Source organism: Bufo gargarizans, chromosome 2 (assembly GCF_014858855.1).
Source record: "Bufo gargarizans isolate SCDJY-AF-19 chromosome 2, ASM1485885v1, whole genome shotgun sequence".
In the NCBI taxonomy this organism is placed as follows: domain Eukaryota; kingdom Metazoa; phylum Chordata; class Amphibia; order Anura; family Bufonidae; genus Bufo; species Bufo gargarizans.
Window position 1 is genome coordinate 601,166,627 of NC_058081.1, and position 72,089 is coordinate 601,238,715.

Genomic DNA, 72,089 nt, shown 5'->3' on the forward strand with positions numbered 1-72,089 from the left:
TCTTGCTCTGTTCTAATGCCTCACAGGCTTGAGGCCCACCAGCCTGAGGCTTGTGAAGTTGGAAGGCCATGAGTGCACCCCCCTATATGGGGCAAAGTGGCGCCCTAGGCGGATGATTACCCTCCCTAATCCATAGTCCCAGCCCTAATTCAGAGCACATTACTGCAGGAGGTATAATAGGAGAGGACTATAACTTCCAGCATGTCTATTATTTAATATCAGAGCACATTACAGGGGGATGTATAAGAGGATGGTACTACAACTATTATGTAATATCAGAGTACATTGCAAGGGGAGGTATAAGAGAAGACTACAACTCGAAGCATGTCCAAGCAGTTATTATGTAATATCAGAGAACATTATAAGAGGAGGTATACAACTCCCAGCATATCCAGGGTGTTGTAATGTACCCTGATATTATATAATAATGGCCTGGACATGCTGAGAGTTGTAGTCCTCTCCTCTTATACCTCCTCTTGTAATGTACTCTGATATTACATAACAAGATGGACGTGCTGGGAGTTGTAGTCCTCTCCTTATACCTCCTCTTGTAATGTACTCTGATATTACATAACAGGAGGTATAAGAGGAGAGGACTACAACTCCCATAATTTCCCTGGCACTTACATTGAATCCATATCTTCTTCACATGCATGGCTGGTCTTCTTCATTACTTTACTGCACTGCTGAGCTCCGCCTCCTGTTTTGGTCACATGATGGTGAGGTAATCACAGGTCCTTCATCCCCTCTTCTCTGGTGAGCTCCTCCTCCTGCATCTGACATTATCGCGGGTCCTGATTTTTACATGTGAGGGAGGAGACCGTACACTGCATTGTAAAGTGCAGCTGTTCAGCTGTCCGCCTGTTTGCTTCCTTGGAGGTTCAGCTGAACAGCAGCACTGAATCAGGGAGCCCCTTAGACAATAGGGGCCCTGGGCAATTGCCTAGTCGGTCCCCCCCTAACGCCGGCCCTGGACATAGGTGTCACGGCTGAGAATGGGGGAAACCCTCAACCGTGCAATGTCAATAGGATAAGGGAAGCTGCTAGGCCAGGACGACAGAATCAGGGAGCAGGTCACCTCCTAGCGCATCCCTAATTCTGACCCTGACTCCTAACCGTATGAGCCAACCCAGATGGTAGGAGGGCCCATACTCCAGAACCTAGGGTCCCTACTAGCCCTCAGGAAATCCCTGGACTAGGAGCAAGGTAAGACGACCTGTTCCTCCTAGACACGGACGAACAGGAGTCTCACTGGCCAAGGAGTAAGGAGAGGGGAAACATATACAGCATATGGATATGGCAGGTGAGTTAAACCAGTACTACACCTACCTGCCACAGACACGCTGACTGGAACCCGTGCACAAGTACTGATGTTCACACAAACATTAAGGACACAGCACACACACAAATCACACAGGTACCCAGGACACCCATAGCTGCAATAAATATAAAGAGCATAAAAACATCTTCTTAACATCATACATATATTTTTTGACCACAATGGTGGCCTTCACTGGAAAGATGGCATATAAAGACCAGGAGGATGACTCCAGCATAAAGCATGGCTGGAGTACCCCACAGCTACAGGCATCCAGCAGAAGCTAAACAGCCCAAGCAGCCACACCCACACACACATACTAGGAAAGGAGTTAACCCTTCCAACACCAGGCAAGGTAAGTATCACTAAAAGAGGAAATGCACACACAACTAACTCTGCACACCAGACATAGAAAGTGAACACATTCAAACACACGTTGCCAGGTGCAACCGCATGCCTTGACAGCGATCCGCCTAACAACCACTGCTACACTACCAACAACATCATGTTGCCAGCGGCAACTACACGTGAGACAACATACTAACTGCCCTCACCTGCGGTAGACAACAAGCAGACTGCATGCGATCCAAAGAGTCACAACCAAACCATAGTCGTGACAATAGGGTGTAGGAAAGCCACTAGCCACACCAGGTGTGGAGCCCCTGCCATTTTCTTTGGAGAAAGGGAGCCGTCCTGGGCAAACTCCGTTAAGTGAACAGATAAGTACACATGTACTGGTTATAAGTACACGTCCCTGGTTATTGTAACAAGCAATAAGTTGCTATTTTGCTTCGGTCATTTATCACAAGAAAAAATCTTTCTCTATGCTCATTTATAACTCGGTGTTTAGGAGATTAGGCAGATATCAGCGCTCAGTTCTCCTGAAATTAAAGAGAACTTTCATTTTTCATATCTGATATTTCTTCGACCACTTCTGCTTGTGACTCACCCAGCGTCAGGACGATTGTACCGTCCTAACCTTTTTATTAGCTTTTAGCCAAAATAAGCAGATCCGTTGTCAGTTAATGAGGCTGTTGAATAGCGATACAATATCTTAGGCGGAATGAAACTGAGTCCTCAGACTCTGGCTGCCAAATTCAAGCTATGGTGGAGGTTTTTCATATATGAATATACACATATGGGTAGTAAAACTTTTTATCTGTAAGTTAAAGGAATATCCATCAGACTGGGATGTCATAGTATAAGGCTACTTTTACACTCGCGTTTGGTGCGGATCCGTCATGGATCTGCACAGACGGATCCGTTCAGATAATACAACCATCTGCATCCGTTCAGAACTGGATCAGTTTGTATTATCTTTAGCATAGCTAAGACGGATCCGTCTTCAAACACCATTGAAAGTCTGTCTGGATCTGTCCCCATTGACTTACATTGTGTGCCAGGACGGATCCGTTTGGCTCAGTTTCGTCAGACGGACACCAAAGCGGAATGAACAGATGCATTCTGAGCGGATCCTTTTCTATTCAGAATGCATTAGGGCAAAACTGATCCCTTTTGAACCGCTTGTGAGATCCCTGAATGGATCTCACAAATGGAAAGCCAAAACACCAGTGTGAAAGTAGCCTTAGGCCTCATGCACACAACCGTTGTTGTGTTCCGTTCCGCAAAATGGGGTTCCGTTGTTCCGTGATCCGTTTTTGTTTCCGTGTGTCTTCCTTTATTTTTGGAGGATCACCAGACAAAAGGAATGTAAAAAAAAGTCTAAGTCAAGTTTGCCATGCAAATGATAGGAAAAAAAATGGACGCTGACGCGCGAACGCGGATGACAATCTTGTGTGCCTCCGCATTTTTTCATGGACCCATTGACTTGAATGGGTCCGCGAACCGTTTTCCGTGAAAAAAATAGGACAGGTAATATTTTTTTTGACGGACTGGAACCACGGATGCGGATGACAAACGGTGCATTAGCCGAGTTTTCAACTGACCCATTAAAAGTCAATGGGTCCGCAGAAAATCATGAAAAAACTGGAACAACGGACACGGAATGAAACAACGGTCGTGTGCATGAGGCCTTAGACGCAGTAAGGAATCCTGCTTGCTGCAGACTCTCAAGTTTTTCTGGGAGTTTTGTAACAGCTGTAAAGCCACAGAATGGAAACCCTTGCTCTAGACCAGGGATGCTCAACAGCCCTCCAGCTGTTGGAAAACTACAACTTCCAGCATGCCTTAATAGCTGTAGACTGTGTAGGCATGCTGGGAATTGTAGTTTTGTAACAGCATTCTTCTCTAGAACAATATAACAAAATAACAAAAGACAGGTGCACTCTGCGGTATTACTAAATCCTCAAACTGGTTTTAAAATTGAGAGATTAGTCAACATGTCCTACGGAGTAGGACATGTCTAAGCCCGGGCACCGCGACAAGGTTTCTCAAGTAGCCCGGGACCTAACACTCTCCTACCTGTGCCAGTGGGCAAATACCAGGAGCCAGTGGGCAAATTACAGGAGCATAAGGCCGACTCACAAACAACTCACCAGTTACCTCCAGCATGTAACCATGCTTGCAATGGGAGGAGGGAGGAGTCTGCAAGTCCCACTCAAGACTGTCTGGTATGGCCCAGGCCTCACAGGTGCACCTAAATGTGGCCTGTAGATGGAAAACAGGCACATTTAAATTGGAGTTTATATACCTCCAGGAATCTCTATATATACAAACTGAATGGAATGACGTGGTATAGCAGGAGGTGCTCAAACCCACATGCAGTCGTGCATATATATAGGGGAGCAAATCCTGCACTTGTGGCCCGTTGCTAATGGCAATCCCCAGCAAACATGCATACGGTGGAGGATGTCTATTTTGGTACTTGTGGTTCGCTGCGGGCATCCTCCACCGTATGCATGTTTGCTGGGGATTGCCATTAGCAACGGGCCACAAGTGCAGGATTTGCTCCCCTATATATATGCACGACTGCATGTGGGTTTGAGCACCTCCTGCTATACCACGTCATTCCATTCAGTTTGTATATATAGAGATTCCTGGAGGTATATAAACTCCAATTTAAATGTGCCTGTTTTCCATCTACAGGCCACATTTAGGTGCACCTGTGAGGCCTGGGCCATACCAGACAGTCTTGAGTGGGACTTGCAGACTCCTCCCTCCTCCCATTGCAAGCATGGTTACATGCTGGAGGTAACTGGTGAGTTGTTTGTGAGTCGGCCTTATGCTCCTGTAATTTGCCCACTGGCTCCTGGTATTTGCCCACTGGCACAGGTAGGAGAGTGTTAGGTCCCGGGCTACTTGAGAAACCTTGTCGCGGTGCCCGGGCTTAGACATGTCCTACTCCGTAGGACATGTTGACTAATCTCTCAATTTTAAAACCAGTTTGAGGATTTAGTAATACCGCAGAGTGCACCTGTCTTTTGTTATTTTGTTATATTGTTATATTGATTATCACATCCACACAATTGTTACCTTGTGTAGGATGTCTATTTTGGTACTTGTGGTTCGCTGCGGGCATCCTCCACCGTATGCATGTTTGCTGGGGATTGCCATTAGCAACGGGCCACAAGTGCAGGATTTGCTCCCCTATATATATGCACGACTGCATGTGGGTTTGAGCACCTCCTGCTATACCACGTCATTCCATTCAGTTTGTATATATAGAGATTCCTGGAGGTATATAAACTCCAATTTAAATGTGCCTGTTTTCCATCTACAGGCCACATTTAGGTGCACCTGTGAGGCCTGGGCCATACCAGACAGTCTTGAGTGGGACTTGCAGACTCCTCCCTCCTCCCATTGCAAGCATGGTTACATGCTGGAGGTAACTGGTGAGTTGTTTGTGAGTCGGCCTTATGCTCCTGGTATTTGCCCACTGGCACAGGTAGGAGAGTGTTAGGTCCCGGGCTACTTGAGAAACCTTGTCGCGGTGCCCGGGCTTAGACATGTCCTACTCCGTAGGACATGTTGACTAATCTCTCAATTTTAAAACCAGTTTGAGGATTTAGTAATACCGCAGAGTGCACCTGTCTTTTGTTATTTTGTTATATTGTTATATTGATTATCACATCCACACAATTGTTACCTTGTGTAGGATGTCTATTTTGGTACTTGTGGTTCGCTGCGGGCATCCTCCACCGTATGCATGTTTGCTGGGGATTGCCATTAGCAACGGGCCACAAGTGCAGGATTTGCTCCCCTATATATATGCACGACTGCATGTGGGTTTGAGCACCTCCTGCTATACCACGTCATTCCATTCAGTTTGTATATATAGAGATTCCTGGAGGTATATAAACTCCAATTTAAATGTGCCTGTTTTCCATCTACAGGCCACATTTAGGTGCACCTGTGAGGCCTGGGCCATACCAGACAGTCTTGAGTGGGACTTGCAGACTCCTCCCTCCTCCCATTGCAAGCATGGTTACATGCTGGAGGTAACTGGTGAGTTGTTTGTGAGTCGGCCTTATGCTCCTGTAATTTGCCCACTGGCTCCTGGTATTTGCCCACTGGCACAGGTAGGAGAGTGTTAGGTCCCGGGCTACTTGAGAAACCTTGTCGCGGTGCCCGGGCTTAGACATGTCCTACTCCGTAGGACATGTTGACTAATCTCTCAATTTTAAAACCAGTTTGAGGATTTAGTAATACCGCAGAGTGCACCTGTCTTTTGTTATTTTGTTATATTGTTATATTGATTATCACATCCACACAATTGTTACCTTGTGTAGGATGTCTATTTTGGTACTTGTGGTTCGCTGCGGGCATCCTCCACCGTATGCATGTTTGTTGGGGATTGCCATTAGCAACGGGCCACAAGTGCAGGATTTGCTCCCCTATATATATGCACGACTGCATGTGGGTTTGAGCACCTCCTGCTATACCACGTCATTCCATTCAGTTTGTACATTCTTCTCTAGACCAAGATTATTCTTCCAGGGCCTCACCATTCAAACCGTGCTGCCACTTGGGCTTTACTAGCAGTACACTACAAGTGTAGTGCACAAGGTGAAGAGGCTGAGGTTGTAGGCGTGATCACCAGGACGTCCTCCTGAGTCCTGGTACCGGCCCTAAGGTCAGGACGGACTGGAAAATGGCTCTGGAATAAAAACCTAAAAGTGGTGCCATATTGTAGGTAAATCCAAATTAAGAGACAGTGGGGCAATACAAATAGGCAGGGCCAACAGAACTAGGTAGGGTTCAGCAGAACCAAGTACCAGAGTGCAGCATAAAATACTGCCACCCCTGAAGCAGTATTTAACGTTGAGAGGAAAGTTAAATTCAGAAGGGCACCGCCGACACTGGCCAGGTGTAAAAATACCTGATGCTCCTGAGAGCATCAGATCATTATGTACCCAGCCTATGGTTGAGTGAGCAGGCCTACTCAATTTTATCACTTTCCAGTGTGTACCACAGTGAAACAGGGTTCATCCATCTTCCCAGGCTCTCAGGAAAACGAGACAGCAGGTTCAAAACTAAATTTTACTAGCACGAACTGTAAGTGTATCAGTTTTTCATCTGATAGACAGAGGCACACAAATTGCTTGGGTCAGCAGTGGTTCCCCTTCTACCTGTCACTATTTCGCTTTTTTAGACAAGGACTACACTTTCTTTGCTCTCTTCTTAAGGGCTCATGCACACGACCGTGCCATTTTTTACGGTCCGCCAATTGCGGATTCGCAAAAAACGGATGCCGTCCATATGCCTTCGGCAATTTGCGGAACGGAACAGGAGGCCCATTATAGAGATGCCTAGTCTTGTCCGCAAAACGTACAAGAATAGGACATGTCTCATAATTTTTGCGGGGGCACGGAACGGAGCAACGGATGCGGACAGCACACAGAGTGCTGTCAGCATCTTTTGCTGACCCATTTAAATGAATGATTCCGTATATGGACCGTATACGGAATCAAAATACGGTCCGTATACGGAACGCAAAAAAACGTTGTGTGCATGAGCCCTAAGGTTGCTGCTTCATCTCATGGCTGTTTGCCTGCCGTGTCTTATTTGTTCTAATGCCTTAATTGCACCAGTAGGCCTCATAGCCTGCACCCTATATGTGCAAGCCATGCCCCCTTTACAGTATGCCCTACCCTGCAGGGATGCAGCATCCTGGCGCCAAATACAGTTAGGGCTGGTTTTAAGGAAGTGTAGGAAGGCTTCTTCAGCACCTGGTTGATTTTTCATCTCTTCCAGGTGTCTTGGAGGTCTCCCTCTTTTCTTGAAGGCTCCCAGATGTTCTGTGAGAATTGGTAAGTGTGGAATAAATCATGATTTGGTCAACAACCTTTGAAAGTCCATAGCCCACAACATCTTCAACCAATTGTAGTTTAGATATACATCTAGCTTGGGTTGGCCCTTTAGCCATTTAAAGGGGTTATCCCATGATTAATGTAAAAATGAAAATCAGACAACAATCTCTTTCTAACAAAGCTAGAACCAGCCGTGTACCTAACATGGATCCAGATCCAGGTGCTAGTTTGAAAACTCTGGAATATTTGTGCAGAACGCCTCTAGTCTGTGAGCTCCTGTGCCCAGCATTTGTCTCCTCACTGCCTGCAGCTACTCAGTAAAGCCTTCAGCCCTGAGTCTGTGCTCCTGAAGGGGTTAATCTTTCCTGAAGTGCCCAGTGGGAGGGAGACACAGGGCAGAGAGCAGCAGCAGCAGATGGCAGAGCAGGGGGGCGTGGCCAGCACAGTGACATCTCGTGTACAGACTCATATCAGATCTCTCAGGCTTTGTGCACGAAACATCATCCATCAGAGCAGGGGGAGAAGCTGACATCACAGGTCATGTGACCCTCAGTGAAATCTGAGAAACCAGCCACTGGAGATAAAGTAAGTCAATTGTAAAGTCCTTTCATTTGCCTAGTAAGAAACATACAAAGAACAAAAAAATAACTTGGACATCCCCTTTAAAGCCTATAGGTAACTTGCATTGCAAACATGTTCATGGCCCCAGTATAGTCCCAGTAAAGGTGAGGGTAGATCTTTGCCCTCCCATGAAAATAAGTTCACTACAGAGGCAAACTGGCCATAGACCCTACATGGAAGCTTCCCGGTTGGCCGAGGCCGACCAAGCCCTTCTCATGACCACCAGCCAGGTGTATAAAGATGTGATGCTCTCAGCATTAATTAATGTAGGCGCATAAGGCTTTTATGCACCTGGCCAGCAGCCCCAGGTGCCCTCCTGAATTCAACTGTATTGCTGTCCTCAGGGCAATGGTACAGTTTCATATTGTGGTGCTAGTGGCAGTATTTTGTGCTGCCCTGTGATATTTAGTTTTTCAGAGGTAGTATTTTGTGCTGCGCGGTGGTATTTGGTTCTGCTGAGGCTGCATTTTGTGCTCCACTATGGTATTTGCTTCTATGAGGCTGCATTTTGTTCTGCACCATTGTATTTCTACTTCTCTTGCCCACCTACAACATGGGGCCAATTTTAGATTTATTTTCAAGGCCACTTTAAGTTCCTAGTCCGCCACTGGTTCCCTTCTAATGCTATGGGAAGGCAGTAGTTACAGATTAAAAAAAAAAGAGAATCACAATTGTATTTTTGATAAACTTCACCAAAATGCAATAAACATAATGTATTGAATGAAAACAGCAGCAGTTTTCTATCAAACAATGGACAAGCTCCACGACATAAACACAACACATAAAGTCAGATATGACATCTTATTAAAACAATGGCACCATGTCAAGAGCATTCTGGGAAATCTTCAAGCGGCTCAGCCAGAAACTCTGCTTAGTACATTTGTATCTGCTGTTATAAGAGTAAAGTGAGGACTCACTGTCAGCAAGGAAAGATAGTCTCTAGTGAGAAGCCCTAGGAAGATAGAACCTTGTGCCAGAATATTTCTGTCTAGAGCAGATAAAGCAACGACTCCCCCATCTGACTCCTTGGAAACCAGAATGTCTGTCTGTAGTCATGGATCAGCATGGATGGGTTTTCTTAGCAGAAAGCAACTGGACCCTTCTGTAAGGAATAAATCAGGAAGTTATATGTCTCTTCCTGTTTCCGAGACAATTTATGACTGTCTGATATGGCCCTGAATGGATTTGCTTGAAGGATTTCATGTAAGGATTATTCTTGTTAGTCTCCTCAGGAGAAGCCTATGTGTGAAGAAATACAATATTGTAGTGGGGACATACAGGCTCACTGTCGTATCTAATAATAACAGCCATAAAATGTAAGAAAAAATGCTTAAAAATAAATTATTTAATTGCAACTAACTTTATTGTGAAAACAAAAAAAGACCAAAAGTACAGGACAAATGAGGTATGAAATGAATAGCCAGTAAACGCAATGGGGAAGATTGATCAAACTGGTGTGTAGTGGACCTGGCCTAGTTGCTCAGAGCAACCAATCAGATTCCACCTTTTAGTTTTCACAGTTCCTTTGGAAAATGAAAGCTGGAATCTGATTGGTTGCTCTGGGCAACTAGGCCAGTTCTACTTTACATCAGTTTGATAAATCTCCAATATCCCTTAGTTTTTGTACCTCATCCAGCCAATCAGTGGCATGACTTTTCTTTGATACTGTAGACATGAACAGGTAACAAGTAAGGCTACTTTCACACTGGCGTTTTGGCTTTCCGTTCATGAGATCCCTTCAGGGCTCTCACAGGGGGTCCAAAACGGATCATTTTGGCCCTAATGCATTCTGAATGGAAAAGGATCTGCTCAGAATGCATCAGTTTGCCTCTGTTCCGTCTCCATTCTGCTTTGGAGGCGGACACCAAAACGCTGCTTGCAGCATTTTGTTGTCCGTCTGACGAAACTGAGCCAAACGGATCAGTTCTGACACACAATGTAAGTCAATGGGGACGGACCCGTTTTCTATGACACAATAGAAAATGGATCCGTCCTCCATTGACTTTCAATGGTGTTCAAGACGGATCCGTCTTGGCTATGTTACAGATAATACAAACTGATTCTTTCTGAACGGATGCAAACGTTTGTATTATCTGAACGGATCCGTCTGTGCAGATCCATGACGGATCCGCACCAAGCGTGAGTGTGAACGTAGCCTAATTGATAGCCATAACCTGTGCTTCTGCACAAGTAGGTGCCTTTATGTGGTTGGAAGGAAGGAGGGAGTTGTCCTTTGACCATAACCTGGGCTTCAGGTGACATACTGTATATAGCAACTTTATCCACTTCATGAATACCGGTTCAAACCCAAAACCTTGTACACAGGCTCATAAGAAGTCTCAGTCCAAGGAATCAAAGGCCTTGGCTGTGTTGAATGAGACAAAGACCCAATCTTCAGTGGTGTCAGTTATGGATTAATACCCTCTTGAAACTGACGGAGGTCAATTTGCCCAGTAAGGAGCCACTTGGAACCACTGTGTCAATTCTAAGGGTGTTAACCCGGCAGTCCCCTGGTACTCACCCTTTAACCCCTATACAGGGATCTGGACTTTGCTTCAGGGGAGCCACCAGGCCACTACCTCTTGGAATAGTCCTGGTGTGGTTGACAGCTGACCCGCTCCGGTCAGAGACACCCATGCATAGAAATCAATATAGATAGTCAAGCACCTAACTGCATATAGGAAATGGAGCTTAGAGAAACAAGGAGTTAGTAGAAACAACCCCTATTTCCACTCCAACAAGAAAAAAAATTACCGGCTCAAATGTTCCACGTAAAAGACAGAGCATGGGCTTCAGTGGCTCACCACATCCGAAGGGATGTACGGTACAGAAAGTCTCCTTTGAAGTCCTGTATTCCTTCATGTTTATTCCATTTGTGTTTATTCTGGACTGAATGGAATAAAAACAAGGGAATACAGGACTGCAAAGGAGACCTTCTTTACTATACATCCCTTTGGGTAGTGGTGAGTCACCGAGGCTCTTGCCCTGTCTTTTAGGTGGAACGTTTAAACCAGTGCATAGCACTAAGGGAACAGGTAATTTGTAGTCAACAACAGACCAAGGTAGAGTATATGTGAATCCATGAAACAGTCCTAAGGTCAGAGCAGGCAGCACAGGATCAGTACAGTGATCAGGCACGGGCCAGATCAGACCCTAGAGTGTCAGAATACGGGAATCAGGCAAAGTCAGTACACAGACGGAAAACCAGATACAGTGTACCTTCGCAGGAACTAACAAACTAGATAACCTAGTATTCAGGCACCTTTCCCCTGAAAATACCTTAGAGTAGCCAGCCATAGGCTGGGGAAAAAGTATGGTGCATATGCGCTAGTCCTTTAAGAGCTGGGGGTGCATGAGTGCACCCTATGAGCAGGCTGATCTGAGGAGTGCAGGCTACAATATACAACCGAAGATGGAGGATAGGACTCTGGTGGTTGGGCCCACTGAGGAAGGGGAGAGGAAGGGCAGTGGGTTCAGACTGCTAGACCATAGACAACCACAGGAGGGTGAATGGAGCTGTACCTCCTTTGTAACAGCCAGTTTGGTCTTCATGTATGATGGAGAGAATAAGCTGATGGAAGCATAGAGCCAACACTTTATCTATTATTTAACGGTCGCAATTAAAGAGAGAAAGGAAGCATGCCACTGTCCATGCAAGAATTATACATGTAAAATAATTGTGGGCAGAGCTCATTACTTATAAATATCAGTGGAAAGGCTGTCCAGCCAGAGAGCCTTCCCAGAAGGGAGAGCAGCAATTGCTGCAGCAACCTCATTAACCATCAACTCTACAACATGTTCCACACTGAATGTACTGAATATCCTTGCAAAATCATCAAATGTGAAAGGCGTCTCCTGAAGCTTAACCTGGTCATTTGTAAGTTTGGGGAATGTCAATGAGCTCAGCAGAATTTGTGGATTGTGAGGAATATAAGGAATTAAAGGTATGAAAACACTTGGAGGTAGAGGTTACAGATTTACACTAAACTCCAACTAGGTAGGCTTGGATCTTGAACAAGTACCGTAATATACAAAGAGACTCAGGTCTGCAGGAGGGTCATAGAAGTTTGACCTGCTATTCCAGATGATCTTGGAAGATCATAGAATAGGAAATGTCGTTCTTCCTTGGCCATCTCTTCACATCAGTAAACAATGTTCTGAGCTTTAGGTGGGCAGCAGAAAAGTCATGACACAAGAAAATTGGTGCATCGTTCATCTTGATGGGATCTTTATGTTGGGCTAAAGCTAGAATTGTATCCCAGTCCTTACAATTCAAGATTCTCATAAGGAAGGGTCTCTGAGGGGCATGGGGACCTGGTAACATACTCCACCACACATGCAAGTTGAAAACAGCTCTTTCAAACAACGCTTGCAAAAATGGTCAGGGATCCTCTCAGTCCACTCGGTCAAGATGACAACCCTCCCATTATACTGCCCGAGACTGCTTTCCAAGTTATTTGCCTTAAATTGGCAGATGACCCTTGTGTAATAATAAATACACTTAGGCAGCAAGCGGGTGCAACTATTCCTCCACAGTGGATATATGGCCCTCAGTAGAGGTGACTCACTCATGGAGGACCTGAAAATTATAAAACTAGGTAGTAATTAGTAAACTGAGATCCACCTGGACCTCCTCCAGCTTATCAGTAAGGGTGGCTTGACAGGTGTTAAAAGCAGTGAGTAGTTGCTCCAAAACTAGGTGTAATGTATGATCCAGTTGGTCCACTGACCGAGCATTTGGATGCTGTTTGCACCACAGATACTAGGCCAGTCTTGACGATGCTGATATCAAAACTATTCTAAAAATGTTATGTAGTAACAGTAGTTTGCAGGTCAAAAATTAAGAGTGACTATCAAGAGTATAATAGACTGGAGGTCTGGAGAGACATTTGTTCATATAGCCAGTTAGGACACACACGCTGGCACAAAAGTTTCACATTTACAAACAAGTGGCACAATAGGCTTGATGGTTGCTGCTCATTCTTAAAGGTACAGTACATTTGGTGTAAATGGTCCCTTTGATAGCCTATGCAATAAATTATTTGTCTGGAGGACCCAACACAGAACAGAGGGTCACTGCTTACAGCGAAAGGAGATTTAATTCTTTAACAAAATTTGAAAGTATTACTTTGCTGTCTGATTCGTAAACTTATTGTCACTGACGTTCCCGCGACAGGTGGCAGGAGATCGGTGAGAATGGCAACACGTGGTTTGGTCTGACAGGTTTTCCTTGTGGATCAATAGGCGTCTGTTTTGTTTCTGGTAATTGCCACACCCCTTGCCTCAGGTGTTGCTAATGTGGTCATTTAACCTTCCTTATTTATTATTGCTTCTCCCACAATGCTATGCGGTTTATAGCTTCAGTTACAGTTGTGGATAGCTGGCGTGTGGATTTCGGCGGAGTTCCTGGTGCTTCCATAGCCCCTTTGAAGTTAAGTCTTTCTTTTCCCTTTTTGTATTTTGTTTCGGTTCTGTGTGTGCATTTCCCTATTGTTTGTATTAGGCCCGAAGGAAACTCCTGTTCGTCAGGTAGTCTCGTCCCTGTCCCCTTAGTACCAGGGTCATATAGCGCTAGATAGGAATCTAGGTATTCCTGCATATGAACACACCTACCTCTGGGGTCTGTTCATACTGGTAGTCAGTCAGGATTTTGGTTAGGGTTTCAGTAGGAGGTGTCCCTCTTCCTTCCCTAGCTCTCAGGTCTGATTCCCTGTTCCCCCCTTTCCTCTTATGCTCGTTGTGGTGTTTCCCTCCCACACCGAAGCGTGACACTTATGGGACATTCTCTCATGAGAATTGATAATGACTGTGTAGTTTAAGAATGGGTTACATATCTTCAATGTAAACATAACATCCAAAGTATATAAAAAAAGTTTTTATTGGCCCATCATGTATAGAAACTTATACTTGGTGTAATCTTATACATGGGCACTTCTGTGAGGTTACATTATTTTTGTGGTCTCTGGGTATTTGGATGGGAGTGGTAGTGGCTCTGACTATAGTACGTGTCGCAGTGGTTTCCCTCAGGCCGTTGCTCACTAGGGCCAGTGCAATGAAAGGAGGGCACACCCTTTCTTTCCTTGGGTCACTCCCTGTATTTGGGGCTCCTGCCTGATAGTAGTTTGGTGTGCCCTTGATACTAAGTTTTTGTTTGGGTGCAATGCAGGGTGTTTAGAGCATGCAGTGGCCAGTGTGTGGTGATTTAGAAGTCAGTAAGTCGGGCTAGCTTTAAACAGAATAAATGTCTGTCTTCACTGTAGTGCAAAATGGGTGTTGTAGTACATCCAACAACAAAGAAACACAGTCTCATGTATACATAGTGCAACTCCCTTCCCAGATGGCTATGTATGGCTTTTGGCAATGCTAGAAGTTATAGAATATTGCCCTCTTTACACATTATCTTGCTGAAGTCTCTCTCAGTAAAATCTGACTGTATTCTTGCAATAATGCCTGCAATTCGCAAATTGTGCCCAAGTGTGTAGGGTATATTACCTCATTATACCTCCATCCCAGCAAAGTCTAGTCTAGAATAGTTGAAGCTGCAGGTTACCTTGTTGACTGACTCCTCGCTGGGCCATGCAGATTCTGTATCTTCTTGATCTTTCTCCTTTCTTTTTTTAAGAACATGCAGAGAACTGTTAGTCTCAGAAATTTGAGTTTTTTTGACCTGAGAACAGAAACTCTCCCACAGACTGACTAGAAATACTACACCCTAAGCTCCTAAGAGGACGGGGCCAGGACTGGGTAAAAAACATGGCATAGAATAAGATTACACTGTATAACAATACATAACGAACAAACCATTTGTTCTTAACCCCAGTACTGGGGTACTGCACTGGTTCTGTACAGATTTATCACAGTGGCTGATGCTGGTCTGGATGATAAATCAGGTTTAAGTTTAGCCTTTTTAGTGTACATTTTACCCCTATTAGGTGTCCTACTTTGTGCCAGAATTGTGTACCTCAATTGTGATACAGATGTAGCCAGGCTGCAATTGACTCTGATAACACATGGCACAGTGTTATCTTTGTTATCACGTGACAAAAGCCATTGAAAAGTTAGTTATCTTTTTCTTGCCATTCTTTACTTAACACGTTAACCATCAAGTTTAGCTCGGCTGCATCTGTATATATATATATTTTGATATATTAAAGCCACACTCCTTCATCACTAAGTCATGACCCCTTTCTCTCCCCTTGGCGGAAGCAGAAAAAGTGTCTCCAACTTTTAATAAATGTGCACCACCACCATAAACATCATCTTGAGACAGATTATTGGTGCATTTTTAATATTAAATATATCCCACTGACAGGATTCAATTACCAGCCAAAATAAATGTTTTACATGTTTTATAGAAATTGAGATGTTCTGGTGTGATAAAATAAATTTTCTAGATTCTGCTAAGAGACATTGGATTTCATGTATCTAAATATTATAATATTTCATAATTTTTCTAATCTACACTGAATACATGGAATACATGACATATGGTCTCTAATTGATCAGCAATATGGCCACCAACTAATAAGGGTTACATATGACGTCTATTAGTTTCCTTTCATATGGAAAATTCAAGCGTGGTCCTCTGGCAACTGGACCAGCAATGATCCAAAGGGTATGCTAATTGGTGGGGGACCAGGTGGTTAAAGGGATTTTCAAGCTACAAATACTGATGACTTATACTCAAAATAGGTCATCAATATCATAACAGTGGGGGGACGAATCCCAGCACTCTTGCTGATTAGCAGTTTGAGTTGGCTATAGTGCTTAGGTGAGCTCTACACCTTCTTTTCAAGCCAGGGACATCAATTCCAGCAGGCACATGGTCTAGACCTGGGTTGCAATACAAAGCACAGCCACTATGAATGGTACTGTTCCTGGTTAGCTGCGAAGAGGCAGAACGGAGTGCCGCTGCCTCTTCAAACAGCTGATTGGCAGTGGTGATGGGTGTCAGCCCCTCCCCTCCCCTTGATCAGATATTATTGACCCATTCTGAGAAGAGGTCATCAATATGGGAGTCCTGGAAAAGCCCATCAATATATGAATCCTAAATGACCCCTTTAAAGTAGAATTACATTTTGAAGAGGACCTTTCACTCGTGAAAACAATGTGAACTAAGTATACAGACACGTAGAGCGGCGCCCGGGGATCTCACTGCACTTACTATTATCCCCGGGCGCTGCTCCGTTCTCCCGTTATGCCCTCCGGTACCTTTGCTCTGTAAGTTATAGTAGGCGGAGTCTGCCCTTGTCCTGTGGGCGTCTCTTAGGCTGCAGCGCTGGCCAATCGCAGCGCACAGCTCACAGCCTGGGAGGTTTTTTTCTCCCAGGCTGTGAGCTGTGCGCTGCGATTGGCCAGCGCTGCAGCCTAGGAGAAGGAGACACCCACAGGACAAGGGCAGTCACCGCCTACTATAACTTACAGAGCAAAGGTACCGGAGGACATAACGGGAGAACGGAGCAATGCCCAGGGATAATAGTAAGTGCAGTGAGATCCCCGGGCGCCGCTCTACATGTCAGCATACTTAGTTCACATTGTTTTTACAAGTGAAAGGTCCTCTTTAATTTTGAAAAATTTGAAAAGTAAAATGCAACTATTTTTTTTTTAGATCTCAGTTTTGAACCATAATGATAGAGACGTCTCACATGCTGTCAGTACATGAAGAGAATAGGTCAGCTAGAAATAGCTGCACAGGAGCCATGTTTAATCTGCATCTGTATTTCAGCGAACACTCTTAAACTGAAATTTCAATTTCCTGTTGCAGAAAATCCTATATGCCGGATTTATACCCGAGTAGGTAAATATTTGCTTTCATTTGCCTCCTTCTTTCCTGAGTCCATAGGTTCCCTCTCAGCCTGTAGATTATCTGGATACTATGTTCGGACACATTTCACTAAGACTAATTATTTGCTGTACTTAGAAACATAATCAAACCCGAGCACAGCTTGTGTATTCACGAATCTACGAGCATGAAGCTGAAATAACACAGGCCCTATTTATACAATAATATCATTCACATATCTAGCGTCCACCTCTCCAAACATAAAATACTTGTTTTATTTCTTTTCTTTCTGGCCGGTTTACACAGCTGGGTCGTGAATCGCTTCCTTCTGATTGTAGTTATCAAATTTAAGTTGTCTTGTATAATTACGCTCCCTATGAACAAGGGGTGCGACTCTGCTGTAAGTGCGTTCAGCTTCTGATGAATCTAATGTTTATGGGAGGAAGGAGGGTTTAAGTACAATGATTTTGGTGGTTTTTGACAAATTAGAACAGATGTACTGTTAAATTCCTGTAATCTGGCACCTGATAGCCTGGAAAGCTAAAAAAACAAACAAACATCATTCCACGATTATATTATTTTAGTATTACCTAGGTGTGCATCTGCTGGTGTGGCATTGAACATGAAAGAAGTTGTCTACTTTGGAAAAATCTCATTTTGCTAGAAGGGTGCAACGACCAGGGGCGTAGCTATAGGGGGTGCAGAGGTAGCAGTCGCTATCGGGCCCAGGAGCCTGAGGGGACCCAAAGACCCATGTGCCGCATAAGAAGGTACTGGTATTATAGAAAGTGCCTGCAGGTCAAGTTAAACCTCTGGCTGTAGGGAAGGGGTAAGGTCAAGAATTTCGGGGAGGTGTTGTTTCACTTTTTACCTCATGGAGCATGAAGGCTTTGGGCTTCCCTGCCCCTGGCCACAAGGGACCAAGCTGAACTCTTGCACCAGGGCCCATGAGCCTTTAGCTACACCCCTGGCTACAACAATAAGCTTATCAGAAGATATCATAATTGGAACTCTCAGTGATCAGCTGTGAAGTCAGCAGGAAGTGTTTGATTCCCCTACAGCACCACCACCATTCTCAATAAAATTGTAATTTGTCTATATTTAGGGTCCTCCTGAAAGATGCTCTTTAAAGGGCATTTGTCAGCATGATCAACCCTACAAAACCTGGCATACTGTCTGTTAGGGCTGATCATGCTAAGTAAAAACACCTACTGTCTTGTAGTAATCCATTGAGTTGTTTTTGAAAAACTTGTGCTTTTATTCTAAGGCTTGTTAGGTGTGAGGAACACTGAGGGGCAGGCTGTCACGGCCTCGGTGTGTGCCGCGACATTTTTGCCGCGCATGCTGGTTGCCGGTGGCAACTTGTTTTTTATGCATGTGTGTGCGCTTTCCCTTTTAGGATGTTTCCTTTCCCTGCTTTGCTGTGCACGGGGTTAAGGTGTTCTTGGTAGGTGTGGTGGGTGGGACCTCAGGCCTCCTATATGTTGGTATGGTGGAGCCTGAGTGTCAGTTTGGTTTGTTTGTCAGCTTGGTGTGGAGCTCTGCTTCTGGGCTGAATTATACTGTCTTTGTGAGCTATCCTTATTTGTTATTTTGTATTTCTTGCTTTGTCTGTTGTCCCCTCCGGTGTGTTTCTGTCATTCCTCCCCCCACCTGGTGTATGTAGTTATGGTGCAGGTTTTGTTTGGAGGTTTGATTGTTGTATGAGGCTCCGGAAGGGGCGTGCTTTCCCGGAGGGGTTTAAGCGAAGACTCGCCTGTGGGCTTTTCCAGCTTGGAGCCACCTTCCATCATGGCTATGGCAGGTAAGTGAGGATTGCATAGTTATGTTACTGTGTAACTTACCTGCCATACTATTTAGCCCATGGCCTTCTATCCTGCTTGCCACTGGGCCGTTTGAGACACCAGGGTGAAAAACAGCTCACCTACTTGTATTGTGAATAGTCACAACAGCTGAAGTGCATATATGCTCATTGGCATGAGATGGGTTGCTTGCCAGCTGGATCTGGTCATCCACGTCAGAACAAAACGGAACATGATCCAATGGTGGTGAAGATGCAAAGCAGGGGTTAAGTAGAAAAAAAAGACCTTTGTCCAGCGCTTCCTCCAAAGTTTTGCACACTTTATTGGAACTAAAATAACAATTGTGAAAACATAAAAGCATAAGAACTAGTACGGTCCAAATAACGCATTTCGGGCTATGCCCCTTTTTTAGAAAATGGACTGATCAGCTAGTAGTGTAGCTAACAGTCCACACCTAAGCTTCTCTAGGGGCTATGCCAGAGTTGGTTAACTCAATCACTACCATACATTACCATAATAGGGATATAAAGCATAAATTAACAAACAATTTGCATATGCAGCGTCCCACTACGTGTGTGTGGGCACTGCTTAAAAGCACTTTTTACATTATTAAAAGCACTAGGTTGTAATGTGTAACTTTGCATTTGTGTATCTGCAAAATCCCTGTTAACAGGCCTATTAGGTGTAATTTATCCATCCCACCACTAGATGGGGATAAAATTCAGGTCCAATATATATATATCCAGGTCAGGCCTAGTGAGACAGATTAGTCAAGGCAGATCAGAGTACAGAGGAGTTCAGACAAGTGGAGTAAAAATGTAGTTCAGAAGAGAGCAGATCTGAGGTAGTCAGATCAGATTAGTGGGAGAGAAGATAGAGTGAAGACTTCATAACACAGATTAGTGAGTGGAGCCAACTTCGCTAGTAGGTGATACTCAGATGATAAGCGCAGAAGAGCGTTTTCCTTCTGTAGCTGGACTATAGACTTGCATCCCTGACCAGTAGGAGAAGAGTTTGCCTCCCTGGAAAAGAAACAAGCATTCCTAGGAATTCATCGGTGATAAGAGCCATTATTGAGGGCCACAGACACCTTTGCATGGTGGAGGTATATAGCTTCTGGCAGCCACACCAAACTTCTGAGAGACAGTTGAGTTTTCCTGTTCAAAATATTCAGCTTGTAGGGAAAGACAAGGAATAGGATCCCACGCATCTAAAGGAACCAGGTACACCTAAGCCACTGCTCCAAAACCACGAAACCTAAACAGCCTAAAACAGTGGATTTGCAGAATTAAGTCTGTACCATCTAGAGACTGCATAATTGTACTGCTGCAACTAAAAGACATCCAAAGTAAAAGTTGGGAGTTGCATCTTACCACTGTCTACCTCATTATTACTACCTATGGTTGTACCACCATAAACGGTACTGGCGTCACGACAAAAACCATCAAGGAATTCAGCCGCAATAAGCACCCTAAGCACCCCTAACATCAAGGGCACCTCAACCACCATCTTGGCTGATGCTTCCTACCACAGAGCGTGCCCCGGAGGATTTCGTGCTGTCCACCTCAACAGTGTGCTGCCAGCCCAGGGAGGCTATCTGCTAACCGTGAGTAAACTGATGAACTGTGTGTTATACTATTTGGCCCCTCATAGGTCCACCGTGCACCTCACGTGTTGCCCCTGCGACTGGCTGGCTGCACATGTACCCCCTGCTCGGCGGTACTGCATATGCAGGCCAGTGCAGTTAGAAGTGCAAAGAATTGTACATTGGTGGTACAAGAGCCAACACCTGTGGTCAGGACTGAGCTGTGTATCTACATCTTAAGGACAAAGGACACTCGTTTGATGACAGTTAGGTTTGCATCTTAGACACAGATGAGGACCTGTTCAAAAGAGGTGTGAAAGAAGCTATTTATGTTAAGTTGTAGGAACTAAGCTAGAATAGAGGTGGAGGGATGCAACAATTATTGCCTGCCACATAGCTCTAACAACTCTCCAGAGGCAGTTTAACCACACTTAAAGGGGTTGACAGAGTTATTTTTTTCTTCTTTGTATGTTTCTAACTATTCAAATGTAAGGGGTTTACAATTCACTTACTTCATCTGCAGTGGCCCCTTTCTCGTATTTCACTTAGGGTCACATGACCTGTGATTTCAGCTCTCTGCTCTGATGATGTTTCGTGCTCAAGCCTGAGGAGCAGCTCTGTGTCTTTGCACGAGATGTCAGTTGGCTGGCCACGCTCCCTGCACTGGCAGAGCTGCTCCTGTCTGCCCTGTGTCTCCCTCACACTGGATTCTTCAGGAAAGTTTAACCCCTTTTACCATCAGCAGCACAGACTCAGAGCTGGAGGCTTTGCTGAGTAGCTGCATGCAGCAGCTGACAGACTGGAGGACTTCTGCAGAGCAATGCACAGAACAAGTAGGGGGGCGATCCTGTGTGTATCAGCAGTGTCATTGTACGGCTGGGACTTGTAGTCCTACACATACAACAGTCAGACATTTTACTAAGGGCGGCACTTTTATTCACTCCTTTTGCAGAGCAGTGGGATAGGAAAGTATTTTTTGACGCCCACAAATATTCATGAGGAAAACCTCAGAGATTGTTGTTATTGCAGGTGAACAAAGGGCCAAACAGAACCAGGGAAATTAGAAAATAGATTTTTTTTGCCTAACACTTGCTTAGCTTATGTATATATTGCTGACCATCAGATTTACAGTGCTATTTTTTTTTTTTTTTACATAACTCAGACAACCCCTTTTAATAGCTTCAGTCATAGAAATATAATAAACACCTTACCTCCATGACTGAAGCATGAGCCACCAGTATTTATTGAGGGAGAATTCTCATACAAGCCATTATATCTGAGATAGGCAGTCGGATGACTAGCAAAATGTTTTCAAGAAAAAATACCAGTTGTTTTGACTTTTTACTACTGATATACAATGACCTGGATGAATGAGAACCTTTACAGGGACAATTCTTGATTTAAAGTTCACTTAACATTTCCTATTAATTATAATTATATAAATGTATGGGGAAATGTGTCATTTGCAGTCTACATGAGTGAAATCTAGAGTTGGCCCTTGCAGCTTGTCAAGATAAGCCCTGCAACTTCCACTGAGGCTGTGGGGGCCGCAGATGACAAAGGAGTTTGTTTTGACTAGTCAAGTGAGCATGCTTGACCTGGAAGTCACCGCAGACGTGTTCCCTATGCACACAGACACGTGTGGATATACAGTGCCGAACTGCAGCTGCCACCAGTGACATATGTTAAGCTTTACAAACCTTAAAACTGCATATAAATATAAAAATGAGGCAGTGATATAGAGCGTGGGGAGCATGTTATAGTGCTATACATTTTCTTCTCTAAGCAAAGTGACAACATGATTTACAGGTTCTTCTCTATGAGATGGATTTGGAAACAAAATCTAAGAAAAATTTAAAATCTAAAATTATCTATCTATCTAGAAGGTAAAGAAAGGTATAGTAGGCAGCACAGCAGTAGTTGTGTGAATATGGAGTGCCAGTGGCTGAAGAGGCGAACCACCAACTTTAAAAATAAAAGAATATATTCATGCATACTATTTATTATATATTGATTAGGGAATCATGTGCCGGTGCATTTTATTTTTAGGACACTTTGGCGATATTAGGTGGTTCTTTTATGTATACATCATGTATTAAATTTGATCTATTTATTAATTGTTTTTTGATTATCGATTACTATTTGGTTGGATATATACCTGTCTTTGTCACTGTTTGAGAAAGGTCCCATTGAGAGGACTGAAACGTCGCTATCTGGTGAATAAACGCACTGAATTATTTTGGAAGTGCCGTGAAGTTTATTCTTTTATCTATCTATCTATCTATTTATCTATCAGTTTTATCTACACCATCTTCATCGTCTAGGTCTATGGCTTTTGGAGGTGTTATAGAGGTTGTAATTGTTTGCTTGGTTTAAAAAATCCATAAAAAAAAAAACTTATATCTGATGTACGTATTGTAGTCACTTATTGTACCTTCATTCATTAGTTGGAGACGTGAATAGCTCCTCTTGTTCTGGAGGACCTAACATGTCTGTGCATTACACATATTGGTGTTATTTACTAACAGATATATGTCTTTATTATGCATACCTTTGCACCACAATCTGCGACTTTTCCCGCTCACGCCAGTTCTAAAAAAGTTGGAATGTCGTGGGCTGGGAAAGGGGATGGGCCAGCAGACCCGTTTCATTAATCATTTTCTACACCGGTTTTAGGCATAGAAAATGGTCTAAATCTACACCGGCAAGGCAGCTGGCAAAGATTTAGAAATGGCGGCGGATACGCCGAAGTTATGTAGAGGCCAGTGCCTCTACATAACTTCGGCAGATCTACTGCCAATACAGGAGCTTATTAAGACCGGCATCTAAAATGCTGGTCTTAATAAATGACCCCCATTGTCTATTGATTTTAATGCCCTCAGTGTAGTTCTCAATTTCCCTTGTGGTCGCACTGCATGATCACCTGCTGCTAAATTCTACAGATTACAGGTGGTCTCCTGGGTCCTAGTGAAAAGAAAATATTGGAGCACCTTCTTGATCACATGAAAACTAGAGTCCAGAAGCTACTTAAAGCCCTGATCCTTCAAAAACAAAGGTATATAACTGTCACGATCAGTGGGGGGAAAACTCCACACTAAACACAGGAGAGAAGGGGAACAATAACTGGGCCGGGAAACTAGGGAAGAAACAGGTCACCTCCTAAACAACCCTGATCCGGGCCCTAACTACCTATCAATATGAATAGACCTTGAAGGTAGGAATATTCATTTGCTGGATACCTAGGCCCTTATATCCCTAGAAGGCCCTGGAATGAAGTTAGGACCAGAGAAAACCCATTCCTCCTCAGATGGACGAATAGAAGTCTCTGTCTCAGGCCCAGATACAAACAGGGAATATAACAAACACAAAACAAAAAGAACAGACAAGACTTATCTGAAAGTAGAAAACTGGCAACTCCAGAAGCACCACAGAGTACAACCGACCAGCTAGTTAGAAGGCAGGAAGAAAACCTATAAACCGCACCTCCAAGAGTAAGAAGTGGCTACTTATGGGAAAGGTAAATTACCAACAAGCAACACCTGAAGTAAGGGGTGTGGTGTTCACCAAAACAGACACAATAAGATCCACAGTGAACTAGTCAATTTAACCCACGGGTTTCAAGTCTCTCTCTCCGATCTCCTGGTACCTGTCACGCAGTGGCGTACCTACCAGGGAAGCAGGGGAAGCAGCTGCTTCGGGGCCCGGGCTGACAAGGGGCCCGGAGCAGTAGTAAACAGACTGGCCACACCCCCTGTACACTCACTTCACTGCTGCTTGGAATATCCTTGGAGCAGAGCAGGGAGCTAAGCCCCGCCCATCAGCACAGACCATTAATAGAGGAGCCTGGCTGCTTAATAGTGCAGCCAGTTCTCAGTACAGTGTGCTACAGGGAGATCCTGTCTCCCCTCCCTCTCCTAACTATTAGTACAGCCCAGCTCCTGCTACAGAGACTGCTCTGTAGTCGGCAGTAACAGGAGGGAGAGGGGAGACTGAATAGTGACACTGGAAGTGCTGCAGAATGAAGATGCTGTGTCACTATCAGGAGCCCATACATTCCAGGCTTATCCCTGCCAACCCTAGCTGTCCTGCATCTCATGTAGCCTCCCCAGCTGCATTCATCTGCCGTCCTTTCAGAAGCCCCCCACCCCCCCCCCCCCAGTCCTGTCCTGTGGGCCCCCTACTTATCTGATGCCCTGCCCTCTAGGCCCCCTATCCATCTGATGCCACACTCCTCTGGGCGCCCATGTGCAGCTTGGGGACACCAGTATGAGGCCAGAATGGGCACTGGAAGATCACGGAGCGGCGGGGAGCAGGCGAGTATGGTTTTTTTTCCACAACTGTACAATGCACCACTAGTTCACATCACATTGTTGTCCAACATTTAAAGTGGTTGTCCGGGTTCAGAGCTGAACCCGGACATATCCTTATTTTCACCCAGACAGCCCCCCTGAGGCTAGCATCGGAGCATCTTATGCTCCGATGCACTCCTTTGCTCTGTGCTAAATCGCGCAGGGCACGGGCTCTTTTGTTTCCGCCCGGCAGTGTGTTCGGTGACGTCACCGGCTCTGAGGGGCGGGCTTTCGCTCTGCCCTAGCCGTATTACTGGCTAGGGCCAGTGGCGTACATACCAGGGTCGCAGGGGTCGCAGTTGCGACTGGGCCCGGCACTCCAGGGGGCCCGGCCGCCTGTGGACCCCCCCCCCCCCAGGCCGCTGGCAGGGCTCCCGCTGTACTCACATGTAATGGAGCGCTCTGGTGGGGCCCGGCATGAAGTACAGTGGCAATTTCGGGCCCCATCAGAGCGCTCCATGCCACCATTACATGTATAATATGGGGGGGGGAGCACGCACTCACACACACACGGCCGGCATATTCCGTTTCTATAGTGAAGCAGGGAAACCTCTCTGCTCCCTGCTTCACTGATCTTCAGAGCTCAGGAGCTCCCCCTGCTGGCCCCAGATCGCGCTGCTGCCTGTCACTGTGGGAGGAGACCTAAAAACCCGGCAAGCTGCCTACTCTCATCAGGGAAGAAGGTAAGTATGTAAGAATTTTTTTTTCTAATGCTGCAGACTGGGGGCAGGGGGGCAGAGGGGCAGGGGGCAGGGGGGCAGAGGGGGGGGGGGGGATTGATGGGAACAACTAGAGTGAGGGGGCACAAAAGTTGGCATCTCTACTGAGGGGCACCTAATCTGCCATAACTAATTTGAGGGGGCACCTAATGTGGCATAACTACTGTGAGGGGGCACATATAAAGGCATAACTATGAGGGGGCACATATGAAGGCATAACTACTGTGACGGGGCATGTAAGGCTACTTTCACACTAGCGTTCGATCGGATCCGTTCTGAACGGATCCGATCATATTAATGCAGACGGAGGCTCCGTTCAGTACGGATCCGTCTGCATTAATAACTTAGAAAAATTTCGCAAGTGCGCAAGTAGCCTGAGCGGATCCGTTCAGACTTTCAATGTAAAGTCAATGGGGGACGGATCCGCTTGAAGATTGAGCCATGTGGGCTCATCTTCAAGCGGATCCGTTCCCATTGACTTACATTGTAAGTCTGAACAGATCCGCTCGCCTCCGCACGGCCAGGCGGACAGCTGAACGCTGCAAGCAGCGTTCAGCTGTCCGCCTGTCCGTGCGGAGGCGAGCGGAGCGGAGGCTGAACGCCGCCAGACTGATGCAGTCTGAGCGGATCCGCTCCATTCAGACTGCATCAGGGCTGGACGGAGGCGTTCGGGTCCGCTCGTGAGCTCCTTCAAACGGAGCTCACGAACGGACCCATGAACGCTAGTGTGAAAGGAGTCTAATCTGGCATAACCAATGTGAGGGGCACATATGTGAGCATATCTAATGTGAGGGGCACATAATCTGGCATAACCACTCTGAGGGGACACATATCTGGGCAAATTTACTTTGAGGGGGCACATAACCGGGCATAAATACTGTGAAGGGGCACATAATCTGGCATTATTACTGTGAGAGGACACGTAATCTGGCATAACCACTCTGAGGGGGCACATATGTGGGCATATTTACTTTGAGGGGGCACATAACTGGGCATAAATACTGTGAGGGGCACATAATCTGGCATTACTACTGTAAGGGGCATATAATCTGGCGTTACTAGGCGAGGGGCACATAGTCTGGCATTAATACTGTGAGGGGGCACATAATCTGGCATTACTACTGTAAGGAGACACATATTTGGCATAACTACTATGAGGGGGCACATATCTGGGCATAATTACTGTGACGGGAACAAAGGTGGGCATAACTACTGTGAGGGGCCACAAGGTGGGCATTAGTACCGTGTGGTTGCACTTAGGGGAAATGTCCTAGATTACCCTGCTACACATTGGCATGGCTCAGTCTTACAGGCCAGCTGGTGATTTCACAGGGGCAGTCACCATCCCTTCCTTATGTGATTATTCTTTTTTTCTCACCACAGGGACCTTGTTCTGGATCCAGCGGACATCACGCCGACGCCAGCGACACCCTGGATGAGGTAGGACCAGATTTTATTAGGACTAGGTGAGTGTAGCCATGCATTGGGCTTAGGGCTCTTTAACACAAGCGGATCCCGTGCGAGGAATCCGCTGCGTAAATGAGAGCCAAGCCCCGTTCCGGACAGCAGAGACACAGAGCATTAACATGACTGATTATGCTCCGTGCCTCTCTGTGATCTCTTTACTACAAAATCACAGAGACATAAAGTTGTCACCGTGATTTTGTAGTAAAAAGATCACAGTCAATCATGTCACTGCTCCGTGTCTCTGCTGTCTAGAATGGGGCTTGGCACTCAGTCACGCCACGGATTAGCCGCACGGAAAGAGCCCTTAGTAAAAAAATCTGCCGGTTCTTTGAAAAAATGTTTGCACTGTGGCCCATAACACTATAGTTACACCACTGGTAGGGGAGGTAGTGGGGGGGGGGGGGGGGCTAGGAGGCAGGTTGGGGGGGGGGGGCGACGGGGAGGGGGCCCCATAGATCAGTTTCGCACCGGGGCCCCATGGATTGTGTGTACGCCACTGGCTAGGGCAGAGCTAAGTCCAGCCCATCAGTGCCAGTGACGTCACCGGGGTTCCTGGCAGCCCCATGGAGAGCCCCGGTACGTCACCAGATCTCCAAAAAATGCCTTTGCCCTGCACAATTGAGCGCAGGGCAAAGGAGAGCATCAGAGCATGAACTGCTGCGATGCTCATGTCAGGGGGGCTGCCGGGGTGAAAATGGAGGGATGTCCGGGTTCAGCTCTGAACCTGGACAACCCCTTTAAGGCTGGGTTCACATCACGTTTTTCCCATCCGTTTAACGTATACAAAAAAACATATTCGGATGCCTCATACTGATGCCATGACAGTGACATCCGTTCACCATAGAGTTTCATTGTAAAAAAAATATATATATATAATTTTTTTTTTTTACCGGATTGTGCAGAATACAAGAACGTGGAGTACTGCATTTTTGTATTGTGTACGTCATAGTCCAGTAAAAACACATGTATGTTAAAGAATCAAATGCCACTGTATGACGCCTGCCCGCCCGTTTAAAAATTTGCTGTGGGGCCCAGTCATTTCTAGCTACTCGACTGGTTACCAGGGGCTCAGACCATGGGGACAGACTACAGTTGATGTCAGCCCTGCAGCAATACATAGAATCTCCTACAGCAGGGGTCATACTGTACATACAGTGTAGTGTGATGTCATGTTCACCTCTCCGGGTATATTACCCAGGAAAGCACAATTCTGCAAAAAAGACATGTTCTATCTTTTGGTGGAACGGAAGTGCGCAATGGAAGCCCTGCGTAGTGCTTACGTAGTGTTCCGTTCCGTGATTCCGTTTCGCACCCTTCTGCATCTCTGGATTTGCGGACCCATTAAAGTGAATAGGTCCACATCTGTGATGCGGAATGCACACGGAAGGGTGCCCATTTATTGCTGATCCGCATATGCGGTCACCAATACGGGAATGGCTGGCCCCTTTCACACAAACGATACGGGTTGGCTCCAGATGCGTTCAGGGTGCATTCAGTGAAACTCGCACCATTTTTCAAGAAAGTTCAGTCAGTTTTGTCTAAGATTGCGTTCAGTTTTTTCTGCGCAGGTGCAATGCGTTTTGATGCGTTTTTCATGCACATGATAAAAAACTAAAAGTTTACAAACAATATCTCCTTGCAACCTGGTGGTGAGCGTGGTGACGTCGGCGCAGGTCCTGCTGAATGAAGATAGAAGATTTCTATCTTCATTCAGCAGGACCTGCTCCGACGTCACCACGCTCACCACGTTGTGAGCGCGGTGACATCACCAAAGGTACTTTTCCTGCCAGGTCCTGAAAGAAGACGAGCCGGGCTGCGCGATCAAGTGGATGAGGTGAATAATTAATTATTTTATTATTTTTTAACCCCTCAAGCCACATGTTACTATGCATTCTGTATTAAGAATGCTATTATTTTCCCTTATAACCATGTTATAAGGGAAAATAATAAAGTTCGGGTCCCTATCATCTCCTAGCAACCATCCGTGAAAATCGCATTGCATCCGCAATGCTTGCGGATGCAATGCAATTTTCAAGCAGCCCCATTCACTTCTGTGGTGCCTGCGCTACGTGAAAAACGCAGAATATAGAACATGCTGCGATTTTTATGCAACGCACAAGTCATGCGTGGAAATCACTGATCATGTACACAGCCCCATTGAAGTGAATGGGTCCGGATTCAGTGTGGGTGCAATGCGTTCACATCATGCATTGCACCCGCGCGGAAAACTCGCCCGTCTGAAAGGGGCCTAAGACTTTGACACGGCCCCCACAAAGTATGATAGAATGACACTACATGACAGATAGGGTGTGTGTGTATGTATATAATAGGAAAAGGATGGCATGGCAGCCTAGTCTGGTCTAGATCGTGACTAGCCAAAGGAGCGGGGTTTACACGGGGGGGGGGGGGCCATACAAAAATTTGCTGTGGGGCCCACTCACCTCTAGTTACGCCCCTGCTGTCACGGGAACGTCCGTGACAATAACTGGTCCCACCACCTCATTGCTGACACAAAAATCTTGTGCTGCCATATATATATATATGCTTGACATTAATGACAATTTTTAGGATGTGATTACATCAATGTGCAGTTGCTGTGATTAGTGTTGGGGCGCTAATATTCGAATCGCAAATTTTAATCACGAATATTGCCACTTCAAGAATTCGCAAAGATTTAGAATATAGTGCTATATATTCGCATTCTCGAATATTTAAGATTTTTTTTTCATCAGTAACCCCCATTCTTGCTTGTGGGCCAATGAGAAGGCTGCAATGTCTTTGTACATCCCTAGCAACCAATAGGAAAGTTGCCTACCCCTTTACTATATAAGAACAGCTGCCATTTTCTGTAGTTTTATGGAGATCTAAAAGAGATAGCAGTGTCATTGCTGTGCTCTGTTCTTTACTGTTTAATTACTTTAGATAGATAGTTAGTTAGCTTATATATATATATTACAGATAGTTAGTGGGAGATAGTCAGTGTAGGTTATATCCTGATATAGTGTAGCTGATAGGTTCCAGTGCAGGGTGTTAGGTAGTGTGATAGGAATTACTATTTCTCTGCTGTCCATACATACATGCTACATGCTACAGAGTGCTGTGATGTCACAAGTTCACAACAATACTTAGTGCACCAATCAGTAATATTTAGTCAGACCTGCTAAAATGTGAATTTGCACGTATTGCGCAAAAATAGGCGCATCATTAATTGCCGATTTGTGCAATCGCGAATATATTGGAGCACTCTATCTGCATATAAAGCTATTGTAATGTTCTGCCATGCCAACCATTTTCTCCAGTCTCAGGAAACTTCTAGCAGCTTAAAAAATTTAGCAACAGTCACCCACAAATGTATTGCGCGCGCAATACGCGCATATTACATTGCCGAATTTCGCAATCAGGAAAATAAATGCAAATTCTCTAATTCGCGAATATATGACAAATATTCGCGAAAAAATCGTGAATTCGAATATTGTCTCTGCCGCTTATCACTAGCTGTGATATAATGTCAGGCTTTACAGTACTGTAGGCCCTTGCACCCTCTGCACCACTTAACACAAGTCATATTTGTAGGATCAAGTTGTATTCATATCACTCCACCCAAAATTGAATTTTCATCCTGGGGAGGAATAATCCTTTGCTTGTCAGCAGACCTGTTTCTGATATATGTGCATTGTTCTCCATCATTCCAGTCCTTCTAGAACATTTGATTTATCTCGCTGGTCACATGGAAAGTTTTGTGTTTGCCAGAGTTTGTTGATTTACTGTTGCTGAGGAGAAATGCACCCCAAGCTCGTTTTTCCTCATCCTTAACAGACAGAGATGTATTTTGTTAACCCTGTGGTGAGAGGATTTTCCTTCCCCCTGTCCAGCCTCAGAGCTCTGATTTATGTGCTCTCGATGTGACTAGTGTTGTGACATGGCAAAAATTCCCTGTTCCTGTGTAGGTTTGCTTTTCATATGAGCTAATGTTACACTACATGGTATGTGGTCTTCACAGTTGTCAGAGCAGCACGATGAAACCTAAACATTCATTGTATACTATATAAATATTGCATTTGTCTGCTTTTATTCTGGACCATATATTCCAAAATGTATGGAATGGGGAAGGGACATTTGAAATAGATAAGCCATATCTAGGACATACGGGAGCATATAACTTACAACTGATCACTGCTGTACAACTTTCTATGGTCTTAGGGGGTCATTTACGAACAAAAATATCTGGTGCAGATTCTGTCACACGCCATGTTGCGACAAAATCTGCCACCATCTTTCTTAACCAAATTAACACCTGGTTCCTACACTTTCTTTCTGCTGACATCCCCACTATCATCATGGGTGACTTCAACATCCGTATTGACACCTGCCACTCAGCCGCCTCTAAACTCCTATCACTCTCTTCCTCCTTCGGCCTCTCACAGTGGTCTTCCGCTCCCACCGACAGAGATGGTCACACTCTGGATCTTACCTTTACCACCTCTGCTCCCTATCTAACCTTTCTAATTTGCCTCTCCCCCTATCCAACCACTACCTACTCACCTTCTCTTCACTAGTCTCTTCTGCTGCTCCCCCAGTCCACACACTAGCACACCCCCGCAGGAACTTTAAACATCTCGACTTTCGTTTGCTTTCTGACTCTCTTCTGCCACTCTCTACCATTTGTTCCCTCCAAGACCCAGATACTGCCACCACCCTGTATAACACCACAATAACAGATCTGGACATTGTTGCCATCCTCACACACAACAAAACCCGAAAAATCAACAGACTACCCTGGCACACCAACCTGACCAAAAAACTCTGACAAGATTCCAGGGCTGCTGAGCGGCGATGGAAGAAATCCTATTCTAAGGATCACTTTACCACATACAAGCAATCCCTCCTCATTTTCAAATCCTCACTCGCTGGTGCAAAACAGGCCTACTTCTCATCTCTCATATCTTCCCTTTCCCACAGCCCTAAACAACTTTTTAACACTTTTAACTCCCTTCTCCGTCCCCCAGTGCCCCTACCCTCTCCTCTCAGGACTTCGCCACATACTTCAAACAAAAGATCGTCAACATCAGAGAAATCTTCACTACACAGTCTCCACAGACCCTCTACACAACTGCTCAGTCCTCTTCTTCCAAAACCCGCTTCTCCACCATTACAGAAGAAAAACTCTCCACTCTACTCTCCAGATCACATCTCACCACCTGTGCACTTGACCCAATCCCATCCCACCTCATCCTTAACCTCACCACAGTGTTTATCCCAGCCTTAACTCATCTCTTCAACCTATCACTAACCTCTGGTGTCTTCCCCTCTGGTTTTAAACATGCTACCATTACACCTATTCTCAAAAAAGTCTTCACTTGACCTATGTTCTTTGTCCAGTTATCGGCCCATATCACTTCTTCCGTATGCCTCAAAGCTACTTGAGCAACATGTTCATTCTGAACTGTCCTCTCACCTCTCCTCCTGCTCAGTGGTGTCTCTAACTTTCAAATTTCGGGCGGGGGGGGGGGGCACACTGAGGGCCAGGACAAAAGTAGGGGGGGGCAGCTATAACAACGATACATTTGCACAAGTACGCTTAGAAATGCTGCGATACTTTACCCAATACCTAAAACCGCAGCAGGGAAGAAAAGTCCTGCTGTCTGTGGATGACACTTTTATAGAGCGGGGGATCTGTGGATGACACTGCTATGGGGGGGATCTGTGGATGCCACATGCCGTATATAGCATCTTATGCTATATGTGTCATCCACAAACCCCCCCATGACAGTGTCATCCCCATTTCCCCCTACCTATAACAGTGTCATCTGTACAGAGCCCCCCATATAAAATATCCCTTCTTTGTGGCCTCAGTAGATGCCCCTATAGTGCCCACCAATAATGTGCCAGTAATAAATGCCCTCAATAACGTGCCACTGCCAGTAATAAGTGCCCCCATCACGTGCCTGTAATAAGCCCCCACATTACGTGCCAGTAATAAGCCCCCATTACGTGCCAGTAATAGGCCCCCCATTATGTGCCAGTAATAAGCCCCCCATTACGTGCCAGTAATAAGCCCCCCTATTACGTGCCAGTAATAAGCCCCCATTATGTGCCAGTAATATGCCCCCCCATCGCGTGCCAGTATTAAGCCCCCCATCACGTGCCAGTAATAAGCCACCCCATCACATACATGCCAGTATTAAGCCCCCCATCATGTGCCAGTATTAAGCTCCCACATCATGTGCCAGTATTAAGCTCCCACATCATGTGCCAGTATTAAGCCCCCCTCCATCATGTGCCAGTATTAAGCCCCCCCCATCATGTGCCAGTATTAAGTCCCCTCCATCATGTGCCAGTATTAAGTCCCCCCCATCATGTGCCATTAAGCCCCCCCATCATGTGCCAGTATTGTAATAAGCCCCCCAATGTGCCAGTAACACTATTGTAAAAAACAATGTGTCCCGCGCTGTATGGCTCAGGCGACGTGATGACGTCATCGTGCCGGCCTCTGATAGGCTGCAGGCACTAGGCTGGCAGCCTATCAGAGGAAGGGGAAAGGACATGCCTCTCCCTCCCCTGCACCGCTGCAGCACAGGCATATTACTATGGAGTTCAGCGCAATGGAAACGCTCATCTCCCTGTGCCCGGCGGCGGCTCACTTGGGGGGGGGGCATTTTAGTTGGGGGGGGCACATGGGGGGGCACAGCATGATGTAGGGGGGGCCGTGGCCCCCTCTGGCTCCCCCTGGCGACGCCACTGCTCCTGCTCCATCTTTGACCGGCTCCAATCTGGCTTCCGACCCCACCACTTAACTGAGACTGCCCTTACTAAAGTCACCAATAACCTACTAACAGGCAAAACCAAAAAACATTACTTTGTCCTCCTTCTCCTTGACCTGTCCTCTGCCTTCGACACTGTCGACCACTCCCTTCTGTTATAAACTCTCTCATCTCTTGGCATCACTGACCTGGCCCTCTCCTGGATCACATCATACCTCACATACCGGACATTTAGCGTCTCCCACTCTCACACCACCTCCTCGTCTCATTCCCTCTCTGTTGGTGTCCCGCAAGGCTCTGTCATAGGACCCCTACTCTTCTCTACCTAGACTTTTGGCCTGGGACAGCTCATAGAGTCCCATGGCTTTCAGTATCACTTTTATGATGACGACAAATCTACCTCTCTCGTCCAGACATCACCATCTTACTATCCAGAATCTCACAATGCCTATTTCCCATATCCTCCTTCTTTTCCTCTCACTTTCTAAAACTTAACATGGATAAAACAGAATTCATCATCTTTCCTCTATCTTGCTCAACCCCTCAAACAGACCTATCTTTCACGATCAATGGCTGCACACTCTCTGCGGTCAACCAAGTCCGCTGCCTTGGAGTGACCTTGGATTATGCCCTCTCTTTCCGACCACACATCCAAGCCCTTTCCACCACCTGCCACCTCAAAAACATCTCTCGCATCCGCACTTTCCTCAACTTTGAGTCTGCAAAAATGCTTGTACATGCCCTCATCATCTCCCGCCTAGACTACTGCAACATTCTTCTCTGTGGCCTTCCATCTAGCACTCTCGTACCCCTCCAATCTATCCTCAACTCTGCTGCCCCACTAATCCACCTCTCACCCTGTTACTCGTCTGCCTCTCCCCTTTGCCAATCCCTTCACTGGCTCCCCATTGCCCAGCAAATTCAGTTCAAAATACTAACAAATACATACAAGGCTGTCCACAACCTGTCCCCTCTGAGCTACTTTCCCCATACATCCCCACAAGATCTCCTTCTCTCCTCTCCTCTTATCAATTCTTCCCACAATCGCCTCCAAGATTTCTCCCGTGCATCCCCCAAACTCTGGAACTTGCTACCCCAACATATCAGACTCTTACCTACAGTGGAATCCTTCAAAAGAAACCTAAAACCCCACTTCTTCAGACAAGCCTACAACCAGTGACCCTGCTGCCTCTATACTGCCATTACCAGCTTTACTCTCTCCTACTGTATCCTTCTCCAATACCATGTAGATTGTAACCCCTAACGGGCAGGGCCCTCTCTCCTTCTGTACCAGTTTGTAACTCGTCTTGTTCATGTTTAATGCAATTGCCTGTATTATGTATGTATACCCCTTTTCATATGTACAGTGCTATGGAATGAATGGTGCTTTAATCATAAATAATAATGATAATAATAATAATAACTTCTTCCCCGCTCATGCCAGGTCTAATATGGGAGTGTGGCATGGGTGGGAAAGGAGACAGCCCGGGAGGCCCGTCTCATTCATCATTTTCTACGCCTGGTTTAGGCATAGAAAATGGTCTAAATGTGAGACAGCTAAGAAGCTGCCTTACATTTACAATCAGATGTGGATATGCTGAAGCTATAGAAGAGGCCGGCGTCTCTACATTACTTTGGCGATCCACCACCAGCGCAGGGGCTTGTTAAGACCAGCTAAAATGCTGGTCTTAATAAATGACCCCCTTAGTGCATATAGAAGTGGAGTTTAGAAACCTTTTCCATCCATAACAAAGACAAAAAAACTAAAATATTCAACCCTCTAGGTCAGAGATCAGCATCCTCCTGCACTCCAGGTGTTGTGAAACTACAACTCCCAGCATGCTCCATTCACTTCTGTGAGAGTCTCAAGACTAGCCTAACAAGTTTGCACGCTGGGAGTTGCAGTTTCACAATGGCTGAGGTGACAGAGGTTGCTGACCAACGCTTTAGGTCTTAACCACCTCCGGACCGCCTAACGCAGATCTGCGGTCCGGAGGTGGCAGCCCTGCTCTCAGCGACGCATATACGCGTCATCTCGCGAGACGCAAGATTTCCTGTGAACGCGCGCACGCAGGCGCGCGCGCTCACAGGAACGGAAGGTAAGCGAGTGGATCTCCAGCCTGCCAGTGGCGATCGCTCGCTGGCAGGCTGGAGATGTGATTTTTTTTAACCCCTAACAGGTATATTAGACGCTGTTTTGATAACAGCGTCTAATATACCTGCTACCTGGTCCTCTGGTGGTCCCTTTTGTTTGGATCGACCACCAGAGGACACAGGTAGCTGTGCAAAGTAGCACCAAATACCACTACACTACACTACACCCCCCCTGTCACTTATTAACCCCTTATAAACCCCTGATCACTTCATATACATTCCCTGATCACCCCCCCCCCTCGTCATTGATCACCCCCCTGTCATTGATCACCTCCCTATAAGGCTCCAATTAGACGTCCGTATGATTTTTACGGATCCACGCATCCATGGATCGGATCCGCAAAACACATACGGACATCTGAATGGAGCCTTACAGAGGGGTGATCAATGACAAGCGGGTGATCACGCATATAGACTTCCTGATCACTTCCCTGTCATTGATCACCCCCCTGTCATTGATCACCCCCCTGTAAGGCTCCATTCAGACGTCCGTATGATTTTTACAGATCCACGGATCGGATCCGCAAAACACATACGGACGTCTGAATGGAACCTTACAGGGGGGTGATCAATGACAGAGGGGTGATCACCCATATAGACTCCCTGATCACCCCAGTCATTGATCACCCCCCTGTAAGGCTCCATTCAGACGTCCGTATAATTTTTAAGGATCCACGGATACATGGATCGGATCCGCAAAACGCATACGGACATCTGAATGGAGCCTTACAGTGGGGTGATCAATGACAAGGGGGTGATCACGCATATGGACTTCCTGATCACTTCCCTGTCATTGATCACCCCCCTGTCATTGATCACCCCCCTGTAAGGCTCCATTCAGACGTCCGTATGATTTTTACGGATCCACGGATACATGGATTGGATCCGCAAAACACATACGGACGTCTGAATGGAGCCTTACAGGGGGGTGATCAATGACAAGGGGGTGATCACGCATATAGACTTCCTGATCACTTCCCTGTCATTGATCACCCCCCTGTCATTGATCACCCCCCTGTAAGGCTCCATTCAGACGTCTGTATGATTTTTACGGATCCATGGATACATGGATCGGATCCGCAAAACACGTACGGACGTCTGAATGGAGCCTTACAGGGGGGTGATCAATGACAAGGGGGTGATCACCCATATGGACTTCCTGATCACCCCCCTGTCATTGATCACCCCCCTGTAAGGCTCCATTCAGACGTCCGTATGATTTTTACGGAACCGCGGATACATGGATCGGATCCGCAAAACACGTACGGACGTCTGAATGGAGCCTTACAGGGGGGTGATCAATGAGAAGGGGGTGATCACGCATATAGACTTCCTGATCACTTCCCTGTCATTGATCACCCCCCTGTCATTGATCACCCCCCTGTAAGGCTCCATTCAGACGTCCGTATGATTTTTACGGATCCACGGATCGGATCCGCAAAACACATACGGACGTCTGAATGGAACCTTACAGGGGGGTGATCAATGACAGAGGGGTGATCACCCATATAGACTCCCTGATCACCCCAGTCATTGATCACCCCCCTGTAAGGCTCCATTCAGACGTCCGTATAATTTTTAAGGATCCACGGATACATGGATCGGATCCGCAAAACGCATACGGACGTCTGAATGGAGCCTTACAGGGGGGTGATCACCCATATAGACACCCTGATCACCCCCCTGTCATTGATCACCCCCCTGTAAGGCTCCATTCAGACGTCCGCATGATTTTTACGGATCCACGGATGCATTGATCGGATCAGCAAAACACATACGGACGTCTGAATGGAGCCTTACAGGGAGGTGATCACCAATATAGATTCCGTATGTGTTTTGCGGATCCGATCCATGTATCCGTGGATCCGTAAAAATCATACGGACGTCTGAATGGAGCCTTACAGGGGGCTGATCAATGACAGGGGGTGATCAATGACGGGGGTGATCAGGGAGTCTATATGGGTGATCACCCCCCTGTCATTGATCACCCCCCCTGTAAGGCTCCATTCAGACATTTTTTGGGCACAAGTTAGCGGAAATTATTTTTTTTTCTTACAAATTCTCATATTCCACTAACTTGTGACAAAAATTTTTTTTTCTAGGAACTTGCCATGCCCCTCACGGAATACCTTGGGGTGTCTTCTTTCCATAATGGGGTCACTTGTGGGGTAGTTATACTGCCCTGGCATTCTAGGGGCCCTAATGTGTGACAAGTAGTTTGCAATCAAAATGTGTAAAAAATGACCGGTGAAATCTGAAAGGTGCTGTCTGGAATGTGTGCCCCTTTGCCCACCTTGGCTCTAAAAAAGTGTCACACATGTGGTATCGCCGTACTTAGGAGAAGTTGGGGAATGTGTTTTGGGGTGTCATTTTACATATACCCATGCTGGGTGAGATAAATATCTTGGCAAAAGACAACTTTTCCCATTTTTTTTATACAAAGTTGGCATTTGACCAATATATTTCTCTCACCCAGCATGGGTATATGTAAAATGACACCCCAAAACACATTCCCCAACTTCTCCTGAGTACGGCGATACCAGATGTGTGACACTTTTTTGCAGCCTAGGTGGGCAAAGGGGCACACATTCCAAAGTGCACCTTTCGGATTTCACCGGTCATTTTTTACAGATTTTAATTGCAAACTTCTTCTCACACATCTGGGCCCCTAGAATGCCAGGGCAGTATAACTACCCCACAAGTGACCCCATTTTGGAAAGAAGACACCCCAAGGTATTTTGTGATGGGCATAGTGAGTTCATGGAAGTTTTTATTTTTTGTCACAAGTTAGTGGAATATGAGACTTTGTAAGAAAAAAAAAAAATCATCATTTTCCGCTAACTTGTGACAAAAAATGAAAAGTTCTATGAACTCACTATGCCCATCAGTGAATACCTTAGGGTGTCTACTTTCCGAAATGGGGTCATTTGTGGGGTGTTTGTACTGTCTGGGCATTGTAGAACCTCAGGAAACATGACAGGTGCTCAGAAAGTCAGAGCTGCTTCAAAAAGCGGAAATTCACATTTTTGTACCATAGTTTGTAAATGCTATAACTTTTACCCAAACCATTTTTTTTTACCCAAACATTTTTTTTTATCAAAGACATGTAGAACAATAAACTTAGTGAAAAATGTATATATGGATGTCGTTTTTTTTGCAAAATTTTACAACTGAAAGTGAAAAATGTCATTTTTTTGCAAAAAAAAAGTTAAATTTCGATTAATAACAAAAAAGTAAAAATGTAAGAAGCAATGAAATACCACCAAATGAAAGCTCTATTAGTGAGAAGAAAAGGAGGTAAAATTCATCTGGGTGGTAAGTTGCATGACCGAGCAATAAACGGTGAAAGTAGTGTAGTGCAGAAGTGTAAAAAGTGGCCTGGTCATTAAAGGGGGTTTTAGCTAGTGGGGCTAAAGTGGTTAAAGGGGTTGTCCAAGTTTTATTTATTGATGACCTATCCTCAGGATAGGTCATCAATATCAGATCGGTGGGGGTCCGACAGCTGGCACACCCGCCAATCAGCTGTTTGAAGAGAAGGCGCACGCCGTGCCAGCAATACCTCCTTTTCATTGTTTACCTGCTCGCCGTCGCATCTGCAGCGATGAGCAGGTGTAATTACACCCAAGCCGTCCAATTCATTACACTTGTACAGGACATCCAATACTGTGGGATATACTGGGAAAACAAGTCCACCCCATGTTGGCCTCCCCTTACAACTTACAGGACTTAAATGATCTTGTTCTGACGTCTTAGTGTCAGATACCACAGGATACGCTCAGAGGTCTTGTGGAGTCCTTGCCTAAAAAGGTCATACATGTTTTCGCAGCATGAGAAAGACCTACCCAATATTAGGCTGCACAATATTCAGATGTTTTTGTTTATGCTTGATTTCTGTGGACAGTTTTATCCATTCCTCCAGAGTATGGGTGACTCTTTGTAGCCTAGATGAAGAACTCTCATCTTTTACCCCTTTACTGTTCATCTTAAAGTGAAAGAATACGGATCTGTTGCTGAATAAACTTTTTTGCTGTCCTTAAAAATTACATTATAAGAAAATAAATTCCACATATTCATTACTTTACAGCAAAAGACAGAACAATACAGATATTAGTAGCTAGCAGATAGGACTCGCCCATCACAAGGGAAGCATAACCCTTCACATACTTCCATTTTCTGCCATACATATATAAGACACTCATAAAACACGTGTTTTGCTCAGCAGGGCGGCTCTTTGAATTTATGAGCTCCTAGAAAGTTATGTGTTGCAAGTGGAACTATCTTACTGCTTCCAGGAGCTAAAAGGAAACGGGGCTTTAATTCTCACACTCCCTGTTATTTTCTATCAACCCTATGCCAAATGTCAGCACCGTGGGGAACATGGAGAGCAATAATGTATCCTAAATGTTCAATTTGGTTTCCCTCTTTTCCTCTGTTTATACAAGAATCATAGAAGATAAATGTATTGACCACGTGTAGAAATGGACTTGACCACATGTAGATGTTCCCAAATTTTAACTGCCTTCTAACACTTGGGTGCTGTCCCCTTGTAGAGTTCATCATCTTGCTAACTGTGCTATTAACGTTAAATGGAAAACTTCAGACCCCAAATAAATCATTTTTTGGTCCCCAATCCTTAGTTAACACATTTGGATCTCCATGCTGTTGTGGAGTTTTCAATGTATCATTCACATATAGTATAAGGACTGGTGAATCCAATCGAGAAGACAGAGCCCAAAATAGAATACAATAGAGAAGACAGAGTCCACAGAGGAAGCCACTGCTGTCCAAAAAAAAAAACATTGCTGGAAAAATGAATTCCCAAGTTTATCAAGACATTTTGCAGGAGAACTTAGGGCAATCTGTCCACCAGCTGAAGCTCAACAGAAAATGGATGTTGCAACAGGACAAGGACCCAAAGCATAGAAGTAAACCAACAACAGAATGGCTTAAACAGAAGAAAATACGCCTTCTGGAGTGGCCCAGTCAGAGTCCTGACCTCAACCCGATTGAGATGCTGTGGCATGACCTCAAGAAAGCGATTCACACCAGACATCCCAAGAATATTGCTGAACTGAAACAGTTCTGTAAAGAGGAATGGTCAAGAATTACTCCTGACCGTTGTGCACGTCTGATCTGCAACTACAGGAAACGTTTGGTTGAAGTTATTGCTGCCAAAGGAGGTTCAACCAGTTATTAAATCCAAGGGTTCACATACTTTTTCCACCTGCACTGTGAATGTTTACATGGTGTGTTCAATAAAAACATGGTAACATTGAATTATTTGTGTGTTATTAGTTTAAGCAGACTGTGATTGTCTATTGTTGTGACTTAGATGAAGATCAGATCAAATTTTATGACCAATTTGTGCAGAAATCCATATCATTCCAAAGGGTTCACATACTTTTTCTTACAACTGTAAGTGCCCACTGCTTATTTACCCGCATGACTATCTAGCATTTTACGATAGAAGGTTAATAGAAATCTCCAGGGTGTGGCTTTCCATGGTGTTGCATAACCTGTGGAGAAGTACCACTTTGCTCAGATCCCTCAACCTAATTTAGATCCTCTCCACATATTGCCCCTTAGTAGCCAAATGGCTGCCTCTAGGTTACCTAGAGCACAAAGCTGTCAGTCCCCGACAGTGGAGCAAAGTGTCTATGCTGTTTTTTTTAATTATTTTTAAATGGAGCAAGAGAGAAGAGAATAATCCATTGCAAATATTTTAAAGGAAATGTAGTTTTACTTGCAATACCACACCTAACCACATGTGAAATGTATCTAATAGCAATAAAAAGCACACATCACTTTAATTCAGTCACGGACAGCAAAATAATCTAGTGGAATAAATGTTCTTCTTTGTAAAACACAAAGACACCACTGAGGAAGGGGAAAGGAGATCCCCGAAACGCGTTTGGTGCTTTTCAAAGACATCCCCAACAAGTGACCCCCACTGGAAGTTCGGCTACTAACATCCGGAGATGTACAAAGAAATTGGAGCGCTCCAAAGATAAAGACCCGGATTTTCAGCCATTCAAACTGGTCAGTACAAGTTTAAGTTCACCTCTCGCGATATTACACCCTGATCGTATAACCGGATCTGAGATTTGTGGATAACGTTCGAGAGAGACCAGAGACGAACGAACCAGGTGGGACGCTTAACACTGAGAACCACGTTAATAAATACCGTGAGTAAAAATCAAAAGGATTGAATATTGGGACTGCAGGATAATCGACATTCACCTGTGAGTAACAACTTGGTGTCCGATTGGATACTTTATTGAATATTTATATCGGACAATTCCGAATATTTGAAAAGGGGCCTTGCATGGATTTTGCATGTTATATTGCATACAAGAAAGGAATGCCAATACTATTATATGGAATAGACTGATACTTTTGGCTTGTGATATTTTTTGCACATTCAGGACGTATGGTCCCCTTCTTTTTTGGATTTTTTTGAGTTTTTATTGAAGTTTTAGATTTTAGGTATTTTTAGGGACTGTTTTTGTCTCCGCTGCAGCGATTGTTATTTTAATATTGTATTGTGATGTTGTATTTTATTTTATATTTTGCCAATTAAATATTGTGTAACAACACTATTACTATTGCTCTATTCCCATGCGAGGGAGTGCCAAGTCTCATACTACATAATATATACTTTTTATTACGCCTTTGTTGATTTGAGTGAATCAATTTGTGACTAGAGCACCCAATCCAGAATTGTAAGGGCAGTGAGCGGTTTGTCTATACTACTTTTTAAAACACAAAGACACATTGTGATTTATTAAACCGCAGAATAGTAATTATATATTTGGATAAATTGAATAAAGGTGTTACAGTGGAGGCCCATAGCTTGGCACACACATGCACCAGTTTCTGGTGGTGAGGATCCATCTCCCACTCTCCCTCCTGGCGGACCAGGGTAGCTCTGTCCCTCAACACAAGCTGATCCTGTTTTCTGGATCAGCCTCTCTTGCTCCACCCACAGGGTGCATGTGTGCACTCCCTCTGGCTCTTAAAGGGCCATCACACACACCCTAATGATCATCAACCAATGGCTTCCTATCTTGGGATACTTAAGGCACCTTCCCTAACCAATAGGTTCTAGTACTCTAGTATCCTGCAATGGAAGGATGTTTTATGTTTTTCTGCCCATGTACTGACTTCTGTCTGCTTTCCAGATTTGCCTTTGCTGCCTGACCTGACTTCCAGCCTGATCCGCCCTCCTTGATTGTTTCAAATTGCACAAACTCTGCTTGCCCTGAGCATGGTCTTGCCTGATCCTCTGCACTGGTGCCTCTTGGCCCCTGTGGGTCAGCAATCAACCAGAGACTATTCTAGGAGGTAAACGGCCTGGTGGTTCCCCTGCAGTGAACTTCAGATCCCTGTATAGGAGTTGAGGGTGTTATCCTGACATTCCTTAGGAGTAGCCCCAAGTCAGACCTGTTTGACTGTTTCACTGTGTAACAAAAGGATGATAATGTGGGTTAAAATGCAAAAAGTTCTTATTCTGAACTCACCTGCTTGACTTGTAATCACATTAAGTCCTTTAAAACTGTCTAACAACCTAGTTAAAGGGTTTTCCACCTTTTAGGTCATGATGCCTATCCTCAGGATGGTAAATGGGACCTGAGCTACGGTACACTCACCACATGGTGGACAGCGCCTCCTGCTTCCAGTGCCATCCACTGTTATATTTCCAGTGGCAGCAGCTTGTCACGCCCTGCCCTGTGAATGATCTGAGAAGATCTGTCAGACTTGCTGCACGTGAATCTATCTGACAGATTGCTTTGTTGTGGCTTTGGGCAGGAAGAGGTTCTGCTCATTAGTTAGTGATGCTATTTATATCTGCCTCTCACTATATCTCTTGCGGTTTATAGTTTCTCCTGCTGTAGTACTCTGCTGGTGTTTGGTGAATCTCCTGCTTCCAGTTCGTCTTTAGTTAAATCCTCCTCCCTTCCCTTCCCTTCTGTTGTTTGTACTGGCTAGGCCTTAGGTAGATGCTGGTTCCTTCATCTTGTGCAAGGAACCAGTTGTCTTTTCGCCTGCTCCCTAGCTGAGGGTTTGTGTCAGTTGCAGCAGGGCTTAGGTTGGTGTGCATAGACACTTCTACCATCTAGATTGGTTCATGTTGGTAGCAGTCAGGGAAAGGCTTAGGGATTGTCAGGAGGTGACCTTCCCCTGTTCCCTAGCTGTGGGGCCTAGCCTGCTGTTTTGTTTAATTTTGTTGCGTTTGGTTTGCTTCTCTTCCCTTACTTACTGTGACACAGCTGCCACAAACAGTTAATTGGTGGGGGTGCCATTTGTTGGCCCCCGCCGATCTGATATTGATACTGATAATGATGTGACAACTGATTGTTCTGTCAACCTGGCTGCAGCCCATCCCTCTGTTGTGAGCCTTTATATTAAGTCTTGACATGGGATTTGTTTTAGGTAACCCTAACCCTATATACAGATACTGTGCATGCAATGAACTTGCTTCTAGTCCTGAGCCATATGTTTGAACCCATCTAGGACACTGATTGCATGGAATTTGATGTCTAACCCATTTTTATGTCAAATTATTCTCCATCAGTCCAAAAACATATTCAAATTTAACCTCTTCAGGAACAGACCAGTTTTCATTTTTGTAGGGGTTTTTTTCTGCCCACCTCTTAAGACCCATAATTTGCATTATCTCTCTCTCACCTTCTCACTGTCTCTAGTCTATCTCTCTACCTCAAAAATCCTCCTGAATCAAATGGCTTAAAATTCCGATTCTATAGAATCACATTTTTTTCAAAAATTCGGGTCAAATTCTGATTCTAGATTCGACAGAAAAAAATCATAATGTCATCCCCAGCTTTTCAGAACAATTGAAGCATTTTTCGATTGGGTTCAGAATCAAATTGAACAGTTGATTTAGTCAAATCTGACCCAAATCAAATTCACAGAAATGTTCTTATCTCTAGATGACCTTATGTTTTATTATTTTTGTTTTCTTTGGGGAGGGGGGAGGGGCAAAGTGACGAGAAAACTGCAAATCAGTCATGTTTCTTTTTTTCCATTATAGTATTCACTGTGCCTTTTTTTTTAATATATATTACATATTTACAATATTACATACTTAATATGTAATTATTACATCATTTTTATTGTACAGACATTTTTGGATGCAGCGATACCATTTATATTTTTTAATTTTTTTTTTTAGAATTTCTAAAACCATTTAGAATTTTATACTGTAATGTCTAATTCCCTTAGAGGACTTGAATATGCAATACTTGTTTATACCATAGACTGCAATAGTATACTCCCACAATTTATGGGATTTTTACAGGCTTCCTATGAAATCCTGCCATAAACACAACCTAACAGAAAACTTGCTATGGCAGGCCTGGAAGCCTCAGGCTGCCATAGCAAGTGATTGAAACCCCACAAATTTGCTATGGGGATCATATCAGAGGACAGAGGGAGCCCCCTCACTATGTATACTTACCCAGATGCAGTGGTTTCTATTGATGGTGGCATCTGAGGGGTTAAAAAACCTGGATCGGTGTAATCTCTATTCACAGTCATTGTGACCAGGTGTCAGCTGTATTACACAGCAGGCCTCCACCACGTATGGAACAAGATGTATAGTTACGCCAGGTGTGCAAAGGGGTTAAAGGAGTTCTCTGGGCTTTTAATATTGAGGACGGTTGCGGCCCATTGAGATGAATGGGTCCGCATCTGATCCACAACAAATGCAGAACGGATGTGGACAAAAACTACAGCAGTGTGCATGAGCCCTTAATGGTTACACAATTTAAACACAGCTCTTAGTGGTTCAATATGAGGCTCAAATGATGGTTTCTCAAGGCAGCTTTTCACAGCCTGGACAAGCTTATTACAATAGAAAACAGTGTTGGCTATAAGCATATTCTACTTTAAGATGCCTACAGGCTCAAGCCTGCTGCAAAAGAGAGTTTATGTTCAACCTTGGTCAGGTTTATTTGTCCATAACCATGATATTTGTCCATAACCATGATATGGAGCGCAGCACTATGTTTTAGTCTTTAGTGGTGGTACTCAGTCTTACTAGAACCAGGCCAGTCCAGAATCTCTGTTGACCAGTGGGTGCCTCCTTGAGAACCCCTGTACCACTCGAGAATCTTCTAGGTTCTCTTTGGCAGCTAGTGCCCTGCCTGACTATTTAACTTGCCACTCAAACTCAACTGTATAGTAAGGCACGTTTTCGCCACCACCAATACCATGCGGCTTCAGCTACAGACTGTCCTAACCCTTCCTGCAATACCTTTCATAATATGAAATAGTGACACCTAGTATGAGTGAACTCCATTAGCCATGACCATTAAATTATTTATTTATTTTTAAATTTAATTTACTTATATAGCGCTGCGCTTTACAGACCTTATTGTCACTCGCTTTCCCTTATCAGTATGTTTTTTTGGAATGTGGGAGTACACAGATCTCATCAGGCTCCATAGAAAAAGATATTATGGGTCCCTTGCATCTAGTTTCCCAGTGTATATGCGTCAATCACTCCAAGGCAATGCAAAACATGCCCAACACCCTCGATTTTTAGATGAATTTACGTTTTGTTAATCAAGTGGAAGAAATTTTTATTAAATACAAATTAATGATGATTATAATAATAATAATACTCACAGCATATTGATGTCATCTGTGTGCTGTCTGCATCTGTGGAGCCAGGCTGCAAGTTATAGAACCTGTCTTATACTTGTCTGTTTTGCTTTTTTACAGTGGGTCCCGTGAAAATTGCAGGATGCACACAGAACACATCGGAAAGCAAGATGGAAAAAAATTGGAACAGGTGCTTCAAATATATTATAAAGCTAGACAACTGCCGGCAGCCACCACTAGGGGGAGCTCAGTGAATAGGAATTAATACAAGTACCTTTGAAACTGTAATAATTACTTTGTACTGAGCTCCCTCTAGTGGTGGCTGCTTGAAAATGCTGTGTTTTCACGTGGGGAAGAGAAGAGCAAGTTCAATGCGGGCCCCTCTCCCCTTCCCCCTGGGCCCTATAGCAGTTGCATGGTCTATTCTAACAGGACAGTGTCTTGAAAATAAAAGAAAACATGCACAACATATGTAAGGGGTGCCCCAATGAGGACTGTCAGAGCATTTACCACTCCCTTTAGCAAACCGTGTTCTTGAATTGTACCCACCAGTGGAATAACTTGTCATCGCCATATTTTTATGTTCTGCCATGTTGTGCTTTGTATAATTTGATATGTAGGTGAAGTCTAAAACACATTTATTTGCAAACATTGTGTTCACCCAATTTGGCGGTGACTCTCAAGACTTACTGGGAGTCCTAGTTTTTGCGACAGCTCAAAAGCCACAAATTACTGTCCTACAAACCTGTGCTCATTAAAGTTTATATAAGAGGCTCCAAAGCAGGGTTTCACTACAAAATAACCTAATATCCCCTTAAGTCGAGTGCAAACCATCTGCATCTTTTTCGAATTGGCCCGGTTCCTAAAATTACATTTTAAACATATGTATTTTTTTAGGAAATTGTTTTTACCTTGAGACTGAAGCAAATGATTAACTGCAATTAGATATTAAACTGATAGGTAAAAACTAAAAGAGCCAACCCAGTGATGGTCCCATTAATTAAATTCAATGTCAATGCACCATAGACCTGGGCGGAGGAGGATTTCATCTAAGGATTTACAGCTTTCTAGTGGCAGACTTAAAATAGAATTTGGAAAATGTATCCTTTACAAGGAGAGGGAGTAAAGGTAATGACTGAGCAGTGGACCCTGAACACCAGTGGAATTATTATCTGTGTAGGAGCCAGGTTTAGTGCTTAAAGATCCCATTAATTCTGTGTTTTATCTTGTGACAATACTTAAATTACCAATATTCAAGACATACTGTAGGAAGCAAAATTGCATCAGCTATTATGTCCATCCCTATATGCCCATCCCTATATAATCCAGGACTTTCTGTGAAAGGGTTCACTATTACATTGCTATTACATTGTTTCTTATAAGTATTTCTGGAAAACAGCCAGTATCATTGGATGATAACAGTATAACACCACTAAAGCAAAGGGCCCAAGAGAGGAACGGTTGCTCATGGTGGTGGTCCTCACTCCAGTGCTCCCTGGAACCGCGGAGTGATGGGGGAGGTGTGCCTTTTCTTCTCTTCGAGGCATTCCCTGGCCTTGGGACTCCTGCTTGGTGACAGGTGGGGTGCTCTTGGCGGAGATGAATTTTGAGGTGCAAGGCAGGGTTCCCTGAAGTGTGAGGCATTGATGAGGCTTGTTGAACAGGGCTTTTGCTGGAAATTAAAGGTCCAATACAGTATTCCCAGCAGTTGTCACAGTTCAGATTTTGCATGGATCTAACACAGTTTTGGGATTACACAGTTCTTACAGTTTCACTGGCTTAGAAGGTAGTTAACAGGCTAAGTTGTTGTCTCTTTAACACACTCTTCCTCACACTTCATTTTTCTTTCCTATGCTTAAGGTGGTTATTATGGAAAAGAAAATGACATCCTCAGGATGGGTCATCAATATCACATCAGCGGGGGTCAAAGTCCCAGCACCCCCGCCCATCTGCTGTTTCAGAGAGCCGCTGTATTCACCGGAGCTCTGAGGTGCCATCCAGGCTCCCAGCAGCTTTCCATAGACAGCACCGTACATAATATACTGGCAGTGTTTGGTATTGCAGCTCAGCCCCATTGACTTGAATGGGGCCGAGCTGCAACTAGGCCATGTGACCGGTGTACCGTGAGGTCACATGGAAGAGGCTGAAGTGCTCAAGGCCTCTTCTAACAGCTGATCGGTGGGGGTCCCAGGTGTAGTGACCCCGCAGATCTGATACTGATGACTTAGGGCCCATTCAGATGGCCATAGTGCTTTGCGGATCTGCGGCTACCGGCCATGTGTGTTCCGCAATTTGCGAACCGCACATGGCCGCAACCATAAAAGAAAATGCCTATTCTTGTCCGCAATCGGACATGAAGAATAGGACATGTTCTATCTTTTCTGCGGAGCCGCGGTACGGAATAATGGATGCAGACAGCACACGGTGTGCTGTCCGCATCTTATTAGGGCCCATATAAATGAATGCTTCCGCAGACCTTCCGCAAAATTGCTGAACGGGTGCGGATCCGTTCATACGCCGTGTGAATGAGCCCTTGTCCTGAGGATAAGTCAGAATTTTTTTTCCTGAATAACCCCTTTAAGTATCTAGACATAGAGGTACAACTCTCTCTTGCTGCTCTCTGCTCTTACACACTTCTCTTGCTTTTCTCTTTAATCACAATGCAGTACTACAGGTTTCATTTGCAGGATGTAGTCTTTAGCAGACCCTTCATCTGGCTCTAAAGTATGTCCAGGTTCCTGAAGTCTTTCATCTCCAGTAGAGATGGCCTTGCGGTTTGCCCGGTAGTTGTTTCGCGGTTAACTTTGCTCGTTCGCGATTTGCCGAACATGCAAACATATGACGATATTCGCACGCGCCATATATTTTTGCATAGCACCGAATATTGACCCATTACACATCCATCAGGTGGGACAGGACAGCCAATTGAGACGTTTCAGCACATGGACACACCCCCAACCCTGATTGAGGGGTGCTATTGCTATATACCTTCTTCTACCAAATACTGATTAAGGGCTGTGATACACCGACTTCCACAAAATACTGATTGAGGGGTGCTATATACCTGCTTCCACCAAATACTTATTGAGGGGTGCTATATACCAGTTTCTGCCAAATGCTGATTGAGGGGTGCCATATACCTTCTTCCACAAAATACTGATTGAGGGGTGCAATATACCTTTTTCCACAAAATAGTGATTGAGGGTTGCTATTGCTACATACCTTCTTCAACAAAATACTGATTGAGGGCTGCGATACACCTGCTTCCACAAAATACTGATTGAGGGCTGCAATACACCTGCTTCCACAAAATACTGATTGAGGGGTGCCATATATCTGTTTCCACCAAATACTGATTGAGGGGTGCCATATACCTTTTTCCACAAAATCCTGATTGAGGGGTGCTATATACCTGTTTCCACCAAATACTTATTGGGGGGGTGCTATATACCTGTTTCTGCCAAATTCTGATTGAGGGGTGCCATATACCTTCTTCCACAAAATACTGAACGAGGGGTGCTATTGCTATATACCTTCTTTCATCAATGACTGAATGAGGGCTGCGATACACCGGTTTCCACCAAATACTGATTGAGGTGTGCCATATTCCTACTTCCACTAAATACTGATTGAGGTGTGCTATTGCTATATACCCTCTTCCTCCAAATACTGATTGAGGGCTGCAATACACCTGCTTCCACAAAATACTGATTAAGGGGTCCCATATAACTGTTTCCGCCAAATACTGATTGAGGGGTGCAATATACCTGTTTCCGCCAAATACTGATTGAGGGGTGCCATATTCCTTCTTCCACTAAATACTGATTGAGCGGTGCTATTGCTATATACCTTCTTCCACCAAATACTGATTGAGGTCTGCAATATACCTGCTTTCACAAAATACTGATTGAGGGGTGCTATATACCTGTTTCAACCAAACACTGATTGAGGAGTGCCATATACCTGTTTCCGCCAAATACTGATTGAGTGGTGCTATATACCTTCTTCCACAAAATACTAATTGAGGGGTGCCATATACCTTCTTCCACAAAATACTGATTGAGGGGTGCTATTGCTATATACTTACTTTCACCAAATACTGATTGAGGGCTGCGATACACCTGCGTCCACAAAATACTGATTGAGGGGTGCCACATACCTGTCTCCGCCAAATACTGATTGAGGTGTTCCATTTTCCTTCTTCCACTAAATACTGATTGAGGGGTGCTATTGCTATATACCTTCTTCTACCAAATACTGATTGAGGGCTGCGAAATACCTGCTTCCGCCAAATACTGATTGAGGGGTTCTATATACCTGTTTCCGCCAAATACTGATTGAGGGGTGCCATATACCTGTTTCCACCAAATACTGATTGAGGGGTGCTATATACCTGTTTCCACCAAATACTGATTGAGGGGTGCCATATTCCTTCTTCCACAAAATACTGATTGAGGCGTGCCATATATCTGTTTCCGCCGAATACTGATTGAGGGGTGCTATATACCTGTTTCCGCCAAATACTGATTGAGGGGTGCTATATACCTTTTTCCACCAAATACTGATTGAGGGGTGCCATATACCTTCTTCCATAAAATAATGATTGAGGGGTGCTATTTTTATATACCTTCTTCCACCAAATACTGATTGAGGGCTGCTATATACCTTCTTACACAAATACTGCTCTTTTCTACGGAGAAGGCAGAGAGTCTCTACGGAGAAGGCAGAGGTTCATTTAGAAAATGACAGGCCAGTGCTCCAGATGGCGACCAAAATTTGACTTTGTTGTCTTATCGCCATTTGCGCCTAGACCCTCTGCTCTGCCTCTTTAAAAAAAAAAAAAAAAAGGTTTCATCCAGCAGATATACGCTGCAGACATCTGCTGGGTGAAGATCCACCCCTCACACTGTGGCCAGTCATTGTCTTAATGCCACTGCAGCCAAACGTTTTCATGGAGAAACCCACGACAAGCAGTGGAGGCCTGGAAGCGAATGAGCCGGGACCCAGCACCTAGGGATTACCAACGCGAATCTGGCTAGTCTGACAGCTCATGGAAATGAGTGCACAACCTCTTTAACTGCATGGGCTGTAGCTTAGAAAACCCCATGCTCCTAAGCATTCCAGCTATATTATATGTATTTTAAATTTGGCGACTAAAAATTTCATTTGGCTCCTAAATTTTTCAGGTTAGGAGCCAATGGCTCCTTTATATTTTTTTTTAGTCTGGAGCACTGCAGGCAGAGGAAGAGGCAGACCTTTCCGCAGGGATGGTAGGGGTCGGGCTGGTGCACCAGGCTAGAGCCTAAGTGGGAAGTTGGAGAAAGTGTGTGCGATAACTTCAAAGGGTGCACCAGAGTTGGTTGAGTGGCTCACTCAGCCTTCTGCTTCTGCACCCTCCTCATCCTCTGTATCTACACCCTCCTCACTCTCTGCTGTGTGCACCCCCAAAGACACCACCACCACCACCATCACTATCATAGCCCCTCCACTCGAGTCAGAGGAATTATTTTCCCATCCATTCCCAGACCATACTGATGTGCAGCCATTCTTGGCATTGGATGAGGAAGAGGAGGTAGCAACGGCCGCCACCCAGCGGTCTGACGACAGTACCCAGATCAGCCCAAGGAGGGTGGTCCCCGCTGTTGCTGCCTACTCCGAGATCTCTAATGTCAGTGGTGGTGAAGGTGACGATGATGACGTGTTTATGGACGTCACATGGGTGCCCACAAGAGAGGAAGAGGAGGGGAGTTCAGAGGGAGAGATGGAGCAGCAGATAGGGAGGAGGAGGAGAAGCAGGCAGAACTTGCAGTGCACTGGAGGCAAAAATCAGACTGCAAATGTATCTGGAGCGAGCCATCCACCATGCACGGTTACATCTTGCGCTCCCAGGACGCCGGCACATGGCTCCTCAGTGTGGGCTTTTTTTAACCTGTCAGCTGCTGATAATAGTGTTGCCATCTGCAGCCTGTGCTGTCAACGCATAAGTCGCGGTAAGCCCAACACTCACCTAGAAACGACCGCCTTAAGAAGGCACCTGGCCTCCCATCACCGAGCCTAGTGGGAGCAACCCACAAATCCACACTCCCGGCGCTCCACGTCCTGCCTCTTCTCCTTCTCCTCTCTCCTCCCATTTGTCCTCCACGCCACCTTCTTTTGCAGTACACACACAGGAAATGTGTCACCAAAACCAGTTAAAACCAGATAGCAACACAAATCCTTTTTTTCTGATCTGTTTTTATTTTCTGATTGCAGATTTATTTATTCTATTTACCGAACATGATTATGGGGGCGGATATCTTGGCTGAGCTGTTCTTAATAGCATTTAGAAATCATTAAAAAAAATTGCTTTACGGCAGCCCCATGGTCCAGACACAATGGTCTGGAGTGGGACCTCAGTGACTTCTATGGCAGCTTTTTCTAGGCATGCTCTGTGACCTGTGCAGAGGTCATTGTACAAGGAAAGAATAGATAAGATTTGACAATCACCTATTGTGAATGGTGGATCCTGTCTTATCAGTCATTCTAATCCTGCTTGTAATCAGATCACCTCTGGGTATAGATAAGCAGGGAACTGCAGTAAAGTGATCTGTACAGACCAAGTAGTGGCACCAATTATTATTCTTAGTGGCCAGTGCAAAAACAGTTTTTTTATGGTTATTGTTTAAATTTAACACGTTAAGGATCCGGGACGAGAATGCTCGTCCTAAAGGGCCGGTACCAGGGGCGTAGCTAGAACTGCATTGGCCCTATAGCAAAAAAATTTTTATGGGCCCCCACATATCTATCGGGCCATCTGCCGGATCCGTCCTGCCGCAAGTGTAAAAGTACCCTTAGTCTGTCATATAAGAGTGTGCCCCCCAAAAGAAGGAAGGGGCGCCCTCCTTATCACTGCTGGCATCTCTTTTTAAAGGGGTTCTGCACTTTCATTTAACTGATGATCTATCCTCTGGATAGATCATCAGCTTCTGATCGGCAGGGGTCCGACACCCGGGACCCCCGCTGATCAGCTGTTTGAGAAGGCAGCGGCGCTCCAGCAGCGGCCTTCTCACTGTTTACCGCCGGGCCGCCCCCGCCCACTGACGTCACGACTAGTATCAACTAGCGTGGGCGCGGCTAAGCTCCATTTAAGTGAACATAGCTTAGCCCCGCCCACGCTAGTTGATACTCGTTGTGACGTCAGTGGGTGGGCGGCCCGGCGGTAAACAGTGAGAAGGCAGCGGCGCTGCTGGAGCGCCGCTGCCTTCTCAAACAGCTGATCGGCGGGGGTCTCAGGTGTCGGACCCCCGCCGATCAGAAGCTGATGATCTATCCAGAGGATAGATCATCAGTTAAATGAAAGTGCAGAACCCCTTTAACTTCAGAATCAAACTCTCAGTTACTAAATACAGCACACACCCCTGTAGTGTCCACCATTAGACAGGGTAGGGAAGAAAAGAAACCCCCATGTTGGGGGCCACACTCTCGTTCTGGGGTTTCTTCCCTCCCCTGTATGATGGTGGAAACTACAGGCCAGGGTGTGTGCTGTAAATTTGTAATTAGTGAGAGTCTGATGATCTGAATTCTGAAGTTAAAAAGAGCTGCCTGCAGACCTGCAAGGACAAGGAGGGCACCCCTTGCTTCTGGGGCCCCACTCTGCAGGCAGCTCTTTTTAACTTAAGAATTTAGATCAAGTATTTCAGAAACTTCTTTCTCACTTTCTTAAATTCACTTTAAGTGAATCACTTACTTTTAGAGTCACAGCAGCAGCAGGCAGTGGCACAGACTGGAGTGGCAGCACTGGCAGGAGTGGAGACCAGTGAGGAGTGAGGTCCCTCTCTCTCACTCTGAGCTGCTCACCTCAGACTGGTTTCGAGCAGTCAGAGAGCGCAAATCTGACTGGCGCCAGTGCGGCCAGGCGGGACCACTCCCTCTCCCTCCCTAGTCCCTCCACTCGAGTCTCCAGGTACATCCCCGGCCCGGCCCCCTCCACCGCCTGAGTCCGCCTCCTCCCTCTAGTTACTAGGAATGATTCTTCCATTCCAATTTCCTGCGCTGCGGCGCTGGTGCCTGGCTCCGCCTCTGTGCCGTCCCTCAGGTACACCCCTGTTCCGGCCCCCACCGCCTACCTCATCTGCTGCTTGTGCGGCCATGCGCCCTGCCTGCTCCAGTCCTGACCTGACTCTTTCGGCTTATCCCCAGCCAGGCCCTGAGCCGCGGACCGCCCGCGCCCCGCCCACTACACTAGTCTAGTGTAGTGGGCAGGCGTGTGTGTGTTAATAAAAATATAAAAAAACAGACGGACGGGCCCCCAGTGGCGTAGGGCCCCAAAGCCACTGCTATGGTTGCTATGGCGATCCCTACGCCACTGGCCGGTACTTAGTGCCCCAGGACGAGCATTCTCGTCCTGCGGTCCTTCCTACCCCCGATCAGCGGCAGAGATCCGGCTGTTACTGACAGCCGGATCCCTGCTGCATCCACCAGCATCAGGTGATGATGCCGATGCCGGCGGATTAACCCCTCCTATGCCACGGTCAGCGCTGACTTAGGAACAGTTACTGTGCACCCGCATCTAATCCTGTGTCTGGAGCCTCTGCCAAAATTGTTATGTCACCTGCTGGTCATGATTACACTCACCCCCAAATGTGATTCTCCACATTGTAGAGCCCTAATACGGCTCAGTCTTCATGTCCTGTCCCTAATTTGCTTAGAACTGTATAATCATGTTTATTGTATTGAATAAAATGAATTTTTTATTGTGATATATCCTAGCTCTTTTTTGTGTAGTTTGTAGTAGGTGTAGGAGTTAGGCATTGCATTTGGGTTGTTGTAGGTTATAACTCTAAAATAGTAACAACAGAACTGCCACCTTATCCCGTAGTTTCCAAAATGGGGTCACTTTTTTGGAGTTTCTACTCTAGGGGTGCATCAGGGGGGCTTCAAATGGGACATGGTGTCAAAAAACCAGTCCAGCAAAATCTGCTTTCCAAAAACCGTATGGCATTCCTTTCCTTCTGCGCCCTGCCGTGTACTCGTACAGCAGTTTACGACCACATATGGGGTGTTTCTGTAAAATACAGAATTAGGGCCATAAATATTGAGTTTTATTTGGCTGTTAACCCTTGCTTTGTTAGTGGAAAAAATTTATTTAAATCTGCCAAAAATTTAAATTCTGAAATTTCATCTTTATTTTTTTATTAATTCTTGTGGAACACCTCAAGGGTTAACAACGTTTGTAAAATCAGTTTTGTATACCTTAAGGGGTGTAGTTTGTAAAATGGGGTCATTTGTGGGATGTTTCTATTATGTAAGCCTCACACTTTAGACCTGAACTGGTCCTAAAAAAGTGGGTTTTAGAAATGTAAAAAAAAAAAGTAAGATTTGCTTCTAAACTTCTAAGCCTTCTAACGTCCCCAAAAAATAAAATGGCATTCACAAAATGATCCAAACATGAAGTAGACATATGGGAAATGTAAAGTAATAACTATTTTTGGAGGTATTTCTATCTATTATAAAAGTAGAGAAATTAAAATTTGGAAATTTGCTAATTTTTAAAAAATTTTGATTTTTTTTATAAATAAAAATATATTTTTTTTACTCAGTTTTACCACTGTCATGAAGTACAATACGTGACGAGAAAACAATCTCAGAATGGCCTGGATAAGTAAAAGCGTTTTAAAGTTATCACCACATAAAGTGACACATGTCAGATTTGCAAAAAATGGCAGGATCCTTAAGGTGTTAAATAGTGACATGGAAAGTTAAAAATAACATCAAATATTCTTTAAAAATATGTTCAACATAAAAATATGATTTAAACAATAGGTAATTTTCTGATGACACATTCCTATTAGGGCTCATGCCCACGAACGTAAGGGCTACGTGCCTGTGCTATGGACCGCAAATTGTGGTCTGCAATGCACGGGCACCGACCGTGGAGCAGCCGCATGCGGATCGCGGACCCATTCACTTGCATGCAATACTTTTTTGCGGTGTGGAGGCGCGTACAGTAAACCCACGGAAGCACCCCATAGTGCTTCTGTGGGCTTCCGATCCGTGCCTATGTTCCGCATCCGGATTGCAGACCCCTTCAAGTGATTCAATGCGGCCACGGCCCTTAAGCAGTGGACTGCTGCCTTAGCGGTGGGACTCTGCAGGGCTGTCACTGATATTGGACTAAAGGCATTTGAGGCAGATATTCTGTAGTGATGAGCGGCAGGGGTCATATTCTAATTTGTGATATTTCGCGAATATTTTGTAGAATATTTGTTGAATATTCGCGAATGTGAATATTCGTTATATTCTACATTCTTTTTTTTTACTTGAAAATCGGCAAGGTGTTGATCGCGTAATATGCGAATATTATGCGATCAATACAGGCGTGGGTCAAAAACGAATATCTTGCACTATAAAAAATATAGTATTCGTCATTCAAGATGGATTTTTCTGCGACTGCCGCGTCGCAGTCGCAACATGTCGCATGTTGCAGTGCGACACCATAGACTGCCATTATAAAAATTGTCGCGCGACATTAGTGCAACAAAATGTCGCGCGACAACTGTTGCGCCCCTATCTGTTGCGCGACTTTTTGTCGCGCGACAAATGTCGTCGTGTAGACCTAGCCTTAATCAGCAGGGAGGAATCATGAATTCAGATGGGAAAAAAAAATGACGAATATTCTAAAAAACGAATATATAGCACTATATTCGATATAGTGCTATATAATTGTTTTTAAGAATATTCGTCATTTTTCATCATCCATCTGCTTCCCGTCTGGTTCCCCAAAAAACTGTTCTTATCTGTCCGGGCTCCCTAGGATTTCAGCCTGCTCCAGTCAGTGCCCGTTGCCATGCGCATGGGGCGTCCCCATCACCATGGGAACGCCTCGGGTTTAGAATATACCATCGGTTCTGAGTTTTCACGATCTCACAACAGCGAATAGTCGTGTTCACTTCAGATGGACAAAAATGATTAATATTCAAAAAAATTTATATATAGCACTATTTCTATATATTCGTTTTTTAGAATGTTCGTAATTTTTTTCCATCTGAAGTTTTTGTCAAGTTTTTGTGCTTTTAAAACTCCTTTACATAGCTAACCACACCCATTTTTCAAAACTGGAGTGAGTAGTGTAAACATGCAAAAAGTTGCAAAATCTTTGTGGAAAGGACCAAAAATGTTGCAAAGCCCCTATTTTGCTACTTTTTGGAGCCAGAATTCTGGAGTGCAGGCCATGATTAATTTTATCTCAAGTATATCCGAAGCCAACATTTTGCAATCATCTGTGGAAGACCAAGGCAAGAATTTTGAGGGCATCTGAGGCAAGTACTCTAGGGGCATCTGAGCCAAGCTCTTGGCAGCATTTGAGGCAGATAATTTTAGAAAATTTAAGATGAATTTTCTGAGGGCATCCAAAGCACTTTGAGGGCATGTGTGGCAGGCACTCTAGGGTCCTATGAGGAAGGAACTTTGAAGGCATTTAAAACAGGAACTTGGCACATCTGAGGGTATTATAGGGGTATTCTCTGCACAGATGGGTATTCTAGGGGTATCTGAGGCAATAACTCAATAACATCTGAATAAGGCACTCAAAGGGCAGAGGTATACAGAAATCTCATAGGGTCCCATTTTAGTATTAGCCCCCCTACACCAACAATTTCCCAGGACACTCCCAGGCAACATAGAATGCAAAGCGCAACATTCTGGATTTCTGACAAATTTACAACCTATTTTTATTAAGCAGAAGACATTTTTTTTTATAATTTCAAATTAGTAAAGTCACCCTCAGCCTCACCCACTTTACCCAACCTCTATGTAAGAAAAAGTGCAACTAGTGCTCCAAAAAATGTCACTCATCCTGAACTATAGTACTCAATGGATTTACAACAGACAACTGACATAAATACATAGATAGATTCTCCTACTTAGCTTCACATATCACAAAGCTCTCTGTCTACAGCTGACAGTAGCAGGAGCGCAGTGCATAGGAGTTAATACAGTTACCCTTGTCTGCAATGGAAGCGGCAATCATCTCTTTGCACTGAGCTCCCCCTGGTGGTTGCTGCATGAAGATGCAGTCTTTTCACATCAGGAACAAAAGACAGAGTTCTGCATTAAGTCCCTCCTCTCCCCGGGCCCCATAGCATTTGCATGCTCTGTCTCCATCGCAGGTACACCACTGTCTGTATTTATTTAACTGGGATGACCCCTTTATTATTTTTTATATTTTATGGAAAATGCAGGGATAATCGGTGAGAACAAAAGCTGTCCATACAACTTGTACATGTGGCCCAGTGGATTTGAACATAGGACCTTTTAAAACCCACAACTTTATGTTTAATACAGCTACAATTACAAGAAAAATCTAATTTCATTAACAAAACAATTTGAATATAAAATAATAAATCCAAAATATTAAACACAATATTTACATACACAATTGATGATATATAGTCCCCAAATAAATTACTTATCTATCATCCTTTTCTCAGCATGATAGTTACATATGATAATATCTGTTATTTCACTAAAGGAACCATATCTTGCTATATCTGGACAATATACAGTGACTTTTATTATTTAATTTGTATTACTTTTAAAAGTTTTTTTGCCAATTTCACATGAGCAGTTTCTTATTACAGCACCTATAAAAATATTCAGCCCTCTTGGAATTTTTCTGAGGATGATTTGTCAACTTTTTCTGTTAATTGATGTCAAAAAGGTCAACTTCATTCAATGTTCTAATCTGTAGCTACCCAAATAAATTACAAACATTTCCAAGGTGGAGAATACTTTTTTTTGTTTTGTTGGTGTGGAGTGAGAATATTTATCACTATTGATTATTTAGGTTGTCCAGTTTAGAAAACCCATCTTCATATACTCTTTGGAAGAATTTTCAGTTAATAACTAGTGTTGGGCGGGAATATTTGAATCACGGATTTTAATCGCGAATATCAGCACTTCGAGAATTCACAAAGATTTTGAATATAGTGCTATATATTCGTATTCGCGAATATTCTAGAATTTTTTTTCCATCAGTATTCTCACTTCTTGCTTGTGGGCCAATGAGAATGCTGCAATGTCTTTGTCTGAGCTTAGCAACATTCCTAGCAACCAATAGGAAATTTTCCTACTAGTGATGGACCGAACATCGGCTGAAACGATTCGCGAACGTGCGTTCGCGATCAAATGTTCGCAAAGCGCGCGTTTGCGGCGGGCCACATTCACTTTAATGGCAAGCGAACCTGAAAAACCTTCAGGTCATATTTGCAGCCAGCAAACACTTACTAGAAGTACACAAATAGTCCCACAACATGGACAGTGATATACCAGAGGGGGAATCATTGTCAAAAATTTGCATACATTTTTGGTATGCATTAAATGGATGGCAAAAATAGGATGTAAACCCAGCCCTAGTGTCAGAATAAGCACCAGTACACAGCGGAGCAGCGTGGCGGAGATGGGAGGCCGCCATGTACTGACAGAGTGCTTGCTGGTCCTGGTGGTCAGGAATGAGGACTGTGTTTCCCAAGGATAATTTTCTACTGGGAAATAAAGGGCACAGTATAATACACTAGAATCTATATAATATAAAGATATTAGCCCTACCCCCGAATAATAATACAATTAGGAAGTAATTTATTATAAAGAAATACGTCTATGTTAGGCATATTTCTAGGACGGATCCGGCATTCCGGTATTTTGAATGCCGGATCCGGCACTAATACATTCCTATGGAAAAAAATGCCGGATCCGGCGTTCAGGCATGTCTTCAGTTTTTTTCGCCGGAGATAAAACCGTAGCATGCTACGGTTTTCTCTTTTGCCTGATCAGTCAAAACGACTGAACTGAAGACATCCTGAACGGATTACTCTCCATTCAGAATGCATGGGGATATGCCTGATCAGTTATTTTCCGGTATAGAGCCCCTGTGACGGAACTCTATGCCGGAAAAGAAAAACGCAAGTGTGAAAGTACCCTAAAGTTATGGTCACCCAGTAATTGGATACCACCACCATACATTGACCGGATAACACCTCTGTACAGTGACCGGATAACACCGCCATACCGTGACCGGATAAAAGGGTTTAAGAGGGCACAGTACAGGAAATGACTAGGGGCACTGCACAGGGTGTGGTAAGAGGGCACAATGCAGTGTATAAGAGGGCACAGTACAGGGTGAGGGGCACAGTACGGGGTGGGGGGCACAGTCACATGACCCTGTGACATTAGAAGGTCGTTATGGTGAATACGGTTCATACACCACCATAATGAAAGGCAGAGGAGTGAGATAAGGGTGTGATTATGTGGCTAGAGATAGGCCAGTACAGGCCCCAAAAATTAGGAATAGGCATTCACTTGACAGCAAAGAACTTTGGATTCTGTGGCTGGAGGTACATTAGGCGATCACAGGATAAATATGTAACTGTCGGCCAGCACAGGCCCCAAAAATTAGCCAATAGGCATTTACCTGACAGCAAAGAACTTTGGATTCTGTGGCTGGAGGTACATTAGGCGGTCACAGGATAAAAATGACGGTACAGGCCCCCAAAATTAGGCATTCTCCTGACATAAAAGGCCTTTTTTGCCACTGTATATACATAAGGCAAGGACCATTCTTTGTTCTGGGTTGTAGCGGATATGTGTGGGCTGGCATGAGGAAATTCAATTACACGTGGTCATCACAGGTGTTGAATTCCTCTGAGATCCATGCCTCATTCATTTTTAAAAATGTGAGGTATTCCACACTGTCGTGAGCTAGGCAAGTGCACTTATCGGTCACGATCACCCCTGCTGCGCTGAACATCCTTTCGGAAAGGACACTTGACGAGGGGCAAGCCAAGAGTTCCATGGCAAATTGTGCCAGCTCTGGTCACAGGTAAAGCCTGCACACCCAGTAGTCAAGGGGTACCTTGCTTCTCAAAGCGTCCATATCAGCCGTTAACCCCGATGTAGTCGGACACCTGTCGGTCTAGGCGTTCCCTGAGGCTGGATCCGGAGGGCGGCTGTCGATGGGTTGGCTGCAAGAATGATCTCATATGCGAAGTGACCAACACATCTTCAAACCGCCCTCTTCTTGCAGGTGCGGTAGGATTGGTACCCACACCTGTTTCGCTGTGGGTGGAAATACCTCTGCTAGTGCCCCGCAACAGCAGAATGCAGCATCTCTCACAGCAAGGCCTGGAAAGGCTGCATTCTGCCAGCCCTCTGTGATGCTGGGAACATGTCCGTCATTTTGTGTTTGTACCGGGGGTCTAAGTACGTTGCCACCCAGTACTGGTCCTTGCCCTTTATGCTTTTTATACGGAAACACTGGAGCATGAAGGACCCCATTCGCACTGAATCGGAAGCGGTGGAGTGCCCTGGCTCCGGGTCATTGCCCAGGAGAATGTCTGCCTCGGTCTCCTCCCCCCAGCCATGGATAACACCAGAGATCCCTGAAAAGTTTAAAGTCCCCCGCAAACCCTGCTCTTCCTCCTCCCCCCAGCGACCATCCTCCTCTGACTCCTCTTCAGACTCCTGCTGACTTGTCTCAGATGGAGTAGTCCCCCCTGGGAATTCATTCAGCATTGCAACTTCCTCATCTTCCAGCTCCTTCTCCTTGACAGCTTGATCAATGACACAACGCAATGCTCCAGAAAAATGGCGTAAGGTCTGCATGCGTCGCGCATGAACAGCCACTGGTGTGGTGAAAAGAAAGCCATCTTCCCAGAACCTGTCCTGCCACAGAGTTCGTACAGATAGTCGTTATTGGCACGTTTCTGCTGGAGCAGCCTATCAAGCATATACAAGGTGGGAGTTCCAGCGCGTCAGGCAGTCACAAATCAGACGTCTGAAGGGAAAGTAATGTCGCCGCTGAATGTCAGCAAGGCGAGCCATGGCCGTGTAAGATCTTCTAAAATGGCCAGAGATTTTCCTGGCCTGCCACAAGAAGTCCTGGACCCTGGGGTATTTGGCAACGAATTGCTGCCATGTACGTGTGTCATTTTGCCCTGTTTCAGCACGCTCAGCAGACTGACACTGTTGTAGCACACCACTTTACCAACTGTCAAATTGAGAGGTGTTAGCCACTGATCGGCCTTTGACCGAAGAGCTAAAGCAGTGCAGGACCGATGTGGCTCTTGGCTTCCAGGCACAACAGCCGCAGCACAGCATGGCAGCTTCTTACCTGGCACGTCGAATAGGTTCTGGGGAGCTTGGGAGGTGCAGTGGAAGAGGCAGTAGCAGTGGAAAAGGAGGAGTCAGCCGAGGAGGAGACGGAGGATAGAGTAGGAGGAGGAGAAGAAGAGGCAGACCTGCATTCAATCCGTGGCGGTAACACCAAATCCACACGGGTGCCATGGGTTACATGCTTGATGGCCGTCAGAAGGTTCACCCAGTGGGCCTGTGTTTGCTAGACCACGTGTCTCTGGTCAGATGTATCTTGGCACCGACACTGTGTGGCAGAGATATATTAACTTGCCGCTGAACATGACCATACAGTTCAGGGATGCCCTTCTGGGAGAAATATTTCCTTCCGGGGATCTTCCATTTTGGTGTGCCAATGCCCACAAATTTTCTGAAGGCCTCCGAGTCCACCAATTTATATGGCAGTAGTTGGCGGGCTAGCAGTTCCGACAAGCCAGCGGTCAGCCGTTGGGCAAGAGGATTTTGTGGAAGCTAATATATGGCAGGCCTCAATCAGTTGTTAGTTGAAGCAGGTATATCACCCTCAAGCAGTAATTTTGTGGACGCAGGTATATGGAAAACCTCTATCACTATTTTGTGGAAGCTGATATATGGCAGGCCTCAATCAGTTGTTAGTTGAAGCTGGTATATCACCCTCAAGCATTAATTTTGTGGACGCAGGTGTATGGAAAACCTTAATCACTATTTTGTGGAAGCTGATAGATTGCAGCCCTCAATCATTATTTTCTGGAAGCATACAAATGCACTATAATATACTTTCTATGTTAGAAAGTATATTATACGTCTATCACACCCCTCTGTGTATCACACCTTTCGATAGCACAATGTTAAAAGGACTTTTGTGGTCCTATTAGATAGTGTTTGGTGTCCCTAAGTTTCTAACAGCCTGTCCCTGCTCCAAAATGCAACCTCTCCCTACACTGGCAAAACACATAATGTAAAATGGGTTCCAGATTGGGTTCTGTTATAGGGTGGGGGTGTGTCCATGTGCTGAAACGTCTCAATTGGCTGTTCTGTCCAACCTGATGGATGTGTTATGGGTCAAAGTTCGGCGCAATGCAAAACAATATGGCGCGTGCAGACATCGGCATATGTTCGCATGTTCGGCGGATCGTGAACGCGCAAAGTTCGCCGCAAACTGTCCGCCGGGTGAACTGCAAGGCCATCACTATTGCTTACCCCTTACTATATAAGAACTTCCCCAGCAGCCATTTTCTGTAGTTTTGTGGAGTTCTGAGAGAGACAGCAGTGTCATTGCTGTGCTCTGTGCTTTACTGTTTAATTACTTTAGATAGATAGTTAGTTAGTTAGCTTATATATATATATATATATATATATATATATATATACACAGTGGGATGCGAAAGTTTGGGCAACCTTGTTAATCGTCATGATTTTCCTGTATAAATCGTTGGTTGTTACGATAAAAAATGTCAGTTAAATATATCATATAGGAGACACACACAGTGATATTTGAGAAGTAAATGAAGTTTATTGGATTTACAAAAAGTGTGCTATAATTGTTTAAACAAAATTAGCCAGGTGCATAAATTTGGGCACCACAAAAAAGAAATGAAATCAATATTTAGTAGATCCTCCTTTTTCAGAAATTACAGCCTCTAAACGCTTCCTGTAGATTCCCATGAGAGTCTGGATTCTGGTTGAAGGTATTTTGGACCATTCCTCTTTACAAAACATCTTTAGTTTATTCAGGTTTGATGGCTTCCGAGCATGGACAGCTCTCTTTAAGTCACACCACAGATTTTCAAATATATTCAGGTCTGGGGACTGAGATGGCCATTCCAGAACGTTGTACTTGTTCCTCTGCATAAATGCCTTAGTGGATTTTGAGCAGTGTTTAGGGTCGTTGTCTTGTTGAAAGATCCAGCCCCGGCGCAGCTTCAGCCTTGTCACTGATTCCTGGACATTGGTCTCCATAATCTGCTGATACTGAGTGGAATCCATGCGTCCCTCAACTTTGACAAGATTCCCAGTCCCTGCACTGGCCACATAGCCCCACAGCATGATGGAACCACCACCATATTTTACTGTAGGTAGCAGGTGTTTTTCTTGGAATCCTGTGTTCTTTTTCCTCCATGCATAATGCCCCTTGTTATGGCCAAATAACTCCATTTTAGTTTCATCAGTCCACAGCACCTTATTCCAAAATGAAGCTGGCTTGTCCAAATGTGCTTTAGCCCACCTCAAGCGGCACTTTTTGTGCTGTGGGCGGAGAAAAGGCTTCCTCTGCATCACTCTCGCATACAGCATCTCCTTTTGTAAAGTGCGCAGAATGGTTGAACGATGCACAGTGACTCCATCTGCAGCAAGATGATGTTGTAGGTCGTTGGTGCTGGTCTGTGGGTTGACTCTGACTGTTCTCACCATTCGTCGCTTCTGTCTATCCGAGATTTTTCTTGGTCTGCTACTTCGAGCCTTAACTTGAACTGAGCCTGTGGTCTTCCATTTCCTCAATGTGTTCCTAACTGTGGAAGCAGACAGCTGAAATCTCTGAGACAGCTTTCTGTATCCTTCCCCTAAACCATGATGGTGAACAATCTTTGTCTTCAGGTCATTTGAGAGTTGTTTTGAGACCCCCATGTTGCTACTCTTCAGAGAAAATTAAAAGAGGATGGAAACTTACAATTGACCCCCTTAAATACTCTTTCTCATAATTGGATTCACCTGTGAATGTAGGTCAGGTGTCACTGAGCTTACCAAGCCAATTTAAGTTCCAATAATTAGTTCTAAAGGTTTTGGAATCAATAAAATGACAACAGTGCCCAAATTTATGCACCTGCCTAATTTTGTTTAAACAATTATAGCACACTTTCTGTAAATCCAATAAACTTCATTTCACTTCTCAAATATCACTGTGTGTGTCTCCTATATGATATATTTAACATTTAACTTAACATTTTTTATCGTAACAACCAACGATTTATACAGGAAAATCATGACGATTAACAAGGTTGCCCAAACTTTCGCATCCCACTGTATATTACAGATAGTTAGTGGGAGATAGTCAGTGTAGGTTAGATAGTGATATAGTGTAGCTGATAGGGTCCAGTGCAGGGTGTTAGGTAGTGTGATAGGAATTACTATTTCTCTGCTGTCCATACATACATGCTACAGACAGTGCTGTGATGTCAGAAGTTCACAACAATACTTAGTGCATCAGTAATATGTAGTCAGACCTGCTAAAATGTGAAGTTGCACGTATTGTGCAAAAATATGCGCATTATAAATTGCCAATTTGCGCAATCGCGAATATATTGGAGCACTCTATCTGCATATATAAAGCTATTGTGATGTTCTTTCGTGCCAACCATTTTCTCCGGTCTCAGGAAACTTCTAGCAGCTTGAAAAATGTAGCAACAGTGACCCACGACTGTATTGCATGCGCAATATACGCATATTACATTGCTGATTTTTACAATCAAGAAAATAATTGCGAATTCGCGAATATATGATGTATTCGCCCGAATATTCGTGAAATATTGCGAATTCGAATTTTGCCCCTGCCGCTCTGTAACAAGGTTATTCAGACTCTTATCTCTTGGCTAGAATGACTCTTGCCCTGGAGGACTTGTTCTTGAACTGGCTGGATGGATGTCTTTTTCAAGCCTTACAAACTACCGTATATTACTATGTCACTGGTACACAGATCACCCATAGCAGTAAGCAATTCTCAGTCTCTCCTCTGGGGACACTGCAGGGAAACTACTTACTGCCAGATTTAACCATAGATTACAGCTGATCATTGTGGGGTCCCAGCAGAGGGAAACTTTATGATCTGTTAATTTATAAGGGGCCGTTTATCAAACAGGGAATGTCCAAAGCAGATAACTCCTTTAATGCCTTTCTGGGCTTCTGTGTCGCATCTTTCCCCTCTATAGTACCACCCTGAATCTTGTAGTGGGACAGGCAGGGATGACAGAAACCGCATATGTGAAACACATGGATTGTGGTCAGTCAGAATCTAAAATGCAGTACATGGGAAAGCTTCTCGCTGACTTCTGTGCCAAGAAAATTGGCTAGTGTGTTAAGGGTACTTTCACACTTGCGATGACAACCGGAAAGATGGATACGGTATTGCAATGCATTTGTGAGACGGATCCGCAAAGAATACACTACAGAATACAGAATACACTACATTATGGTATTTCATTTATGCCTGGCCTCCATTTCCTACAATAGCTATTGTAGTTTGACTACACTTAAGCTACTTTCACACTAGCGTTTTTGCTGGATCCGACACGGTTCAGAAAAACGCTTCCGTTACTGATACTACAACCATCTGCATCCGTGATAAACAGATCCGGTTGTATTATCTTTAACATACCCAAGACGGATCCGTCATTGAGTCAGAGAAAATTGATCCGTCCCCATTGACTTGCATTGTGGGTCATGACTGATCCGTCTTGCTCTGCATCCCATGACGGAAAGAAAACCGCAGCATGCTGCAGTTTGCTCTCCTGTATGAGAACATAACCAAACCAAACGGAATGCATTTTGGAGCACTCTGTTCTGTTTAGTTACGTTTTGTCCCTATTGACAATGAATGGGGATAAAACTGAAGCATTTTTTTCCGGTATTGAGACCCTATGACGGATCTCAATATTGAAAAATATTAACACTAGTGTGAAAGTAGCCGTACTCCATTATCTCCAGTACATCAGCCTACCATCATCGAAATACTTCTGGCTTGACTTTATGTTTGTGTTTTTTCTTAAAGGGTTTCTACCACCAGAATTACTGTTATGTAGCTGACTGACATTAGCGATGCGCCCATGTCAGCACTACATAACAGTATGTTTCTAATGTTAGTCCCTGCAGCCGTTTTTCTTAAAAATGCACTTCCTCACTGTGACGTAGTCGGCGCAGTGAGGAAGCCGGCACCAGGATCGCATCATTCACTCACTGCGCCTGCGCCGAAGACAGAAGTGAACGGCGCAGGCGCGGGATTTCGCCAACGATGCAGGGAACAGTGGCATCAATCAAGAGGAGCTGGGCGGGCACAACACGGGACCTGGGCGGAATACAGGGTGAGTAGACGGAGCCTCTAGGTGCTGATTTTACGCCCATATAGCACCTAGAGGCTCATTAGCATATAATAAAAGTGCATTTTTAACAAAAACGGCTGCAGGGAATAACATTAGAAACATACTGTTATGTAGTGCTGACATGGGCGCATTGCTAATGTCAGTCAGCTACATAACAGTATTTCTGGTGGTAGAAACGCTTTAAGCTGCAAACTATTCCCATGTATACTGGTTCTACTTACTGTATGTTAGAAATTATCTAGGGAATCAATGGAACAATGATTTGTGGAAATAACGAGCCCATTCAAAACTTGGTTATCAACGACTTGGGTGACAACATGGTCACTGGTTCTATTTACAGATATAAATCATATGGAACCAAATGAAAATGTATAGGGCCTTGGGTCAACCAAGGATGACGCCTAAAAAACAGTCCAAGTGCTTGAAATACAAAGTTAAAAGAACCTTGGATTTATGAGTTCTCTAATGCATTGTATAATGTTACATACGGTCAAAACCCCTAACATGCGATATATCATGTATGTCTTTCCAACATTTTAAAAATCTACCCTAATACCCATTCAATTTCCTCAGGACCATATCAATTCTATTCTCCTGTAGGACTATTTTATGTTTCTTTAGTAGAATCTTTTGTTAGCTAAATAATCTTGTAGACTCCAGACTAGTAGACACCAAAACAAATGAAATGACTTTGGGAATATTTACAATTTACTGGACTTAATGAGATGTTGCCAGGCATATTATATCAACCAAAAGGTTGCGAGGAGCTTCCGATAAAGAGAGGGAAGATTAGACAGCAGATAAACATTTATGTATCAGAAGACTGTGCACAACAGCGGGGAAAAATAAAAACTATTTATTTATAGCAACTTACAAATAGGACTATTAGAGGTTATGAATGTTTTAGGGTAGCAAATTAGTGGGAATGGTATTATTAGAAATATTATAACTGCTTACTACTAATATTGACGATTTTCTGGCAACTTGTGTTGACAGAAGTTATCATTCCTACTTTTTAAAGTTAAAGGAACAGTCTAGGCAAAACAATTTGTTATGCCTATTCATGATCTGAGGAGGAAGCCCATAAGATAAGGATTCTATTTAATAGCTGCAGACAAACTTAGTTCCCAACATGGCGTTCTCATAAGCTTAGGCACAGGCCCCAATTACTGTTCTGTTTCACTTACTCTATGAACCCACTTAATATGTGGTTCAGAGCAGAGGCCTAAAGATCATCTTATTTCCCTTCAATTCAAGTGGGCCTTTGTGCTTGAGAAGAGGTATAACAACCTTCATCAGATGTCAAAAGTATACAACAGGGTTCATGGGTAAAATACGAAGTGCAGAAGCCTTGTGTAATTTCCCATATTGGTTGAGAAACTACTGGTTTGCCCCTGTCTTCACCTGCCTCTGGCCCTGCACCAGACATAAAGTTTTGCATTTAGTATTCTTTAAAGGGAACCTGTCACCTGGAAAACACATATTAAACCAACCGCAGTACCTTAAAGTATCCCCCAGTGTGTTGCTAATCATGATTTTCTTTCTTCATTCTGTCTCCTTATATTTGTTAAACGTTTTAATGTCTGTTGGCACCTTCTCCAAGTCAGGCTTGAAGTCAAGTGGGCAGCGGCCTCCTTGCTTTAAGGCACGATAAGCCAGCCCCTTACCCCTCCTCTCTACATTGTGATGGACATCTTGTGATGGATGCCGTGCGCTGCCTGTTACAGCGCGATCCCAGCTCCAGCTCTCTCACTAACAGCCTTTATTTTGCAGACTGGGCATGCACCTTTCAGGCACTTGGAGAACGCAAGCCAGTGATCACATTCACGCTAAAGACGAGAAGCGACAGCCGGGCGCAAGCGCGATGGCACTGAACAGCGCATGCAGCAGTCTGCAAAATGAAGGTGGTGAGTGAGGGAGCCGGAGCCGGGATCGCGCTGTAACAGGCAGTGCACCGCGCATCCGCGAGAAGAGCATCACAGCAAGATGTTTATCATAATGTAGAGAGGAGGGGTAAGGGGCGGGCTTATCATGTCTTGAAGCAAGGAGGCTGCTGCCCCCTTGACTTCAAGCCTGCGATTTTAATAAATATGAGGAGACAGAATGAGGAAAGAAAATCATGATTAGCAACACACTGGGGGATACTTTAAGGTACTGTGGTTGGTTTATTATGTGTTTTCCAGGTGACAGGTTCCCTTTAACAAACTAAATTGGACTATCCTAGAGATGAATATATCTTCCATCACCAGGGGCATTGCTAGGTTAAAACATTTGGGGCCTGGGCCCCTGATGTTTTGTCTCAGGCCCCGAATGTACTGCCTGCCAGCTAGATACAACTGTAATGCTGTCCTCAGGACTGCAATACAATTGAATCTAATGCCCTGCAAGAGCTGAAGGACCTGAGATTATATCACAGGTCATGTGACCAGTAAAACAGGCAGTGGTTGAGAAGGACCTGCGATGATGTCACCATCATGTGACCAGTGCAGGAGAGGACAGCAGTGAAGAGGAGAAGCCCTGGGGAAAGAAGCTGTGGTGAGGTCTGCTACATGAGGAGAGGTAAGTGAAGGGAGAGGCAGAGCAATGCTGGGATTTGTGGTTATTTAACTGGGACTGTATGTTAGGGCTGTTATTTACATGGAACTGTATGTTGGAGGTGGCTGGGGGAGGGAGTGATGTTATTTACATGGGACTGAATATTGAGGGGGTGATTTTTACATGGGATTGCATGTTGGAGGTGGCTGGGGAGGGGGTGATATTATTTACTTGGGACTGTATGTTGAAGGTGGCTGGGGAGGAGGTGATGTTATTTAGATGGGACTATACATTGGAGGGGCTGAAGGGAGGGGAGTGATGTTATTTACATGGGGCTGTATTTTGGAGGGGGCAAGAGATGGTGTGATGTTATTTACATGGGACTGTATGGTGGAGGGAGGAATATAACTACAGGGGTCACTGCAGGGGACATTATAAATACTGGGGACACTTTAGAGTTTAGGGTGAACATTATAACAGCAGGGGACAGTATAAATGCTGGGGGCACTGTAGGTGTATTTTAAATCCAGGGGACATTATAGGCATTCTTATTACTACCGGGGGCTCTATAGTAGTGACTTATAGATATGTCTTATTTCTACTAAGAGCAATATGGGGGGCCTTATTACTACTGAGGGGTCTGTAGAGAGCTTTATTACCACTGGGGAAACAAAAAGGGGGCCTTATTTCTACTGGGGTCTCTGTGAAGGTATTATTAATACTGGAGGGCTCTTCCACTAATGGGGGAACTCTTTGGAAGTGTTATCACGGTTGGGGGCACTGTAGGGGGCAGTATTACTAATGAGGGCATTCTAGAGGGAATTACTATTGGTGGGACTATAAGGAGCATGGGGGGCTATTATTTCTTCAGGATAGTACTTGAGGGTATTGGGGAACACAGCGAGCAGCAGGATAACACTGTGGGGACCCCAGGTTGGGAGATGATAGAAATGTAAGGAAGCTAAGATGTCTATGTGTCTCTGCAGAGACAAGGCGCGGCTGAGAGAAGTTGTACGGACCAAATGGAGAAGATGATGACATAGAAGATCTACATTAAAGGAGCCGTCACCTGGGAGGCACTGGATGTGACAGGTATGTGCTGCTGTATAGTAAGTACAGCAAAATGCGGTGTGCGGGAGGGGGGGCGCCTTAGAGAACTGGGCCATATTCATTGGGGATTGGGCCCCGGATCTTTTGAGACCCTACCAATGCCCCTGTCCATCACATATTATAAAATAACATCATTGATCATTCCTATCATGAAAGCCAGACATAGATTTTGCTAATAAACTGTAATATTTGCTCCCTTAATGTGCTGCCTAGTCTACATATGCTCTATAATGGATATGTTACCAGCTAACTTTATCCTAATTTAGAGCAATATTTTCTAATTTGTTATCTATTTGCTATTCAGATGTGAGAATTTTTGAGAAAAAGCAGGTGTAAGGCCCTTATGAGTATTTGCAAAGTCCCTTTTAATACATGGGCAAACATCCAGAGCCTTAAAAATTCGAAGACAATTCCTCTGTGTAGCTGTTGGGTCATTCTCAACCATGGTGCAAGAGAACAAGACGAGGGAATTTCCTAACTTTCTTTTGGCTGAATAGGGATTTACAACTGAGGTATTTGTCAATTTAAAGAGTAAGTTAATTAGCATTGTGAGGCTAATATCAAATAAAGTGACCACATGGTTCCAGCCAGCAAACTAAGCTATGGATGGTTTTCTTCTCCATCCCCTGTCGATTTTCTCAAGGGAATCGCCTGGTGGAGTCAGAGACATGGGGGACAATGTTATTGTGTGAACACTGTGCCATGGCAACTACTAGAACATCATCTTAGACTGACGTACTGCAAACACAATGAGTTATGGTTCCTGTACAGTCTTTCTAAAGAAATTTGTTTCAATGGAAGGTGTGGTGTTTGCCAACACA